The 72,089-nt window shown below is 37.2% G+C and overlaps 1 protein-coding gene across 1 annotated transcript; it reads left to right on the top strand.

The window, feature by feature from the left end:
- Positions 1-18,772: 18,772 nt before the first annotated feature.
- LOC311599095 (uncharacterized protein) lies at positions 18,773-40,260 on the top strand (the record flags this gene model as incomplete). The annotated part of the gene is made up of 5 exons (XM_084784747.1): positions 18,773-18,835; positions 20,077-20,231; positions 36,619-36,683; positions 37,346-37,419; positions 40,121-40,260. The coding sequence occupies 5 exons, from the start codon at positions 18,773-18,775 to the stop codon at positions 40,139-40,141; spliced, it is 378 nt and encodes a 125-aa protein (XP_084640873.1). The 3' UTR covers positions 40,142-40,260.
- Between the last annotated feature and the right edge of the window lie 31,829 nt (positions 40,261-72,089).

Below are 72,089 nucleotides of genomic sequence, written 5' to 3' on the forward strand. Positions count from 1 at the left end.
CAGACATCTGAGAGTGTGTTTTAAAATCTGAAGACCCATTTTTCCTTCCTAAGCCTTCATCTACATGATCTCAGGTCTTATATTCAGTGGAGCCAGAGCTTGCCCAGGTCATAATGGGATGCTTTTCCATTAAACATCAACATTTCTACTTTATTTGTTAGACTATGACACATACTCAATTTTCCCTTTACCCGCAGTCGTATGTGTGGCAAAGCACCATATGCTATGGTTATAAATTCCATATAGATAAACAAATGCAATGGGATGAAGGGAGGGACATTTCTTGGTTGTTTGTTTTCAATGAGGCCATTGTGTATGGATGTACATATCTGTAAGTATATGCTCCAGACTTTTTAAAAATTTGTTGATGAAACATGTCATATTGACAGTTCTGGAAATAAACAGTCTATAGTACACAGAGTAGATTTAGCAACTGGGGAAAGCATTAGTAATCAATATCAGCAAACAATATTTTTGGGACCAGATTTTAGTATCTCCACTAGTTTAGACCTAATCAATTTAGATATTGAATAACTTATTAGATGCAAAACACTGCTGCAATAAATGAAAAATTTATGAACAAATGAGCAAATACACCCAGAGGTTTTAATTTATTGTCTAGTTACGTGATCTCCTAGACTCTAGCTCCTGGCAGACATTAAACGAACCATGATATTTTCTCAGGAAGCTACTTTATTTATTTATTTATTTATTTATTGGCTAACTCATTGCTTCTGCACCAATTACAAATACAAATGAATGCTAAGCCAAGAACCACAAATTTCTTTATTAAAACACCCTTCTGAAATAGAGCAAGTAAAGGAAAAACTAGAATTCCTGATGGGTAAATTTGCTGTGTGTTTTTTTACATATAAATATGTCACATAATTGAGCCATACTCATTTTATGCATGTAGGCCACAGGTGGCATTGTAATATCTCCATTTCTAATGAAAATTAATTTGATCAAGGGCTTGCAATTTGAAGAGTTTGAAAATATTTTAAAGAACAAAGGAGTAGTCATTTATTTATGAATTGCTTTCATATCTAAAAGTCTCCTTAACTACCATATATCTTAAAAAACTAACTCCCAGGTCTGAGATCACTTATTTTAAAAAAATCCTTTGTTACACACTGCACCACTCTCTACTCCCCCTCATAAAATGTCTTTTCTTGGGGCAGCTTACCTTGCTTTACTTTTTCTGCTGTTATTCTAACTTAAAATACTCCATAGTATGGAAAACATCACCAGCATGTGTATCTTCCACAGCCTGAGCCTCTTAAATATGAGGCAGTATTTATGTAGTTCCGTGTGTCTCACATTGATACCTGTCCCTTCCTGTCCCTTCCTGTCCCTTCCTGTCCCTTCCTGTCCCTTCCTGTCCCTACTGCTACAGGTTTCATTCCTTGCTTACTTGCTAGATTCTCCTCTTAAGATTTTAAATTGTTTTGAGAAATAAGCCATCCATTTTACTCAACTGATATTTTTGGGTCATGGTTCAGTGGGCCTTAAGTCCCCTAAATAAACAAATAGTTTTCAGGGAAGTAGACTAGCATTTGATCCTCATTGGCAGGGTCCAAGATTTTCTAATGAGAGTTGGTTGCTATTTGGAGCCAGAGCCGTGTTTGTCTGTTTCCATTTAGCAGTAAAATTCTCAGTCTTCATCATTCTCAAACTCACATGCGTTTTCCAATTTTTTCCACATTCCTGATATCAGCCAAATAAAGTAGTTCCATTTCCTGTCTATTTTATTATACTATTTTTACAGGATACTCATGGATATTGGATTTTTCTGTATCTTCAGTATGGGATAAACTCCTCTTTCTGTTTTTAATCTGTGGAGAAAAGTTCTGCTCCACTGGATTTGGGTTGAGTTATGAATAGTCTTCTTCCCTGCCCCAGAGAGCTGAGAGTACAGGACAGTAAACGGAATGTCCACACATTGTAATGAAGTTTTGATAAATGCAAGATGTAAAATATGTGAGGGAATGCAAGGCTATAGGGAAGAAATGTGAGCTCTGCTTAGGAATGTCAAGAAGATGCCCCAGAACCAGATAAAACATGGGACAAAAGAATTTCAGTAAAACACTCAGTATGCACAAAGTCATGGAGGCAGAAAAGAGCCTGGTATGAAGAAGATAAGAAGTTCTGTATGTCTGAAGCATGGGGGATAAGCTTGAGGACGGAGACATGACAAGACAATTGAAAGGTTGGGAGACAGCAGGAAAGATGGTACAATTTGGTAATCTCTCTCTCAACCCACAGTGTGTGTGTGTGTGTGTGTGTGTGTGTGTGTGTGTGTGTGTGTGTGTGGTATGCAAGTATCCTCCTCTGATTTTTACTTCATTTTTGAGACAGGGCCTCTCACTTATCCTGGATGATAATGATTAGCAAGACTGACTGTCTGTTCAGTGAACCCAGGGTGCTTGACTGTTTCCTAATGCATGCAAAGATCAGGTTTTTACATGAGTACCAGAGACCGTAACTCAGGTCCACATGCTAATGTATCAAACACTTTTACCCTGAGGCATCTTCCTAGTCCCCTACATAGTTTATCTTGGCATTAAAGTTTAACCTGCATAAAGAGGAATGACATTAATCAGTAAAACTGGACAAAACATCTTAGCATTAAAGAGGAAATAGCAATATTGAAGGTTAAGGGCTAATCATTTTTCTATCCTGGATGAAGGAAGACATTTAAAGTGTGAAAACTAACAGGAAAGGTAAGGATTCTAGGAATAAATGTTCAGTCATTGAAATGTTACATCTCCTAAGTCCAGAGTACTGAGCTCAGTGCCCATAGTTGAGAAGTCTCAGCCCATATATGTAAAGACACCAAGGGACTATAAAATTACATACATGAGAAGTTTGGATGCACTCTATGGAATGAAGTCTATGGCAGATGTTAAGAAAAAGAATAAAAACTTATGAGTATTAAGATTGGGAAACTGAGAAATCTGAAGCCTAATTTTCCAAAAGTTCTGTATTGTCTATTTAATGGGGTGGGTTATCAGAAAGAAGTCAGATCTCTGTATTCTTGAGGCACACGTGTAAAACAAATGTGCTGCCTTTGGAGGATGAGGGGAGACAACATTGGAGCTTAGGAGAGTAAAGGGAAGGAAAGCAGGGGCAAAATAGAATCTTGCATAGAACTTACTCTGAGTAATATCAATAGGGTGTGTTAAGAAATAAGAAGAGAAAGTTTTATATCTATAATGAGCATGGATTTCAAAGACATCCTTAGTGCTCAGACAGGAGAGATGTGATGAGGTTAGGTACAGAAAGCCCTAAAGACTTCATCCTTCATGGCACTGGAGACGATGTTACTGGAAGATTTGACATAGAGAATGATATTGGTGAATGCGAAGAAGACAAAGCGAATGATTCAAAAAATTAATGGACCCAATATACTCTAACACTACCAAATGCAATTTAAAAATTTTATCTATCTATCTATCTATCTATCTATCTATCTATCTATCTATCTATTTATCTCCTATTATCTGTCATCTATCTATGTTTCAATATCTGTCTGTCTATCTATCTATCTATCTATCTATCTATCTATCTATCTATCTATTTATCTATCTATCTGCGAAAGGATCTCAGAGTGTTTTCCTGGAAATTATTTTGTAGCTTACTTTGAGGTTGACCTCAGGCTCCTGGAGATCTTTCTGTCTCTGAAGTTTGGGATGTCCATGCATGTGCCACCATGCCCAGATTATTTTATCATTTTAAAAAATGTTTTCATTCATTGTGCACAGCTGGGATGTAGTATAGAGATCCAACCTCTGTGAGGACTGAGAGATATGAATTTTCTCATGCTATATTACATGTGAGGATTTCTCCACTACAGGCAATGCTTCTTCTAAAACACTTTTTCCAATTTTGACTTGAAATTATCCTTTACAAGTTTGCCCCTCTGATAAACCTATGCTCATGTTGAGGGAGAATAGAAATGAAGAAGTGTGTAGGCCTAGAAACATTATAAGAAACATTGCATATTTTGTTCCTTTTTTTCCCCAAGACAAAGTTTCTCTCTGTAGCCTTGGCTCTCCTGGACTCTTCATAGATCAGGCTAGCCTTGAGCTCACAGTGATCCACCTGTCTTTGCCTACTCAGTTGCCAGGATGAAAGGTGTGTGTTACCTTACCCAGCTGCATATTTTCTTAATAATATACTATATTTAAAATAGGTCTATGGGCAATTAGCAAAGCATCATTATTGATGATGCTATGACCTTCCTGCTTTTGCTTTCCTTGAGAAGTTGACTGAATCTGTAGGCAGTTATGTGACATCTAGCTAGTATATTCGGTCCTGCTCTTTTGTTGCTGCTACAAGCAACAATGCTAGGCTTCTACTATAACACTGCAGAAACAGGCCTGACTTTGAGTTCTGTGTTTGTAACTCTTGGCTTTTATCACTGTTTTTCAAGCTTCATTTAGCTTGTCCTAACTCCAGAGCTCATCATTGCTATAATAGTTTTGGAAAAATTAATTCTAGCCATGCACTTATTCAGTAAATATGTATAATGGAAAGAAGAAACACATTAACTCTGGTCCCACTTTGAGGCCTGGTGAACAACAAAATATGCAATGAAAACTTCCACTTGTAAAATGCCCATTCACCTCTGGAAATCTACACTTCATGGTGGCATTGCTGTGAGTGGTTGCTGCTGAACTCTTGATAATTGCTTATGATGACACAATGCACATGTGTGTTCCACCTCTGGTGATTTGGAAACAGAAAAGCAAAAGAGCAATTCATTGAGGAAGTTACTGTCAATTATACCCCAAAGGTTTAATGGTCTGCATGGGAAACTTTAATAAGGCATCAAAGATTAAAGAGCTGAGAAATTGACATTTAAGGGTGAAACTCGGTATATTTTAGAAGTTGCTTCCTGGCAGCCATGTGGTCTAAGGCAGGCTTGGGCTGTATTTTGTTTGGCTTTGGTGTTTTAAAAATAACATATACTTGACTGTCTTTAAGCATGGCTCTGTCCTCTGGTTCTCTACTTTCCCCAGTCCTCTTACCTGCCATACACACTGTGTTTGAATAATTTATGATCTAGAAGTTGTTTATATTTAGGTAGCATTACATTTAGATAACAGCTATGAAAAGAAAGGAAGAAAGAAAGAGAAGAAAAAGAAAGAAAGAAAGAAAGAGAAAAAGAAGAAACAATGGCACTGTAGTAATGTAACACAGAATCTGGAGTTAAGATACTTGAACACTGACTGGAAAGTCTGGAGAGCAGGCTCAGAAGTCAAGAGTAATACTCTTTTTGCAGAAGACACAGGTTTGTTTCATTTTCCTCTCCTTTCTATTATTGAAAATGGACTTTTTTCCACACAATATATTCTGACTTTTGCTTCCACTTTCACAACTCTGAGATTCCCCCTATCATCCCTCCCATTTAAAGACTAAAAATAAAACAAAGCAAAACAAACCAGAATAGGACACAACGAACACACAGAAGAAAAACAGCCAAAGGAAAAGCACAAGATACACATGTTCATATATACAGGGATACCCTAAGAATATATAATATATACAGAAATATCTGTAAGGTTAAAAAAGAATGCTCTGTCAAAACTTTATGAGTGGAAGAACATCCAAAGATACCCTTGAATTTGTTTTGTGTTAATCATCTACTGCTGGGCATGTGACCCGCACTTAAGATTGGTTTGTATCCCCCAAGAAGACTGCAGTGCATAGAACTGATTTTTCACTTGTGAATGCTTATCAATTGGACATAGCTTCTGAGTTTAGAATGGGGGCTTGTGTCTCCTTCTTCTCTCAGTGCTGGGACTCCATCTGGTACAGATCCATGCAGGCCCTGTGCATGCTTCCAGTGCCTGTGAATTTGTGTATGTGTCAGTCTTGCCATGTTTATATTACCATGTTTCTGTGATGTTTTCAACCCCATTTGACTGTTACACTTTTTCTGCCTCCTCTTCCTCAGTGTTCTCTGAGCCCTGTGGGGAGAGATTTGATGGACAGACATCTCATTTAAAGCTGAGTGTTCCGAGATCTCTCACTGTCTGTATATTGTCCTGGTGAGAGTCTCTGTACTTGCTCCTGTTTACTGCAGGAGGAAGCTTCTCTGATGATGGCTGAGCAGAAACTGATCTGTGAGTATAGTAGAATCTCTTTATGAGTCATTTTATGGCTATGTTCCCCTAGGTCCCTGACTTGTCTGTTTCCCTGGTTCTTGGCCACTCAGACAGCTCCTGGCATGGTTTCTATCTCAGGAAATGGGCCTTAGACCCACTCTGATATTGGTTGTTCCTACACATGCTAAACAAAGGTAGAATGTAGATCTCAAACAAGATAGAGTATGATGATTATCTGTGGCCTGGAGAAGTGGCTCAGCGGTTAAGAGCACGCATAGCTCTTTCAGAGGGCCAGAGTTCAGTTCTCAGCATCCACACCTAGTAGCTTAATATCTTCTGTAACTCCAGCTGCACAGAATCCCACTCCTTCTCCTGTGTGCACATACAGAGGAACACACTCATAAACATCATTTTAAGAAATAATACTTTTATTGTTTTGTTTTAAAAAGTTTGTTTCTTGAATTACTTAATGTCATGTGAATTCCACAAGAGATCCACTTAACTTTCACACTTCTTACACCTCTGGCCTTTTAGGATGCTGCTCTGTATTTGTTTGGGCCTGTAGTTTTCAACTAGGCTGCACAGGAATCATTAGTAGAGATCTCATATATGCTGCCAACTCCAGTCACTACCCCACTACTTCTAAGGTGGTTGAGTAAGCTGAACTACAAATGATTTTGTTGTACTTCAAATTCTTTGATTGGGTTCACTGAGCCAAGACTGAGAATCCTGACTTTACTGCTATTCTTTAGAATTATTGAATTGTGAACTGTAGCCTTAATCTATTTTGCAATGAACAGACCAGCTATCACTAGTTATTTCCTTTTTCTAATCAGTGTTTCTCAAACTGTGGTATTATATGTATCACTTGCAAATGATGGTTGACTAAAGGCCTCTCAAAGATGCTATGGGTCCAAAAATCAGTGAATATTTTATTTTACATAGTAAAGAGAGTAGAAAGTTTTGTGATGCAGGCAAAATTCTTGAAAGGACATTTTCTTGGACCATCTGGGTAAGTTTAAGGTAAGCACAGGGTCTTAATTAGAGAGATGCCCTGGAGTTCTCTTAAGGACAGAGATGTAAAAGCAGATACAGATTCGAGTGGAAAGAAGAGACTGTTGGCTTCAAAGATGGAGCGAGAAGCTTATAAGCCCAGGAATACAGATGGCTTAAAGCCTATAGAAAGGAATGGAGGGAGGAAGGGAGGAAGGGAGGAAGGGAGGAAGAAGGAATGAATGGAGGGAGGAAGAAAGGAAGAAAGGAGGGAGGAAGGAAGGAAGAAGAGAAGGAGGAAGGAAGGAAGGGAGGAAGGAAAGAAGAAAGAAAGGAAGGAAGGAAGGAAGGAAGAAGCAAAGGAGGAAAAAGGGAGGAAGGGAGAAAGCAAGGAAGGAAGGAGGAAAGGAAGAAGGAAGGTAGGGAGGAAGAAATGGAGGGAGGGAGGAAGGAAGGAAGGAAGGAAGGAAGGAAGGAAGCAATGTAGTTTTTGGCTCAGCAGTAATTTTTAACCACTTTACCATTGTATTTATATCTGAACAGCATCCCCAAAACTACGATAATAAATTAATGCCTTTTAAACAACTGTATGGAAAATATTGTATTATTGTTCAGAAATAAGTATTCCTAAGATCAATTAAAAATTACTATCATATATGGTCTTCTCTGATTTATTAATCAAGATAACGTGATGGGGTAGGGCCCAGTTACCTTCTATTTGACTCTGAAACACGGTGAAACTTAAGACCTCCTGTATGCATGATCATGGCTGTTGAATCAGTGTTTCTTCCCCCAAAATGCACAGCTCCAATTATTGTGCAGTAGAAAATAAGTACAAATACTCAACTGTTTTCTGGTTATAAAGGGTTCATATTATAAAATGGATTTGAAATAATCCCATATAGAAGAAATTTTAAGTGAAGGGTGATTTGGAAGAAGATTCTCACTGTCCAGGATGATTGCTGGTCTTGTCAAAATGTCTGTTTTAAGACAGTTACTATCTTTAGTCAGAAAATTCCTTATTTGAACATTTAATGATTAACATCACTACCACCATTCTGTCATGAGATATTTGAAGAAGGGAAAATGGGAAGTCAACATAAGACCCCAGAGTTCACATTCTATTAAGTTCTTGTATTATTTGTGGGAAAAATAAAAACCTTGATTAAAGTGCTCTCAGGGTGGGGGACCATATGCAACCTGTAGATATGGAAATAGTCTGCTACTTCGACTCCTTAATGAGAATTTTAACAAGCTCTACAGCTGTTCCCTAAAACATACTTGATTTCACTGTGCGTTGAAACTGCCAGGTAGTGTGCACTTGGCATGAAGGCTAGGTGTGAGGAGCAGTAAAGAAACCACATATTATTATCCTCAAGGTCTCTGATGCACTGAGTGATGAACTTCCTGACACTGTGACATTGTGTGGTGACTAGTTCAGCTACTATAACTTCACCAGTCCTCCAGTCCTTGAAACTGCCTATAAACTGTTCATTTGACCCATCTGGGTACTCTACATTTGTCACTTGAACCTAAGGACCATCTTCTGAAAATATTGAAGTCACTTATGCGTCTGTTATTTATAGCACGATCTGTAATTTCTTCGTCAAACTGCTTAACTACATTTTATCACTCCTTTAAAAATATGGTGTGAGGCTCGAAAGTTCAGGGAAGTATAACAATCAGTTGAGAAATACTCACCAGACAAGCGATCATACACTCGTGTGTCACCTGACGTGCAGTGAGGACGCTGATGAATGAGCAGGGATTTAAATGGTAATTATCATTCATCATTATAATAGACTTATTAATTCATAAATTCTTGGTAAGCCAATTTTCCATAAAAAGGTTAATAATAAAAGTGGAAAAGAAAAAAAATAGCCTCAGTGTGATAAAAAATGTAAGAGCTAAAATATCTTTGTGCCACATATCCCTCCTAATTATCCAGCAGTTTTGTATTAAAATGTTTCTTAATATAGGACTATATCTCAGTTTTCTGAAAGAAAAAATAGTAATGTTTATTGTATTATTTACCTGTTTACCCTCCTCCGTTTAAACAGGTATAAATATAACTTCTGAACTGGGATATTTGAATGGCTTGATTTATCCTAAATAAACTGAGATCCTTTCCAACCATGAATCTTATTTTCAGTAAATAGCAAGGTTTGAGGTTGCACTAAACTGAGAATGGTATTTGGCGTAGTAGCAATAGTGCATGTCTGTGACACACCAGATCAAGGAGCATAATTAGGTCTGCATTAGCCAATCAGCTGTGATGAAAAAAATTCAGTAATGCCAACAAAAGGGTATTTTAAATGAACATTATGTCTGTTATTAATGCTGTAAGAGGTAACATGACACAAAGAAATACCTGCAGAAGAAAAACAAAACAAAAATCAGCTTTAAACATGATCAGTATACAGCATCTTCTAATGATAAAGCTTTATAAAATTAACTTTAAGAAAGTACTTAAGCTATCATCTTAAATAGTTAGTATTGATTATATTCAGGAAGTAGGATGATATTTTTCCATAAATTTTACTATGAGTTTGGGATAAGAGAATTACAATGCCATGATTGAGAAACTTTTAGTGTAGTTTTGGTCTTAGCATAAATATTGCATAATAAGTGAGTCCGACTGAACCAAATAGCAAGCAAAGTAACCAAATTTAAGTTTAGTCAACTGCAGAGTCAGACATAAAATTTCCCCACACAAACTTTCATTTAAAAAATTTCAGATCTCTTGGATATAAATCATATAACACTTTCCCCATTGAATTGGCTATAAAGTCCACACTATTACAAAGCTGATGAGGCAAAGATAACAATAGCACATCTATAGACATGTGTATTTTATACAGGATTTCAGGCAACAAATAATTATGAATTTTTAATTCCCCATTATATACACATACATTTTAATAACCTAGAGAGGTCCAGATCTTCAAGCTGGAGGCAGATGACATGCTGTTAACCTCAGGGACTGGTGTTTTGTTTAAATAATAGCTTTATAATTAGAACCACATTGCTGACAAATGCTTGGCAAATACAGCTTCTAAAGTTTCATACACTTTGGAAAGAAACAAGGGAACATCTACCAAAAACTTATACTAGCCAAAAATACTAAGGAATAGACAGAGTCTGATTGGTGGATGATAGATTCATTTGTTTGCTGTCTCTCCTGGAGCGTTTGAGTTCTGGGGTGCTTGCTCACATCTGGCTTGTCTCCCTGTTTATGCTCCTAAACCTAATAACGGGATGGCATATCAGACTACAACGTGTAAGCTTCTCGGTATTCTGAGAAGACGTGCAAAAACTTTGATAGCTTGCCCTACTGAAATCAAATGGATAAGGCTAATTTGTCAAGTCAATTAGGCTAACTCATTAGGTTAATTTATTAAGCCATCATTGTTTTCGCTTCATATAATGCTTTCTTCATCAAGTAAATAACAAGCCTTTTGAAACAGATAGATAACATTGCAGGTGATTCTTTTACAGGAAAAGCGCATCAAACATGATTCTCTCTCTGCCTAGAGTTTCCCCTGCCTTCTTCTACAGTACTGCACATGGCTTCAAATGACTGGTTAGAGATACAAAGGTTACTTAGCTATGAAAATCTGTAGTGATGCATACACAGCATGGAATGAAGTAGTGATCATTCATAAATTCCAGCTGTAAGAGAATCACAATACTATTTACAGCACTAATGTGATATTCATTGTCTCTATGTTACTTTCATTGAGACAGTGTTTCATGTAGTCTGCGTTGGTTTGAAACTATGTAGCTGAGACTGGCCTTACACTGTTGACCCTCCTGCCTTCACCTACCCAGCCAGTGTCCAGATTACAGGCATACATGGCCACTGTCAATACAATATGTAAGTTCTTTTCTTATGAAATCAACAGATTTATGTGTGGGGATAAAATACCTCACCATGAAAGTAATTTTGCTCTAAACAGGACTCAATAGACTTGAAACCATCCAGTTTTAAAATGTCCCTACATACAATACAGAAAGTTTATTGCTAATGTTGATGATAGAACTGTGTGTATCTTTACCTCAAACTCAGGGTATTAACCATGCAGTCTTCTGATTACATAAACATAAAATTCATAATTTACAATGTTTCCAATATGAACAGGAACTTTTTCTTTCTCGTTGCAACCCACAATTTTGTTTGCTGCCTAATATATATTTTCTCAGTAGAGTGCTCAAGTGATTTATTTTCTCATTTGTTCAAGAAAGATAAAGTTTGGCGTTTTGTTTTGCTTTGCTTTGCTTTGTTCTGCTGGTAGAGAGTTAACAGAAGCACTTATCAAGAGAGGCCCCAGATATGCCTTAGAAGCAAAATCCCCAGGATCATCTCTGGAGAGTCTGAAGCATACCATTGTGATTGGCGTGAGGCGATGCAAGAAATAAAAACTGCACAGCATGACTGCCTGCACACTCTGTTGTATTTGTCCCATCTGTAACTCATTCTTTGTTTCTCAAAGTTTTTCTAACATCCCACACACCTCTGAAAAACTGGCAGATGATACAGTTGGATCTATTTTTATGACCCTGTGGTCTCACTCTATTCAATATTTGGAGGGAAATACCAACTCTCATGCTGACTCCTTTCATTAAGTGTATTTCTTTAAATCCACATGCTCTGAAAACTGAGAACTTTATATTTATCTAGCTAGTCAATCTAGTGAAGAAGATACCTAATCTCCTAGCACTTAACAGCCAGGCACCCCATCAGTTTCCCTGGAAAACAAGGCCATGCTTATTGTGTTAACAATTAAACACTGTTTGGGGTGGATTCCTGCTCATCAGCTAGCACTGTTCATGAACTCAACTGTTGAGGTACGTAGCCTCCAACAGTTCTTACCCTAGGTTATTTCTCTCCATTTTGGCTTGAGAGTACACATGCATAAGCAAAGCCACAATATTCTTTCCATTCTGGAATTTTACTATCTTCTTGGAGTAACAAAGGTATGACCCTCCGAAGGAAGATCAGACTTTTAGGATAAAGGAAATCTCTATGTGGATAGGAATGAGGTCCTGCTCAAACTATGGCACCAGCCAAGGACAATACATGGACTAAACTTCGAACTCCTACCCAGATCTACTCAATGAGCAAACCTGTTTTTCCTTATACTGCTTTCCCCTCAGCCTATACTTACATCTATTGCAAGATGCTATTAAATTTATTTGAAACTTATATCACCATCATAATATATAATTACAGTTGAATACATTATAATTTTCAACAGTATTTAAACATTTCCATGAAGGAGCATTTTTCATTTTTTTCTGCCTACACAGAACACTTCTGTTTTTCTGTTGGATGACACTCTTAAAACACACGTACACAGCACATTTAGCATAGCGATGGAATGTAAAATTCTGCCACTGAAGAGTATATTGTACAATTAAGTCTCAGTAGTGTGAGTGAGTTATTTACAAAGAACAATTCTGAGATGAAAATTTTTGTATTAAAATCTTCAGACTAAAATATTTGCTCCATGAGGGCAAAAATTTATCCTTCGTTTTTTCAGCCATTTCCTCAGTAGCTACGCCTAGCAGAATAGACACACAATAATTATTTTCTAACCAAAAAAGAAAAATGCCACTGATTGTAAAATAGTATAGAATAACTTTGAAACTATTACTCAAATTTACCATTTACTGTTCACAAAAAATGTAGAATTTTGACGTAAAAACAATATAAATTTTTAGCAAGATCTATGTAAATCTTTCTTCTCAAATTTTTTAAAACACAGTTTGTTTAACTTGGGAAGTGGAAATTCATGAAGAATTTCTGTCTGTAGGTGATGTCTTCTTGTATATGGCACATGTATGTATAACTATGTATGTATGTATAAATATGTATATAATAGTTGGGATGTTTGAATGATGGCTATCAATGAGTTGCTGAGTTCACATCTCCCCACCCCATCTTTGTGGACCTGAAGATTCAGTTTTCTGAAGAAGTCCCTGGAACTCACAAAATTGTGTACTGGCATTATCTGTGCATACCTCTCCATGGCTGACCACTCTCTTTGCTATATTGACATTAAATATTTTGGATACTATTCTGTCTTTCTTATCAGAATTGTCATAGTCTCTTCGATTCTTTTCCTGTTTCATGTGATAAAAAACCTTAAGAGAGAAATGCTTTATTTTGACTCAGTTCAATGTTATACTCTGAAGCAACTGGTCACATCATATCTCTATAATCAAGAACAGAGAGTGATGTATGCTTTTAGCTGCCCAGCTCCCAGCCTTTGTTTATAGAGTTCACAATCCTACCCAGAAAATGGTGTCATGCGAAGTGGATGGGTTTTCCTACCTCAACTAATTCAATCAGGAGAATTCCCTACGGTCTTGCCCAGAGACCCATCTCCGAGGTGGTTGTAGATCCCCTCAGGCTGGGAGTTAGGACCAACCATCCCAGATAGCAAAGTAATCACATGTGCATAATGTCTTAGGAATTTAGAACGCATTATTCTGACATTAATTTTTTTTTTTAAAATTTCCCAGGTTTAAAAAATCTGCTCCATACAGACAGGAACTTGTCTTTTGAGTACAGTGCCATAACCTTAGTGGCTATGCTGAACACGGTAGGGACATATCAAGTACTTACTACGCAAATTAGTAAACTGAGGGAGGATTCATTTAAAACCTTGTTACCATTACAGGAATTAGTGGAAAATATTAATAAGTGTCTACAGCACAAAACAAGGTGAATGTAATGGATAGCACTTACGAAAGATCTACTGTGCTTTAATATCGGAGTCAGAATACCAGAACGGGAGAGATTAGCAGCGTGTCGTGTCTGTGGTGGTTAACTATACCTAGGTGGAAGACAGCTTAGCTTAACAAAGATAAGAAGGAGCCAGCAGAGGGAGGGGAGGAACCGAGGATGTGTGGCCAGCTTTGGGGCTGGCCTGTGTGGGTTTCCAGGTCAGCAAGTGTAGGCATGCAGGCATGAAGGGGGCACCTAGGTGGGCACACATATTGATCACATGCAAATGGATCAGCTAATGGCCTTATTTACGTCAGGCATCAATCTAGCCGGTAAGCTGAAGTAGTGAGTGGATTCAGACAGTGCAAAAGCAGGGAAGTAAAACAAAGAGAAGCTCATTAGTGTTATTCGGTCAAGATAGTGCTTCAGTATAGAATGTTGTCAGAGTCAGAGCAACACAGGAAGCTAAGAGAGCAAAGGGCCTGGGTTCATTCTTCACTTGTTCTGTTGACCCTATTAAGACAACCAGAATTAGTCAGTCCCCACATGAATCTCAGATTTAAAAAAAAAAAATTGAGTCAATGACTCACTGCCTTTCAAAAAAGCCATCCCTCCCCTGATTTCTTCTTTTGAATCCCTGAACTTTTGACTCTATAACTTTTTCTTTCTCTCTTCTTTTTTTTTCCCTTTATAAATCTACTCCCTTTGTTCATACTTTCTTCTTCCCAGACCTTGGCTCTATTTTACATATTTTCCAACTTTATTTTAAATATTCTTCAGCTTTCTCTGTCACTTCCCCTACCCCACATGTACTCTTGGTCCTGCAGCCTTGGCAGGTCTCAGGTGTTGGCAAATGTGTCTTCCCTGTAATGAACAATCTTGATTCTAGCCACAACATGAGAAGCCAGACAAGCACTTCTGGCCACCTCACTGAGCAAAGGTTCAGAAACGTTTATAAAATCACTCAACAAACACGAGGATTAAAGGCAAGATAGTAAAATAAAGTATAATAGAGATAGATGGAGGCCAAACCTCACTGTATAGGCTACACCAACCCTGATAGCAGCTGATCAAGGCTGTCACTCAAGGGATAATTTTGAGCTCAAATTGACTATTATTTCAATGGGATCTGAAAAGTTTGGACCTTCAATCTGTTGAGACTGCAAATGATGATTATTAGAAACTCTTCTTTGTCACTGATTCAGGGTCACCTGTCCCCTAAGTTAGACATACAGATGTGTGCATGTGTGCACACACATGCATGAGAGAGAGGGAGGGAGAGAGAGAGACAGAGAGAGAGAGAGAGAGAGAGAGGAGAATACAATCATATTTCAAAAACCCACAGACATGAACATGAAATAGATGGGTGGATGTGGAAATAGATGAACAACTTTATGAAGATATATAGATGACAGATAGATAGATGGATAAATACATGATAGATAGATAGATAGATAGATAGATAGATAGATGAGAGCAAAAGGGCCAACATCCTGAGACTAGATAGTTATTTTTAGAAATCATGCAGAAATAACTCATGTTCATAAACTTCCTGCCACATACATAGGAAAAGGAAAATAGATAACAGTATTAGAATATAATACTGGCTTAGTCATTTGTGGCAACAAGAGAATTAACATGAAGAAGTTTTAATAATAAGTACTAAATGTATATAGCTATAACATGAAACTAATTTGTAATTTATATATGTTGAATGCTTCAGTCCTTTATCAATACAATTTTGACATCACTTATAACGAACTTCTTTAAAATACAATGGCCCTTGTTGGGTGTTGGGAGAGGTTTTAATCATATTGTCAGTCAATGAGTGTTTCAAAATTCCTCAAGTGTCTAGTTTTCACTCTCTACTTTTTGAGAGAAAACTATGTGATTAATGCCTTTGACTCTCAAAAAGCATGAAAGAATTAATGGAATCTTTATTACAAATACTGATTCCAAATTTACACATAGATGAGAGAAAGTGTATGTAGGTTTGCTTAGTTTACCTTTTTTGCATGGCAATAAATGCTTTTAGTAGCTATAATACTCATTTATAAAGTAAATGTGGATTTAATTAATAACTTGTACTAGTCTACCAAATTCTTGTTTTTAAAACACTGGGTTCACAAAATAAGCTAGTTTAAAGGCTAACTAAAGAAAAAGAGACTGGGTACTTCCTTCAGTAAGAAATACATGTGGGTAGAATTTGAGCTAGTAAGATTTTTCTCTGTGGAATACAAAAATATAACTGAGCACATATTTTAAAACATACACAATGGAAGAAATCAAACTAAATGTGTGTGTTTAACCTCTTCAACTTTCCAAATATTGGATGCAATAAGATTAAGGATGACAGTCAAGTAGCCAAGTCAGAGTTTCTATTTGCATGTTATTTTTATCCTTCTCTCTTCAGGATCTAAATGAAAACAGATGAATCCTTCATGAAGTATAATACACACACACACACACACACACACACACACACACACACACACACATCCATTTCAACAAAAGTTTTTAAATGTTTGGATATATAAATAGTTGATAATTAAACCATCTGTGTGGATAAGTTAAGCAATGTCTGTTAATAATTGGCCAATTTTAGTGTTTGTCTTTAATTTTTTCATATCCATATTCTTTCAGATTAAAAAAACATACACTCAAAGAAAATAAGCAACTGGGACACTTAGATATTATATTTTCTACTTATATTTCACTCATCTACTTTTTATTTAATGGAGCAATTTCTTTAAGATCAGAGACAAGGTTGCAAATAGTAGCTTATGTGTTTTATCACAGCATTCAGGAAGCAGGTCGTGTGGATTTCTGGGAGTTTGAGGCCAGCTTGGCTGGCATAGTGAGGTCCCGGCCAGCATGGCTGCACTGTGAAAGGTTGTCTTAAAACACAAAAAGAAAATTAGAGACACATGTCATATCTATGTCCTCTTATTTGTGCTAAATAGCCAAGAATATTACATTTAATTCTTAATTGCCTTGATTCTCAGGAAAATATTTGCAAAACTAATATACATTATAGAAGTTTGTATTATGCCACTGTTTTATTTTTGTTTATATTGGGTAACAAAGAAATAATGGGTATATTCCAGCATCTACATACATTAGATCTTCATCTGGTCAGTGCCATTGGCTCTGTCACACCATTTAACATTTTTTCTTCTTTCTTTAGAATTTTTGTTCAGTAGGTTTCATTATTAAGTTAACTGTTATCAACATAAAGGATTTACAAATTATTTCATTAATAACTAATTGCATTTTACATGACTTGCTAAAAAACCCACTTTGTAGGATATCTCCTGTGATGAACAACCAAACAACATCATGAAATATAATATTCTTGGTAAGCTTTCAAAACATCATAAAAATCATACAAATATCATCAATTAATTTATTAACACTTTGTGTGTAGGTGTATTGTTTTGCTCCTATGTGTAAGAACTTTCTTATTTCTGTAAGAATTTTGAGTATTTCATAATAATGATCACAATGTACAAAGGAAGGCATATTCCTACATCACATGTACACGCATACACATACACACTTATTTAGTATTGTATTGTTTCCTTTAGGGGATACTTTAAAATGCCAATCTGACATATTTCTAAAAGTGAGAAATGGCAGTTATAATTTGTGAAGATTGACAAGCAAGACAAATACAATGGCATTAAACCAATGAGTCAGTCATCAGAAGAGTTGACAGCTTTAAGATTTGGAATTCCTATGGGCACAAAGGTTTGGAGAACAATTGTTATCCTACCATGATACCATAAAAGTGAATCTATGAGCACCGAAACTAGTGGAGATGGCAATGGTTAGCAAAATATAATTGATGAGCTGACTAGTTTTCAGGAGAGAAAGTAATCTACATAAATAAAAAACAACAACCTCAAATCGAAGGCTATGTGCAAATTCCTCCTTTTTATATTAAACACTATTGTAAAGTGTGGTTAAATCTTTGTGTACTTTGCTTTTATATTTTAGCCTCAATCATATCATAATATAACAAGACACAGGGCTTTTGTGCATGCCTAGATGAGAATAATACAGGAGAAAGTATAATTTATAAGACTCTTTCTGAGTCACTTTTCTACTAATGTGAAAATACATTATGGCCAACATAATTTATAAAAGGAAACTTTAATTGGGGCATACTTTCAGAGGTGAGGCCATAGCCAGCATGCAGGCATCATGGCAGCAGCCACACAGGCATGGCACTGCAGCTAAAAGCTTACATCCCATTCTTCAAGCAGGAGGCAGAAAGAGGGAGCCTGGTGTAAACTTTTGAAACCTTAAAGTACTCACCAGTGACACACTTCCTGAATTCTTCAAAAGACAGTTCCAAGCACCAGCACCAAACATATGAGCCAATGGGGATCATTCTAAATACTAATAAAACTGAGATTTGCTACCTTGAAAACTAACTGTTTGCTGTTTTATACTAATAAGTGAATCTCTTCCAATAATCGTGTCTTTTTTCCAGTCAAAGAAATTTATCTATTTATTTATTTATTTATTTATTTATTTACCTATTTCTTCATTATCAATTTGATGAAGAGCTAAATCTTCTTTTATATTAATAGGAACTTTAATGAATGTGGGTGATCCTGTGCTTGAGGCACAAGTGTTCAGGATTAAGATGTCATCTTGGTGTGTTTTTTCTTTAATGAATATTAAGTGCCCTTCTCCATCTCTTTTGATTAGTTTTGGTTGAAAGCCTATTCTTTTAGATATTAGAATGGCTATTCTACCTTGCGTCTTGGGTCTGTCTGCTTGGAATACATTCTTCCAGCCCTTTACTTTGAGGTAATGTTTATCTTTATTGCTGAGGTGTGTTTCTTGTATGCAGCAGAATGATGGGTCCTATTTCTGCATCCATTCTGTTAGCTTGCTTTTTATTGGGGAATTGAGGCCGTTGATGTTGAGAGATGTTAATAACCAGTGGATATTAGTTCCTGTTTTTGATGTTGGTGGTATTAGAGTATGTGTATGTGTTTCCTTTCTTTAGGAATTTCAGCTGTGGAGTTATTTATTTCCTTTATTTTCCTGGGTAAGGTTAGCCTGATTGGGTTGGAGCTTTTGTTCTAATATATTCTGTAGAGCTGGAATCATGACTAGGTACTGTTGAACTTGGTTTTGACATGAAATATCTTGTTTTCTCTACCTATGATGATTGAAAGTTTTGCTGAGTACACTAGTTTGGGTTGACATCTGTGGCCTCTTAGTGTCTACATGATATCTGTCCAGGACCTTCTGGCTTTCATAGTCTCTGTTGAGAAGTCAGGTGTAATTCTGATAGCTTTGCCTGTGTTTGTGAATTGGCTTTTTGCTCTTGCAGCTTTTAATATTGTTTCTTTTTTCTGTACATTTAGTGTTTTGATTTTGATGTGGTGGGGACGTTTTCTTTTCTGGTCCAACCTATTTGGCGTTCTATAGTATTCTTATATGTTTATGGGCATTTCTTTGTTTTGGTGAAAGAGGCTTTCTTCTATGATTTTTGAAGATATTTTCTGGGCATTAGATCTAGGAGTCTTCTTTTTCTTCAATTCCTATCATTTTTAGGTTTGGTCTTTTCATAGTGTCCCAGATTTTATGGATTTTCTTTGTCAGGAGCTTTTTAGAGTTAACGTTTTCTTTGACTGTTGTGTGAATTTCTTCAGTTATATCTTCTGCCGCTGAGATTCTCTCTTCTAGGTCTGTAGTTCCTGTCCTTTTTCCTAGGTTTTCCATTTCCAAAATTGTCTCAGATTGTGTTGTCTTCATTGCTTCTATCTCCATCTTTTTTTCATTTCCTTCTCCAGTTTGATTGTAGTTTCTTATATTTCACTAATTTCTATAAGATATTTGCTCCATTCTTTCACCTCTTTATATATCTCTGTTCCAGTTTGAGGGATTTATTTTCCTCCTTTAAAGTCTCTATTATTTTCATAACCTCATATTTGAAATCCTTCACTTATGCATCAGGTGTGATAGTATCTCCAGGGCTTGCCGAGGTAGAACTACTGGTTTCTGATGATGCCAAGTGGTCCTGAGAGTTGTTGCTTTTGTTCTTACATTTACCTGTACCCATTATGATGTCTCTGGTGTTATCAGGTTTGGTGGTCTCTGATGGTCAGAAAGCTTGGGAGTATGTATAGGCAATAATGCTTTGGTCCTACAACTTACTTAACTCTACTGAGTTCACTGTCTGTTGGCTCACTGTTTGTGACCCACTTGGGCCAGGAAGCTGGTGAGCAAGCAGAAAGATCTCTGAGCAGTAACTGCTCTGGTGGCCTCTCAGGTCTCCTCCGGGCTGAGGACAGTGGGATTTTGGTCCTTCGACTAGCTCAGCTCTGCTGGGTTCACTATCCCTGCTGGGCTCTCTGTTTCTCATCGAGGTGAGACAAGAAACTTGGGAGAAGATGAAAATATCTCAGACCCTACAGCTGATCCAGCACTCCACAGGCCTTCTCGGCATGGAGGACAGTGAGGCTTTGATCCTGCTTCCAACTCACCTCTGCTGGATTCACTGTTTCTGCTGGCTCACTGTTTGTGACCCCAGTAGGCCAGACAGCTGGGGAGCAGGCTAAAAGCTATCTGAGCAGTGCCCCATAGGCCATCTCAGGGTACAGGACTTAGATCCAATGACTAGCTTAGCTAAATTGGATTCACTGTCTCTGCTGGGCTTGCTGTTTCTCTTAATAGAAACTTAATATATATTATAATTTATTCAGATTGCATCCCAAATGTTATCCCCTTACTTGTATCTTCCTGTTCCTGCCATCCCTCGCTCTTCTTCCTATGCCTCTCCCCTAGATCTCTGACAGAAGAGGACCTCTTCTCCCACCATATAACCACAGCCTCTCAGGTCTTATCCAGATAGCCTGCCTTTTCTTCCTCTGTGTGCCATCAGGCCTCCCACCAAGGGGAAGTGATCAAATCAGGGTCACCAGAGTTCATATCAGAGGCAGTCCCCACTCTCCCCACAATCTTGGAGAATGAGCTGTTTATTGGCTAGATCTGAACAGGGGTTCTCAGTTACTGCATGGACTGTCGTTGGTTGGTACAACAGTTTGTGCAGTACCTCTGGATCCAGACCGCCAGCCCTGATGGTCTCCTTGTGGAGCTCCTGAACACTCTGGGTCCTTCTATGGTCCCATTCTTCCCTACCCTTCTCAGTGCTCAACCAAGAGTCCAGCAGTAAGTCCCAGCATCTGTCCTGATCTCCCACTGGGTGGAATCTCTCAGAAGACATCTATGTTGGACTAATATCCACTTATAAGTGAGTATATACCATGCACGTCTTTCTGGGTCTGGATTACCTCATTTAAGATGATCATTTCTAGTTCCATCCATTTGCCTGAAAATGTCAAGATTTCCTTGTTTTTAATAGCTGATTAGTAGTCCATTGTGTAAATGTGCCACGGTTTGTTTATCCATTGAGGTACATCTAGGTTGTTTCCAAATTCTGACTATTACAAATAAGGCTGCTTTTAACATAGTTGAGCAAATATCCTTGATGTATGGCAGAGCACCTTGCAGATATATGCCCAGGAGTGGTATAGCTGGGTCTTGAAGCAGCACTATTCCCAATTTTCTGAGAGATCACCAGATGGATTTCCAAAGTGGTTGTACAAGTTTGCATTCCCACCAGCCTTGGAAAAGTATTCCCTGTTCTCTATATCCTCACCAGAATGTGCTGTCACATGAGTTTTTGATCTTAGACATTCAGATAGGTGTAATATGGAATCTCAGAGTCATTTTGATTTGCATTTCCCTAATGACTAAGGACTATGAGCATTTCTTTATGTGTTTCTCAGCCATTTGACATTCATCTGTTGAGAATTATCTGTTTAGCTCTGTACCACATTTTTAAAATTGGGTTATTTGTTTTAATGATGTTTAATTTCTTGAGTTCTTTATATATTTTGGATTTCATAAAGGGGCCAGTTCTTCTCAAAAAGGATTCCCTTACCGAATCATTCCTAAGTAATTTCTTTTATGAGTTAGAACATATTTTTGAGTACTGAAATATTTAATAACCCCTTTCGTTCCCAGAGATGATAAGAGTGAAAACTTTTTATACTACCATAAGAAATAATGAAGCTTAGACATTGGCAAATTGCTTTGTTTCATCTGGAAAGATCCTGAGAATATCTTTCTGAATCCTAAAGAAATCACTACAGGTACATATGATCCTAATGACTGACCCTGTATACTCTTAGAGATATTAGACAAAAAATATTAGCTAATCTATTTGATTTAATCAAAGACAAGTATAAAATTTACTACTAGATGAAAAAGTGGTCTCTCTCTTCTCTGTATCTATGTAGACAAAGACTCACATGTATCTCAACAAATCATACTAGCATATATAGAGAGGAAATGGTCTTCCTATAAGTCATGGAGAGAGGGATAAATTAAACAAATCCTGGTAAGTTAGGTATAGAATGTTCTTTCAGTATTTTGTAGAATCCTAAAGTAACATATCTCCTGGGATATAGCAGTGACTATAAGCAAATACATAAGGGAATTTTAAAGCCATACTTTAAGAACGCATTTGTTTGATACATATTCAATTCTCTGTTTATTTGACTTTTAGAAGTTAAAAGATGTGTGTTCTCTTAAATAGGTTTTCTGGACATGACTTAGTAAAAGTGGGGGGAAAAGCTTTACTCTTTACTGAGCCAACTCAAACTCTAATTCCAACTCAAAATGAGATCCCAACAATATTTAACTTTGGGGATTAAATTACTTGTTTTAAAATTTTGTTGAAATTGGCAGCAAATATAACTGTATAATCTTCTAATGTAGAAGCCTTAGAACAACGATATTTAAGCTGACATTATCAAACACTTGAGAGAAAATAATTTCATTTTTGTGATTAATCATTTGGGTTATTTATTTGTTTGCCTTTCAGAAATTATGTTCGTTGATTTGCAGCTTAAAGGGATCTAGAAACAATTTAGAAAAACTAATATAGCATTAGGGAGAATCCTGGAGGTTCATGGGACACGATGGTACAGTAGAACTTGGTAGCGTCAATGGCATGTATTTTAAAGAAAGGGTTTTTATAGTTTTCTTGAACCTATATTCTCTTGGAATGATGGATTTTTTGCCTTAGAGTAAAATAATTGTATATTTGATCACTCTGCAGTTCTATTAAACTATATTGCATCAGTGTTGTGATGTTGAAATTCTGAATTTAAAAGGTAAGAGAGTGAGCTTTTAAAATTGAATAACTCTAGACTTTGGATCATTTCCACCTAAAACTTGGCTTGTGACTTGTTGCTGTGGTTTATTTTTAATGACTTAAACTAGTTTTAGCTTTTCAAACTGTGAAGTAGCAGAAATTTGGCTTTTACCAGTTTTTAAGCAATTAGTTCTATCCAGTTCTCCTTGTTTTACCAATAAGGTTTTAGAGTAAAAGAAGCAAAGGAGGCTGGCTAATATTTTTCATTGTTCACAGACTTATATATTTGACAAATAAAAGACTAAAGGCTTTACTCCTAAGGTATCTGACTAGAGATATCAAGTTTCTATGAACAATATCTCAATATGTATGTATGTATGAAAGATAGAAATGGAAAACCAGAGTGTTGAGATATGTCCCCTTCTATGCTTTTATAAACACATGAGTGGCATTTCCATGAGAAACCCAAGTTCTGCAGTTAATTTTGAAGTCGGCAATCATTTGCTAATTGTGGGGAAATAGAGTTCAAATGATGACAAAAGTCTTCAAAATTTATTCCACTGCAACTTTTAGAACCCTCAGTTGCCTTGATCTAGACTTATAAAGGCTATTGGTGGCGGATTGCCAGTTTCCATTACCCTCGCACAATATCAATCTTATTTGGGGGTTTTAAATTGCTATTAAGTTCCTAAGCAGACTCTGCGATATGATACCCATGTGTATTGCCTCTACCAACAAGTACACTTAGAGGCTATTAATGGAGAGTTTGAAAAAGAGGCTGCATATTGGGGCCACAAAATCTTAATACATGGTTTTCAGGGGTAATTATGCTAACAGAGATGTTAAATTTCCTTTTTATTTAGATTTCAATTTATTGTTAGCATCAGCATAGGCATGAAAAGACAGCTTTGGAAGAAAGAAGTAATAAAAAGTCACTTTTTCCAAGTACCTCCCCCATTTATATTTTCTCACATTTGAATAAGTGTAAGGGAAACAGATTTGAAATCTTACCTGTTTAGAATTGAACTGAGTAATATGTTTTAATAAGGGACTATAAGCAAGGGCCTACTGATTAAAAACATTTTAACTTTAATGTTTATTAGAGTAGAATTAAATAAGTGCTACATCTTCATCAACAGTTTTAAAAAAAAGTATAAATGATAAAATAGAACAGGTGAGATCTGCTAATATACTGTAATAAAAATGAAAAACAACATTTCACTTGAGTGTCGCATTCATCCCGTGCATGTTGGCAAATACTTCTCAGAACCCTTTGCTTGCCACAGTACTAATTGTGCCCTGCAATAAGTTTAAACAAGAGACTGGGATACAGAGACAATAGGAGAAAAAAGAGGAAGCGACATCTGCACAGAGGCATTCAAATTAAGAGCTTTTTACAAATATATTTAGGAGAGTGAGAAAACAGAACAAAGAAACTAAGTACAATAACTTGGTCCTCCCCTTCACTAGCTTCCACCACCACAGGAAAAAAAAAACCAAAACCAAAAACAACAACAACAACAACAACAAAACCTTCCAACTCCACAGCCTGTAAACTGTGGGCTTTTTTTTTTTTAACTTACAGAAGTTTAGGTATTTCAATTCATAAGTTAAACAAACTGAAACTGGAAAATTCAAGATTTTCTGTATCTCTCCTACTTCTATACATCCTCAATAGGACACACAAATCAATGCAGGGGGAAGGAAAAGCATATGAAAACATAAAATGGGATGGAAAATGCTGACCCTTTCAGACATACTGTGCTCTTGATGGTAAGATTGTGTTGGTTTCTCTAAAGAGTTGTTTCTAATGTGCAGTTATTAGTTCATTCATTTAAATAGGTTTGCAGAGTAATTATGTGTTGGATATTGTGCAGGACAAGGGTAGGTAAGACCCAATCTTCATCTCTCAGGAGTGTGCTGTAGAGTTGAATAATACCGGATTGTATGTCCTTTGTTACAATGGCAAACGCTGGAAGCCTATGACACAATTATAATCTGACAGAGAAATGGAGTATTATATAATCAAGCTATGTCATTGAGTGCTTATCCACTGCATGGTGCTCTGCTTCTATGAAAAATTACATTTACAAATGCTCACTGCCAGCTTTTTTAAAAAGAGAGAAAATCTGACACATTGAAATTAGTCCAAATTCATTCTAAATATTATTTTATGTAGAATTGGGAAGTGAAGATTTTAGTCAAGAGAAAGAAAAACAGGATGTACTTGTTTTGTTTTGTTTTGTTTTTTTAGTTTTAACTGCTTAGCTGTAACATTGTATATTAGCTAAATAACATTTCAAAGGGAGCTAGAGACAGAACCTTGGTGTCTACTGATTGTACGTGTGTGAGTTTGTGCTCTCAAACGGTGGTCCTTAAAAAACTCCCTGCAGGAAGCTATTGTGCATATTGTAAAGGACTGCGGCTAAGTGCCAATTGAGCTAGTACTGTATACTTGCCATTAAAAAGGAAGATTTCATACCACTTGATTATGTTAAATAGAAGTATTTGAAATTTATACAGAATTACATCAAAATGGCACAGTAGTTATATGTCTAAAGAGCTCCAATGACTCTATCCCCATAACTAATGTCAATCCTTCTGGTAGAAATTTCAATGTGAGACCATCACGGAATATAATACATGAGAAATATAGAAAGCTTAGGAGTGTTAAAGAGAAAAGTATATATTGTAAAATACTCTAAATCCATGTTTGCACAGATATCAATGTACATATATGTCCATATATTCTCAAATAAAGCAAATGGACCTGTGTCTGACTTTTCAAGCATGTAACGCCACATCTAAACCAATCACGTAGGCTCTGTTGTATCCTTTATACAGAATCAAAGCTCCAAGCTTACTGCTATAAGGGAGTGTCTGAGGGAAGTTGAAGACCAGATAGTTCAGTTTTGTAATAAAGTTTAGTTGGTTAGGGTATAAGATCTTTTTAGATCAAGATAAAGGTTTTAAGTTAATAGAGATGATAGATGATAGATACTGAATTTCATTCAGAAATTTAGACCCAGCAAGACAGGAAAGATGTTTACTTCAAGCTTGGAAAATACAAATAGCCAAATCCCTATGAATGTAACATTTATATAACTCATATTGTTTCATGGTTCTCCCTGCTGTATGTTGTTTGTTTTATTCATGTGTAATAAAATAAATATACATGTTAAAAAAAAAAGAACAAGCAAAAACAATATGTGTTCTTCTAATAAACGCTTGTAAGCTTGATCTCTTCATGAGCTTATATTTTTCTTTCAAATCAGGGACAACGTGAGTTTGTGGAATTTCTGAAGACATTGTGACACCAGTTCCACCTTGGTAGATATCTGTTCTAGTTTATTAGCTATGAAGGATGCATGTCATAAATGCAATAAGCCTTTATTGTTTTGATGGACAAAAAATTGAAAATGAAGTTTATTATGATTACTGGTTTTTATATATTTGTCTTTCAAGGACCCATTAAAATATCAATACTGAAAAAAATTGAAATGTAAAACCATCCTAGAAGATGAAATATGAGTGAGAAATGGAGAGTGAGGGGTAGTACAGGTCATAACTGTAGAGGTGGGTGCAGGCTTTGCAAGAACATAGGAGAAAAACGAAGTCTAGGGTTAACAATGAGTTTCATGACATGTAAATTATACACTGGTAAAGCCATTTAATTTTTCCTCAGTAAAATGAGAGAACATCTGTGAAAATTGAGGAAGCCAGCAGGAGATAGAACCTGTGAGGCCTTGGCTCGTCTCTGGTCCTTACAGGTTAGTAATAAGAAGCACCAGTTTCTGAGAATATTTAAAAAGCAAAACAAAAAAAAACTACAATAGAGAAGACCTTCTTGGGTAAACACAGGATATAAAGGAAAGATGAACACAATTTCACTTTGATACTTATGACAATAAGGTATTGGGAGGAAAGATAAAGACACCTCTGTGTCTTCAAGAAATAAATAACCCTAAAATCTTTCACCTTTGTGGAAAACTCTCCCTGTGCTAACTTGATCATAAGAAGCCTACTTCATCCTGGAGCATGTGCTGTGCCTTTGTTAAAAAAAGTTAAGCATACTAATTTTATCTCTAAGTAAACTTTAGTAACAAAAATATAAACTGTTAACATAATTCAAATGGAACAAGAGGGAAAATTCAGGTGGTTTCTTCCAGAAGGAAATGTATCTTCCTGGCTTACTTGTAAGTTTATTTAGTTATGTATAAATGCCTCTGGTATATATATTTTCCCAGCAAGCACTTGGCTCTCTTTATCTTATTCAACTGACTTCTCTCCTTATCTTTTCTGAGACAGTCACACAGATGAAGCTTAGAGGACCCACTTGCTCATGAAATAGTTGGTAATGATTTAAGGCTTTGGTGCCACTTCAAACCTCTGCCTCTTATTTAAATTACTACTCAGCTCATCTCCAACTTCCAGGGCTTTCTCTGGTCCTTCCCCTAGCCTGCTGTGTGTCTTTGATACAGCATCTATCTCTGGGGTTCAACAGTTAGTTTAAACTTATTCTATTTGAAAGTATGCTATTTTCAAGTTAGGATTATCACCAAAAGTTTGTTTTTTCTGTTTAGTTTTCTTCCCTTTCCTAGATGTGTGATTTAATATTAATGGTATAAGAGAGTTAAATTTTCCTTGAAGATTGATCAAAAGACCTGAATGGAGATGTAGTTTAAAAGAATGAAACAGAAGTGGGAGGATAAATAGAAGGACTTGGAGGAGACAGGAGCGCCACAAGAAGACCAACTGAGGCAATTAACCAGGGTCCAGAGGGCATTGTGGAGACTGCACCAACCAAGGACCATACATAGACTGGACCTTGGCTCCCAAGAGATGTATCAGATGGGCTGGGTGGCAGCTCAGGCTTCATGTGGGTCCCCTAGTAAGGTGAACCCCAGTCTCTGACACTGACTTTTTGCTGCTTTTTTCATCAATTTCCCTGGCCAGACTGCCTTGCGAGGCCACAGGGGAAGAGGACATGATCAATTCTGCTTAGACTTGATGTGGTGGGTGGGGGATCTCTTTTTCTGAGAAATAGAGGAGGGGGAGGGGGAGGGGAGGGAAAGGAGAGCGGAGGGGGACAGGGAGGGGGATATAAAACGAGTAAGTAAATAAATAAAGTTTTAAAAGGAAAAATAGCTGAGCATGGTGGTGCAAGCCCTTAATCCCAGCACTCAGGAGGCAGAGGCAGCTGGATCGCTGTGAGTTCAAGGCCAGCCTGGTTTACAAAGTGAGTACAGGACAGCCAAGACTACACAGAGAAACTCTGTCTCAAAAAAATAAATAAATAAATAAAAAGAAAAAGAAAAAATGTGTATAAACAGAAAATATTTCTATGTAATTTCTTATTTTTTCAAATATGACTATCGCAAACTCATGAGAGGCATTTTAAGTATGTATAATAAATTCCTAGGTAAATTATAACATTTTATATTTCTCAAAACATTACAGAAAATGGCTTGATAGATTATCCAAAATTTCTTTTTATTATAAGCATGGGTCACTTTCTTTTTTTTTATTATCAGAAAATTGTCTAAGTTTAAAATTCATATATTTTCAAAATGTTATAATTGATAGTCACTGAAGAAAAATATAAATGAAATTATTGAGCATAAATATAGGATATGTGCAGAGATGGGTTCTTAAGAGGGGATTTATGATTCTGAAGGAAAATCGAGAGGCAAATATTGAGAGGGTTTGGGGAGAGAACAGAGAGAAATGGTGCAGTTAGAATATAATCTACAGAATAAACAGAAAAAAGAGAGAGAGAGGGTTGACACAGAGTGACCACTCACAATATGATACAGGGGAGACATGATTAGACATAAGGGCTCTGAAATACAATCTAGTGTTGTGGATATTTTAACTATAAATTAGTCTCTCAGAAATGATAATGTATTTAGGATGAATAAGGGCACCCTCTTCACTCTAGATTTGTTGTTGTTGTTGTTGTTGTTGTTGTTGTTGTTAGTGGTGGTGATGGTGGTGGTGGTGCATGTGTATGTGTTTGTGTTTGTGTGTGTGTGTGTGTGTGTTTATGAAGATTAAATGAAGGCTTTACAAATTCTAGACAAGTAACCAGCCATTGAGCTCCATCGTTAAACTGAAAATATTTGTGTATTTCTATTTCTAATATTCTACTCATGTAGTTGTTTAATGGACTCTTCTACAATAGAACAGTTTTTCTAAAAGCTATCCAATAAACTTTATACAACTTAAAAATAGAACACTCATATGATCTCTAGTCCTATACTGGGAATATACCCAAAGAAATGTAAGATAGAATACTACAGATGATTGCTTATCAGTGTTCATTGTGCCGCTATTGAGAAGAGCCAAGTTATGGAATCAGTTTTGATGTACATCGATAGATGAATTGAATTTTTAAAGCAATGTGGTATGTATACACAAGATTTATTCATTAAAAAAGGAAGAATAAGCTATTTGTAAAAAAAAAAAAATAGAAATGATTACCACTACACTAAGTGAAACAAGTCATAGCCAGAGGATAAATTACCTGTTTTCTGATTATGTATGAGAAACAGAAAAATCATGACACATGAAAGTATTAGGGATAATATTTGGGGAATGGAGGGAGACTTGTGAGAGAAAGGCAGGAAAAGATAATGGGTGAATGGCATAAAAACCATAATGTACTTGAATAAAATGAGACTATCAAACCATCCCTTTGTACAATGAATATCACCATTAAATACTGAAAATAAATATTAAAATAAAACTACTCATCATTTATATAACAGAAAATGTGATAAAGGGAATGTGTACCTAAGTCAGCCATTACAACACTGGCTGCTCATGCAGAGGACCTAGATTTAGGCCCCAGCACCCTCCTGAGGGCTCACAACAACTTGTAGTTCCAGTTCCTAGAGGCTTCGAGCATTTTGCAGGCCTCCACAGGCTCCTACACGAACATGATATACATAAAGCCATAAAAAGTACACATAAGCACATATAAATTAACAGCTAAGTAATTAAACAAAAATGCAATGAAGTATCTATACCATGCCTAAGTCATTCTGTGATGTTCATGTTTTCCTGATTTGCACAGCAGCCTTCTGGACCTCCCTGTCCCTGAACACACAATGCTACTTACCTGAAACCATGACTGTAATGATGCAGGGCAAGGGAGCCTAAGAACGGGATGGCAGGACGCCAACAGTACTCCCCCTACCTAGACACTGACCTCTCTGAGAGGGAGAGGAGAATTTGAGCAGGGAAATTCCTTGCAAATCAAATGTGATGAAATTCCTGAAGGATGTCTTCTCTGACATCCAGAGAAGCTGTCTGATTTTGGCCCACCGGACAAAGAACAGGAAGAAACACACCATTTCCTTCTGTTATACAGCAAAATGGTGTTGTGGAAGGGATGCTAGACTCTAGGGGGATTCTCTACCCCCAACGAGTTCCCAAATAATCAAGACAGAGACCTCTTGGATTTATACAAGCTGTAAGGCACAGTAATTGGGCAAGTATCAACCTCATACGCTATTTTGCTATTTCCCAGCTATACACCCAGGTTGCTTGTCATAGTATTTCCTGCCTAAGCTGCTTCTGTTCCATCAATCGTCTGTCCTCATGGCAATCTACTCTTGGTCAAGTGCTCATGGTTCTTACTACCCCATGGTGACTTCCTCTTCCCTGAATTCCTCTCCTTCTGATATCTTCTGTTTCCTCCCCTTCAGGCCCCATGGTATCTCTCAGACCCCACGCCTGAGATCCTTAGTTCTGTCTATTTTCCTTCTGTCATTATTACAGACTTCAATAATGTTATTAACCAATAAACTTTAAAATGGGTAGAGCAAAGTTTACAAAATAAGTCCAGTGTATATAAGACTATATACGCCTGGGTTGCAACCAAATCTTGGGGCCAATCGTAAGCATTAGAATACATAGCACCAAACCAAACTCCAGCAATCAAATATTTAGGAGAGAAATAAGGACAAGAATATTAATATATTAGTATTAACGTGGTAGATCTTTTATGCAGGAGTAAATTTTTTGCATGAAATTTATATATATGGTTTACATTTTTATTATTATTTTTGTCTTAGGTGTAAGTGGTTTTTGTTCATATGTACACTCACCTGGCATGCCTGGAGCCCATAGAAACATAAGAGGGCATTGGATACCCTGGATATTGAATTATAGATAATTTTGAGCTGTCATATGCAAGCTGGAAATCAAACCAGTGTCCTCTGGAAGACAACCAAGAGCTCTTTGTCATTGTGCCGTATATCCAGTCCTTAAATGTAGTTTTAAAAGCATTTTTTGTGCAATTTTATTTTGATCATAGCATGTGTGAATTTTATACAATATTTTTTGTTGAAAACTTCCATAAACATTTTTGATGTATCTGAAAAGATATGTGAAATCTTTCAATTTTGGATCATGGTATTTGGAGTGATATTTACAATTAGAGAGTTTTTCTGCATTTTACATGTACTTCTTTTACCTTTTGTTTTGTTATATGAGCTGGCTTATTCAAATGTATACATGTGTTATAAGTTAGCTGCTACTACATTTTTTGCTATAGTTAAATTTGTTCCACTTCAAATAAAATAAAAATGTTTCCTGAGTACAACATTACCAAACTTATGGGACATAATGAAAGCAGTGCTAAGAGGAAAGTTCATAGCACTAAATGCCTTCATAAATAAATTGGAGGACATCCTACTGGGACTCTAGGTAAGAGAAATATTGGAGATGGGGAAATAGAAGGATCCAGAGGATCTTAGAAACCTACAAGAAGAACATTATAACAGGTGGATCAGGGCCCAGGGGTGTCTGTTCAGACTATTGCACTAACCAAGGACAATACAAGTAGTAAATATCGAACCCCTATTCTGATCTAGCCAATGGACAGAACATTCTTCACAGATATATGGAAAGCAGAGACTAACTCTGACATGAACTCTGATGCCCTGTATTTGATGACCTTTCCTTGGGGGGCAGCCCTGGTGGCACTCAAAGAGAGAATAGGCAGCCTACCAAGATGAGACTTGATAGCCTGTGACCATAAAGTGGGGGTGCAGATCCCCTCGGTCATGGACCTAGGGAAGGGGAATAGGGTGAGGATGGGAAGGAGGAATGGTAGGATACAAGTGATGGGAAAACAATTGATCTGTAATCTGAATAAATTAATTTTTAAAAAGGTGAAAAGACGAAATTGGAAAGATCTCACACTAATGATGTAACAACACATCTAAAAGTCCCAGGAAAAAAGAATCAAATACACTCAAGAAGATTAGACAGCTAGAAATAACCAAACTTAAGGCTGAAAAATGAATTAGAAATGATGATAACAATACAAGAATCAACAAAACTAAGAGCTGGTTCTTTGAGAAAATCAACAAGATAGACAAACCCTTACCCAAGCTAACTAAAAGGCAAAAAGACAATGCCGAAATTAACAAAATCAGAAATGAAGAGGGGTATATAAAAACAGACACTGAGGAAATCTCAATAATCATTAGAATTTTTTTCAAATGTCCACAAAACTAAAAAATCTAAATGAAATGGACAATTCTTGATAGGGTTCACTTACCAAAGTTGATTAAGATATGGTAAAGAATGTGAATAGTTCTTTTACCCCCAAAGAAATAGAAACAGTCATTAAAAGTCTCTCAACCAACAGGAGCCTGGGGCCATGGTTTCAGTGGAGAATTCTACCAAACATTAAAAAAAAAAAGCTAATATCAATACTCCTCAAACTATTCCACAAAATAGGAAGAAAAAGAATGTTGCCAAACTCATTCTGATTCCAAAGTCAGCATGATACCTACACAACACATAGATCCAGTAAAGAAATAGAAATTCAGACCAACTTCCCTTATGAGCATTGATGCAAAAAATACTCAATAAACCACTCAAAAACGGAATACAGGACCACATCAAAATTATCATCCACCATGACCAAGTAGGGTTCATCCCAGACATTCAGGGGTGGCTCAATATATGGAAATCTATCAATGTAATCCATCATATAAACAAACTGAAGAAAAAAAACCACATGATCATCTCATTATACTTTTTAAAAGCCATTTGACAAAATTCAAACCCTTTCATATTAAAAGTCTCGAAAAGTTTGGGGATACAAGGCACATACCTAACCATAATAAAGGCAATATGCAGAAAGTCTATAGCAAACATCAAACAAAACAGAGAAAGACAAATCAATTCTACTGAACTCAGGGACAAGACAAAGGTGCTCACTCTCTCCATAGCTTTTCCATATAGTACTTGAAGTCCTAGACAGTGCAACAAGACAACTAAAAGAGATCATGGTGATAAAAATGGGAAAAGAAGAAACTCAAATGTTGCTATTCACAGATGGTAGGATAGTATACATCAGTGACACCAAAAATTCTACCAGAGAACTACTACAGCTGATAAACACCTTCATAAAAGTGGCTGGATACACAGTTAACTCAAAAAACAAGTAGCCTTCCTATATATAAATGACAAATAGGCTGAGAAAGAAATTAAATGAACAATATCCTTCACAATATCCACAAATAATATAAAATATGCCAGTGTAACTCCAACTAAGCATATCAAAGACCTGTACAACAAGAACTTTAAGTCTCTGAAGAAAGAAATTGAAGAAGATATCAGAAGATGGAAAGATCTCAAACGCTCATGGGTCAGTAAGTTTAACAGAATAAATATGGCCATCTTAACAAAACCAATATAGAGATTCGATGCAATTCCCATCAAAATGACAGCACAATTCTTTACGTACCTTGAAGGAACAATTCTCAATTTCATATGGAAAGGTAAAAAACCCAGAATAGCTAAAACATTCCTATACAATAAAAGAATTTCTGGAGGTATTTCTATCTCTGATGTCAAACTGTACTATAAAGCAACAGTAATAAAAAACAAACAAACAAACAAACAAAAAAAGGACGATACTGACACAGAAACAGATGAGTAGATCAATGGAATTGAATTAAAGACTCAGAAATAAATCCACACACCTGTGGACCCTTGATTTTTGCAAAAAAAAAAAAAAAAAAAAAAAAGCCAAAACCATACAATGGAGAAAGGATAAGACCTTTATTAAGTGGTCCTCGTCCAATTGGATGACTACATGTAAAAAAACACAAATAGACTCATAATTATCACCATGTGTAAAACTCAAGGCCAAGTAGATCAAAAACTTCAACATAAATAAAACCATAAACACTAAATCTATCAGAAGATAAAGTGGCAAAAAGACTTGAACTCCTTGGCATAGGAGATAACTTCCTGAACAAAACATCAACAGCTCAGGCTATAAGATCAACAGTTAATAAATGTAACCACTTAAAACTGAAAAGTTTATGTAAGGCAATAGAATAAAACAATAACCTATAGATTGGGAAAAGTATTCATCAACCCTACATCTGACAGATGCCTAATATCTAAAATATATAAAGAACTCAATAAATTAAAAACCAACAAACCAATAGTCCAATTTAAAAAATGGGGTAAAAAGCTAAAACAGAGTAATCTCTAATGGCTGAGAAGTATTTAAAGAAATACTCAACATTCTTAGTCATCAGAGAAATAGAAATCTAAAGGACTCTGAGATTCCATTTTACACCAATCAGAATGGCTAAGATCAAACACTCAAGTGACAGCACATGCTGGCAAGATGAGGAGAAAGGGGAATATTCCCCCATTGCTGATGGGAGTGAAAACTTATGCAACTCCTTGTTTTTAATCACTAAGTAGTATTCCATAGTATAAATGTACCACAGTTCCTTTATCCATTCTTCTACTGAGGGACACTTAGGCTGTTTCCAGGTTCTGGCTATTATGAATAAGGCTGCTATGAACATGGTTGAGCAAATGTTCTTGTTGTGTGCTGGAGCATCTTCTGGGTATATTCCAAGGAGTGGAATATCTGGGTCTTGAGGAAGCCCTATTCCCAATTTTCTGATATAGCGCCAGATAGATTTCCAAAGTGGCTGTACTAGTTTGCATTCCCACCAGCAATGAAGGAGACCACATCCCCTGGATGGGAAGGCCTGGGGACACTCAGAGGAAGGATAGCAGGCTACCAAGAAGAGACTTGATACCCTTTGAGCACATACAAGGGGAAGAGGTCCCCATCAGTCACAGTCATAGTGGAAGAGAGTAAGGGGAAAATGGGAGGGAGGGAGGAATGGGAAGATACAAGGGATGGGATAAGAATTGAGATATAATATGAATAAATCAATAAAATATATTTAAAAAAATAAAAAATAAATAAAATAGAAGTAATCAGAAAAAAGAAAACAAAGAGCAAAAATAATAAATAAATAAATAAATAAATAAATAAACCCTAAAAAAACTTATGCAACTCGTTTAGATATCAATATGGAAGTTTCTCAGAAAATGGGGAGAATTTCTAACTCAAGACCCAGCAATGCCAATCCTGGGCATATATCCAAAAGATACTCTACCATACAACAAGGACATTTGCTAAACTATGTTCACAGCAGCTTTATTTATAATAGGCAGAAACTGGAAACAACTTATATGTTTCTAAGCTGAAGAATGGGTAAAGAAAAGCATGTTACATTTAAAAAAATGGATGGAACTAAAAAATACCCTGTTTGAGGTAGCATAGACCCAGAAAGACATACATGGTGTATACTTACTTATAAGAGGATATTTGTCATATATTACAGGATAACTACAGCTCAGAGACCCAAAGAAGCTAAATAGCAAGAAGCACCTGAGGGAGGCTTGGATCACACTCAGATGGGGAAATGGACTAGACAGCGGAAGTGGATGTGAAGGGGAAACTGCGTAGGAGAGGCTGTGGGGAGGGAAAGGAGGGATGGGGGAGAGTGGGCAGGGGAGGGGAGATGGCTTGGAGAGAAAAAGGAAGTGAAGAGTGGGGCCATCATTGAGACAAGCTGGAGACATGGGACAGGGTAGGATACACGGAGAATGAGGGGCTATCTCTAGCTAAGCCTCCTAGCAGCGGGGGACACCAGACTGACGAGGCCATCTTCTAGCGAGGCAGGACTCATAGTGGTGGGAGAGGAACAACAATCCACCTAGGAAACCTTCCACATAAAATTTACCCTGCCGACGAGATGACCAGAGATACAGATAGAGACCTAGGGAATGTCGAACGTATGCCTGGCCCAACCTGAGACCCATTCCATGGGAGAAAGCCAGCCTCTGTCATCATCAAAAATACTCTGCTGTGTTTACAGACAGGAGCCTAGCGCAACTGTCTTCGTAGAGCACCTCTCCCACCTGCTGATCAAATCAGATGCTGAGACTCACAGCAAAGAGTTAGGCAGAGCTCAGGGATTCCTGTAGAAAAGTCAGGAGAAAGGATAAAAGGATCCGGAGGGGACAAGAATATCACAAGAAGACTAACAGAGCCAAATAACCCAGCCCGATGGGGGCATACAAAGATGGAAGTGCCAACCAAATGAATACACTGTATCTAGGCCCCCTACATATATATAACTGATGAGCAGTTTGATCTTGATGTGGGTCCCCTAGTCAGTTGAGGTGATGCTGTCTATGACATAGAATCTGTTGCCTACTTTTTGATCACTTCACCCTAATAGGGGCTGCCTTGCCTGGCCTCAGTGGATGAGGATGAGCTCAGTCCTGATAGAACTTGTTGTGCATGGTAAAGAGGTAGGTTGTTGTTGGTGATGGGGTGACTCCTCTTTTCTGAGAAGAAGGGGGGAAGGGGAAGAAGGTGGGATGGAGGCACTGGGAGGAGAGGATGGAGGGGTAGAGAATGGGGATGTAAAGTGAACATATAAATTAAAATTATTTTTTTTATTTTGACAATCCCTGTCAAATACAAGGTATTTCCATTATTTTGTCATTGCTACAATGAGTACTTCAGGTAATTAAGAACCTGGGTCTAACTCATAACCTGGGCACAGAAATAACTTTGAATATGGCCCAATATAAAACTGTAAATGTCCTAAAAATTTTAGGAGGGGTGTGGCGGTATGTGTGTGAGGGGGGTGGGGGGGAGAGATTTCTTTTATGTGACTTGGTTGAATGGTTCTTGAGCATGAGCTTTATCAACATGTAACGTGGCACAAGTTGGACCTGCCTGATTGTCTTAGAAGGAGAAGGATACGTTGTGACTCACAGTTCCAGCTGGCTTCCTATTGGAGCCTCTGGTGAAGCAGAACAGCATGAGTGAGGAGCATAATGGAACAGAGAGACCTATGCACTTCATGGCAAAACAAAGAGAAAGGAGGGGTAGAAGCAGTGTAGAGGACTAAATGTCTTTTTAGTGTACAAACCCAAATGTCTACTTTCTTCAACTAGACCCTGTCTTCTTTCTCTTACCTCCACCAATAACGCCATCAACTCACACAGCCGCCATGAGGGACACTTATCAGGTAGGATATGCTAAAATTCTTAACATTTCTCCCCAAATTATTTTCACTTGTAGTAATAGCAAACCGGGATAACATCTTTGGCACACAGTACACTTATTGGTAATCATGCTGTATTTTGCAAAGTGAGGAGAGCAAATACTATGCTAGGAAGATAAATAGTGGTCATGTTAAGTTCTGTGATACATAGGAAGAATTGAACTCCTGGTTTAAATGGTAGTCCTGGGATTTTAGGAAAATTGCTTTTAATGTGGAAAAGTAGGTACAAAGTCTGGAATCAAAGAAAAAACCCACAGAAATAGAACATTCAATAATTCATACAAGAGATGATAATGTTTCAAACTTGGATGATAGTAATAAAGAGTAAGAGCAGAAAACAATGTTGTAAAATAATCAGGAAATAAAATCCAGAGGCTTGAGACTGACTGTATGATACAGATTACATACCACTTATAGAAAAACGCTTGGGACTCAGACTCATGTGTTTCATCTCTTTATTCCCCCCAAATTTTAGAACTCTTGCATATACATAATGAACTGTCTTAGGAATGAGACCCAATTCCAACCATAAAAGTCATTCATGTTATATGCTCTAGACACAATGTCTCATAGCAAATTTATAACATTTTAAAGAGTTTTGTTCACAACATAAAACTTGTGTACATTGAACTTTCAGACTTAGAACTTTGAATGTTCATATTATAGGTGCTCAATTTATATGAGGAAAATCTATTTTGAGCCCAGAAAGTTTCTCCTATAGTTTGAATATGAAATTGGCCTGCAGCCTCAAGCATTGAACATGTGCTTTCCAACTGGAGGCACTAATTTGGAAAGTGATGAAAGCTATAGGAGGTGGAGCCTGACAGGAGGAAGTAGGTCACCTAAGACTTGCCACTGAAGATGATTTCTTGTCCTTGGTCCCTTTCTCTACTCTGTGATCTGTCTACTGTGAGAGGTAAAGGATTTCCCATGCCAGTGATCTTGCTGCCTTCTGGTCTTCCCAAGTGCTTGGGGCCAAGAAACCATGCCCAAGGTCTCTACAGTTTGAATGACAGCAACTCTGTCCTCTTCTATGATGTTTATGCCAGGTGTTTTGTCACAGACTGGAAATATAATGAAAACATTTCTAGTTGGTTCTGAGTAGATTGAATTTAAAAGGTATGTTTTACATTTAAGCATTTACATCTGCATTTACATAAAAGTATGTGCCCATGCAAGATTAAATATAGGTAAAATCACTAAGAAGGTAAAATACTTTGTGTATGTGTTCACTGCAGTTTGTTTAGGCCTACAGAGAAAAGAGAAACTGTGTGTGCATGTTGAGGGAGAAATCTGTGTGACAAGCAGGAGTCCTAAGTCAGAATAGGCCTCTGGGAGCATATGAGAGGCCTCTAGCTGAGATTCCTAGTATCAGGGATAATGGAGACTGAAGAGGACATCATCTATAACTAGAAAAGTCTCCTAGTTGAGGGAGGTGAACACCAATCCACCCACAAAAACTTTGATCCAAAATGTACCCTTCCTACCAGATGTGAAGGGATAAAGATAGACAGCAGAGATTGAGGGAATGTCCAACCAATGCCCAACCCAAGACCCACTCAATAAAGAAAAGCCAACCCCTAACAATATTAATGATACTCTGTTATGCTTGCAGACAGAAGCCTATCAGTGTTACCTTAAAGGCTCCATCCAGCAGCTGTTTTAAACAGATTCTGAGACATATAGCCAAACATTGGGCAAAGAATAGGAAGTCTAGTAGAAAAGTGAAGCGAAGGGGAAAAGAGCCTAGAGGTAACAAGAGGTCTATAAGAAAACCAACATAGTCAACTAACCAGGGCTCAGAGGGGCCTGTGCAGTCTGAAGCCCCAACCAAGGACCATACATGGACTGGACCTATTTCCTCTACATAGATTTAGCCAATGGGCAGCTCAGGCTTCATGTGGATCTACAAGTAAGGGGAGCAGGGACTGTTTCTGACATGGACTCTGCTACCTGCTTTTTCATCACTTCCCCCAGCAAGACTTACTGTCTTACCAGGCCACAGGGAAAGAGGACGAGCCCAGTCCTGATGCAACTTGATGATCTGGGGTTGGTGGGTAGGTAGGGAGGCTCCCCTTTTATGAGTAATGGAGGAGGTGGAGGTGGAAGGGAGGGTGAGATTGGGAGGAGAGGAGGGAGGGGCTCCTACCTGAATGTAAAATGAATAAATACATTAATTAATAAAAAAGGTAAAATTAACTCAGGGTAATGAGTATGATGCCTTCAAGATCCTGCGTAAGGAGAAGAGGTCAAAAGACGTAAGAGAGGCACAGACACAGAAGTGCTTAATGACAGCAGGAGGAATCCATGTAAGTCACACAAATAAAATCAGTCAGCTGATCAAACAAACAGAGGTGACACATAGGAACTGACACAAGATTGTCTAGTGGATGCTGAGCACACAGGGGTAATGTGAAAGAATCTATTTTGGGCAGTGTTACCTAGAGTCATGCTTCAGAGGTGTGTCCTTTAGGTATCTGATGTGCCACTGATACACTTATGAAAGGCCACTCTTTCAGTGGAAAGGGGAAAAAAATCAATCTGCAAAATCTCTCACTTTAATTTTTATTGTGAATTATTTTAAAGTAATAACCTAATTTGACTATATTCACTGATTTTTTTTTATCTGTTATGTGTTTATTGACATTCCTTTTTTTTCCCAAAGGATCTCAAGGTGCCAGAATGATGAACCCGCAGATAAGGTCAATTGCCACCAGGCCTGATGACGTGAGTTTGATTCCCAGAACCGATACAATGGAAAAACAAAACCACACAAGTTCACCTCTGACCTCCACATATGATAAATAAACAGCCAACCAAGCAACAAAGCCATTTAAATGATCTTGGGAACCAAAAATGTAACTGGGTCACAATTCCAAAGCTATTGCCATGATAGTAATGGGACCTTTGCCTTGTTTTACACTCACTTTCTTGTCAGCTTACTGTAGCATTTTCAAGAAACTATATGCCAAGTGATGATGTCGTTACTTCCAGGGATTGATGGAAGTTCTATTTGTATTTCTTCATGTTTCTAGTTTTGATTTTAGTTAGAGTTTTCATCCTGTATAACCCACACAAGCCAAAGCCCTGTTAATATCTCAATGATGATATTGTTGTTGTTGTTGTTGTCCTGCGATGCTGGTCACTACTGGGCTTGCAGGGTTCAGAACAGAATAAGGTGGATTACTTTTTTCCTCCAGTTGTGTACATGCACTTTATCTTCTAGAACTTGTAAAGGTAGTCATTAAGTGTGAAGCCTCTCAGTACCACCAGTTGATGTGCCTCAATGTTCTGTGTTTCAAGTGTGTGGTGTCTTCAGCAATAGTGTCTTAGTGACACATTCTGGTGGGTATCCAAAAGCACTGGGGAAAGCTTACAGTGTTCAGGAATCTAGGAAACTCAGTGGACAACAGCTCTGAAAGAGGCAATCTAACATTGGCACTGGGCTTTTTATTTGTTTTCCTTTGTTTACTTGCTTACTTTATAATAAACTTGTCACCCTATTATAGTATCACTGCAGTTAAACCCTCTTTATATGTGTATGTATTTTAGAAAGCCTCTGCATTAATAGATTTCATCATAACTATTTTTATTTTTATTTTATTTTATTTTATTTTGGTTTTTTCAAGACAGGGTTTCTCTGTGTAGCCTTGGCCATCCTTTTAAATGCCTTGAGTATTGCTACCCCTCCTGTTGGTTCTCCTCTACCCTGCCCTCCCAACTCCCCACCCCACTTAACCGCTCCAGTACCATTCTTCCCCAGGGCACTAAAGCAATTGTCAATCTTTCCCATCTGTGACCTCCGCTAGCTATAATCATGATTGAGCTGTCAAGATATGATCATTAGTGCACTAGTGGCATGAGCATCATGAAAGTTAACAACCACATTCTAGTTGGACTTATGTCCTATTCCATTAAGATGAAATATATGGTACCTGGCACCATTATCAAACCAAGACCCTCAGGCTAGGCAACTCAAAGTACACAGGGGAGAATATACCATTTTTTCTTTTGTTCTTACAAGTCCTATCTGTCTGTCCGTCTATCTATCTATCTATCTATCTATCTATCTATCTATCTATCTATCACCTATGTACTTATTGTTCTTCTCTTGTGTATTAAATCCTGACCACCATTTCCCCCTCCCTACATTACTCCCAGTCCTCCCCACTTCCCTTCTCCCCCATACCCACTTCTTCATTTTCCTTCAGAAAAAAAGCAGGTCTCTCAGGAACATCAACAGAACATATTACAAGGTACAATATGGATAGGCATACACTATCATATCAAACCTAGACAAAGTGGAAAGCCACCCCAAGAGCAGGCAAAAGAGTCAAAGACAACCTCCACTGCCACTGTTAGGAGTCACACAAGAACACCAGCATACACAACCACAATGTATATGCAAGGAACCCAGCTCAGACACATATGGGGTCTCAAATTGTTGCTTTAGTCCCCGTGAGGCCCTATGAGAGCTGCTTACTTGATTTTGTGGGGCATGGTGTTGTGGGGTCTTTGATCCTTCTGACTCCTACAATCATTCTTTGCTCTCTTCCATTGGACTTCTTGAGCTCTGCCTAATGTCTCAGTCTAGGTCTACACATCTGTTCCTATCATTTGCTGAATGAAGCATCTCTGATGACAACTAGACAAGACACCGATCTATGAATATAGCAGAATATCATCAGGAATCATTATTCTCTTTTTTTTGGCAGTTGTGTTTGGTTCTATTCTAGGCCACTGGGATATCCAGCCTCTGATTCCTGGCCATCCAGGTAATGTCAGGTTTGGGCTGTCATTCGTGGTGTAGGCCTCAAGTTGGCCAGTCACTGGATGGCCAGTGCCATTAACCCAGCACATCTTGCAGGCAGAAAAAAAAAATAGATTGAAGGTTTTATAGCTGGATTGATGTCCCAATCCCATCACTAGAAGCCTTGCCTGGTTACAAAAGATGGCTGGTTCAAATCCATGTCCCCCATTAGAAGGAATCTTCACTAGGGTCACATTTGTAGATTCCAGGGAGTTTAGATTGCACTTGGTTTCCACATCACCACAAAATGTCCACCAATTCTAGTCCTCTCTCCCAATATGCTCTCCCTCCATCCCTCCCTCAGTCTTCTGCCTGATCTCTCCTCCTCCCATTGCCATGCACCCTCTTATTTCTGCTTTCCAAGGAGATCCACGCATTCCCCTTGAGCTGTCCCTGTTACTTAGCCTCTCTGGGTATGCAGAGTGTAGCCTGATTTTCCTGTACTTAAGAGCTAATATCCACTTATAAGTGAGTATATACCATGCCTGCCTCTCTGGAGGTGGGTTGCCTCACTCAGGATGATATTTTTCTAGTTCCATTCATTTGCCTGCAAATTTCATGTTGTCATTTTTTTAAACAGCTGAGTAATGCCCCATTGTATAAACGTACCACATTTTCTTTACCTGTTCTTCCATTAAGGGGCATCTAAGTTGTTTCCAATTTCTTGTTATTACAAATAAAGTTGTTATAAAGACAGTTGAGCAAGTGTCCTCATAATAGGCTCAGCTATCCTTTGGGTATATGCCAGAAGTGGTATAGCTGGGATGTGAAGTAGATCAATTCCCATTTTTTGAGAAACTTTATTTCCAAAAGGGGCTGCACAAGTCTGGACTCTCAAAAGTAATGGAGGAGTGTCACCCTTGCTTTACATCCTCATCAGCATGAGCTGTCACTTGCGGTTTTGATCTTAGATATTCTGACAGGTATAAGATGAAATCTCAAATTTGTTTCAATTTATATTTCCCTGATGACTAAGAATTTTGAACATTTCTCTAAGTGCTTCTTAGCCACTTGAGTTTCCTTTGTTGAGAATTTTCCTTTTAAATCTGTAAACCATTTTTTTAAATTTGATTATTTGGATTGTTGATGTTTAGTTGATTAAATTTTTATGTTTTGGATACTAACTCTTTGTTAGATATGGAGTTCGCCAATATCTATTCCCATTCTATAGGCTGCCATTTTGTCCTTTGGATGGTGTCCTTTGCCTTATAGAAGTTTTTAAGTTTCATGAAGTCCCATTTTTTAAATTGTATCTTCTTAGTATCTGTATGATTGGTGCTCTGTTCAAGAAGTTGACTCCTGTGCCAATGAGCTCAAGGCTATTCCCCACATTTTCTTCTATTAGGTTTAGGGTATCTGATATTATTTTGAGGTCTTTGATCCACTTAGAACTGAGTTTTGTGTATGGTGATATAGAATTACTTTCATTATTCTACATGCAGATATCCTGTTAGACTAGCAAGATTTGTTGAAGATACTCTATAATTTTCATTGCCTATTTCTGGGTTATTTATGAAAACTCAGGTTTCCATAGTTGTGTGGGTTTATACTTTGGGCTTCCTTTTGATTCTATTAATCAACCTGTCTGTTTTTATGTCAAAATCTTGCAATTTTTATTTCTGTAGCTCTGTAGTACAGTTTAATTTCAGGGATGATGACACCTCCAGAAGGTTTTGTGTGTGTTGTGTGTGTGTGTGTTATAAGATTGTTTTATCTTTCCTGTTTTTTTCCATATGAAGTTGAGTATTGTTCTTTCAAGGTCTGTAAAGAATTGTGTTGGAACTTTAATGGGGATTGCTTTGAATCTGCAGACTGTTTTTGGTAAGATGGCTGTGTTTGGTAAGATTTGCTATGTTAATTCTACTGATTCATGAGAATGGAACATTTTTCCATTGTCTGATATCTTCCTCAATTTCTTTCTTCAAAGGCTTGAATTTTTTCTTATATAGGTCTTTTACTTGCTTGGTTGGAGTTGCCCTACATATTTTATATAATTTGTGGCTATTATAAAGGGTATTGGTTCCCTGATTTCTTCTCAGCCCATTTGTTGTTTATATATAGGAATAAAGGAGGGCTAGTATTTGCTTTGTTTTATTTTGTTTGTTTTTGTTTGGTGTTTGTTTGTTTGTTTGGTTGGTTGGTTTAGCTTTTCAAGACTGTGTTTCTCTGTGTAGCCTTGGCTGTCCTGGGCTCCCTTTGTTTACCAGGATGGTCTCAAAATCACAGAGATCCTCCTGCCTCTGTCTCATCAGTGCTTGTATTCCAAGCATGTGACACCAAGCCAGGATGTTTTTAAATTTTGTGTTCAGCCACTTCCCTGAGGTGATTTTCAACTGCAGAAGTTTCCTAGTAGAATATTTGGGACTGTTTATGTATACTATCATAATCTGCAAATATGAATGCTTTGTTTTCTCCTTTCCAGTTTTGTCGCCTTGATCTCCGTCAATAATCTTATTGCTCTAGCTAAAACTTCAAATACTATGTTGAATAGATATAGAGACAGTGGATAGCCTTATCTTGTTTCTTATTTTAGTGAAATTGCTTCAAGTTTCTCTCCATTTAATTTGATGTTGGCTATAGGCTTGCTTTAAATTGCCTTTATTATGTTTTCGTATGTCTCTTGTACTTCTGATTTCCCCAAGACTTTTACCATGAATGTTGTTTTTTCAAAGGCTTTTTCTGTACCTAATGAAATGATAATGCTTTTTTTTCTTTCAGTTTGTTTATATGGTAGATTACATTAACCAATTTTTTTCACATCAATGCCCACCTTTTCAGGACACTGCGTACTCATGACATTTTTTAAAATTAAATTATTCAGATTACAAGTCAGTTGTTATCTCATCACTTACATTAACCAATTTTAGTATGTTGAGCCATCCCTGAACTTTTGCAATGAAACCTACTTGGTCATAGTGGATGATCTTTTGATGTATTCTTTGGTTTCATTTGTGAGCATTTTTTTTCTTGAGACAGGGTTTCTCTGTGTAGCCTTACCTATCCTGAACTCGATTTGTAGACCAGGGTGGCCTCGAACTCACAGTGATCCACCAGCCTCTGCCTCCCTAGTGCTGGGATTAAAGGCGTGCGCCACCATGCCCGGCCCTTGTGAGCATTTTTTTTTTTTTAGTATCTTTGCACGAGGGAAATTACCCTATATTTTTCTTTCTTTGCTGATTCTTTGTGTGACTTGGGTATCAAGGTAAATGTAGCCTAATGAGATAAATTTGGAAATGTTCCTTGTAACTCTATTTTGTGGAATAATTTGAGGAGTATTAATAATGGCTCTCTTTTGAAAGCTTGGTAGAATTCTGTGCTAAAACTAACTGGCCCTGATAGGGACCTCTGATAGAAGTCCTCTCCTCTGACCCACTTTCTTGGTAAGTAAAGTTTTTCATGGTACGTATCCCTTGGACTAGTGTTTTGATATAAGTAAGTGTATACCGTTTGTCTCTTTTTGCTTCTGAGTGAACTCACTCATTGTGATAATTTCTAGATCAATCCATTTGTCCATAAATTTCAGGAATTCCTTGTTTTTAATAGCTGAGTAGTATTCCATAATGTAAATGTACCACGGTTTCTTATTCCATTCTTCTACTGAGGGACACTTAGGCTGTTTCCATGTTCTGGCTATTATGAATAAGGCTGCTATGAACATGGTTGAGCATATGTCCCTGTTGTGTGTTAGGGTATTTTCTGGGTATATTCCAAGGAGTGGGATAGCTGGGTCTTGAGAAGAAGCCCTATTCCCATTTTTCTGAGAAAGCGCCAGATAGCTTTCCAAAGTGGTTGCACTAGTTTGCATTCCCACCAGCAATGAAGGAGTGTTCCTCTCTCTCCACATCCTTGCCAACATGTAGTGTCATTTGAGTTTTTGATCTTAGCCATTTTGATGGGTGTAATATGGAATCTCAGTGTCGTTTTGATTTGCATTTCTCTGATGACCAACGAGGACAAGCATTTCTTTAAGTGTTTCTCGGCCATTTGATGTTCCTCTGTTGAGAATTCTCTGTTAAGTTCCAAGCCCCATTTCCTAGTGAGACTTTAGGCAAGACTAGCATGGAAGAATGGGGGAAATTGTAGGATCCACATGGTCCTGCAATCCTACAAGAAGAACTTTATGACAGGCAGATCTGGGTCCTGGGGTCCTCCTCAAACTAAGGCACCAGCCAAGAAGAATATAGGCAGTAAACTTTGAACCCCTACCAAGACCTAGCCGACGAACATGATATTCTCCACTGTTGAGTGGAGAGTGAGATCTGACTCTCATATGAACTCTGGTGCCCCTTTTCTGACCACATCCCCTGGATGGGGAGGCCTGGCAGCACTCAGAGGAAGAATAGCAAGTTACCAAGAAGAGACTCGATATTCTAAGAGCATATATAGGGGGAGGAGGTCTCCTTCAATCACAGACATAGGGGAGAGGAGAAGGAGGGAAGTGGGAGGGAGGGAAGAATGGGAGAAAATAGGGGAAGGGCTAACAATCAAGATGTAATATGAATAAATTAATAAAAAAACTAACTGGCCCTGGGTTTTTGTTGGGTGGGAGACATTTAATGAGTGCTTCTGTTTCTTTAGGGTAGTTCTATTTAAATTGTTTATCTCATCTTTACTTATCTTTGGTAAGAGGTATTTATCATTAAAAATTTGCATTTCTTTTAGATTTTCCAATTTTGTGGAGTACAGATTTTTAATGTATGACCTAATGATTCATTGGCTTCTGCAGTGTTTGTTGTCAAGCCCCCTCTTTGTTTCTTATTTTGATAATTTGGATATTCTTCTTTCTCTCTTCTAATTAGTGTGTCTATCTTGCTGATCTTCTCAAAGAACCAAAATTTTGTTTCATTGATTCTCTGTGTTGTTCTCTTTGTTTCTATTGTATTGATTTCAGCCCTCAGCTTGATTATTTCCTGCCATCTGTTCCTCTATGATGTGCTTGCTTCCTTTTTTCCCTAGAGCTTTCAGGTGTACTGTTTAGTTGCTACTATGATACCGCTGCTATTTCTTTATGTTGACACTTAATGCTATAAACATCTTTTAGTACTGCTTTCATTGTGCACTGAGTATGTTGTGCAATCATGTTCATTGAATTATAGAAGGACTTTGAGTTCTTTACTTCTGCCTTGACATAGTTGTCATTCAATAAAGAGTTCTTCAGTTTCAATGAGTTTGTAAGCTTTCTGTTGTTTCTGTTATTGTTGAAATCCAGCTTTAATCCACAGTGGTCTGGTAAGATGCAAGGAGTTATTTCAATTTTTTTTGTACTCATTTTGTACTGGCTTTGTGATCAATTTTCTACAAAGCTCCATGAGGTGTATTTTTTTGTGTTTGTGTGAAATGTTCTGTAGGTATCTTTTAGGGCCATTTGGCCCATAATATCTGTAAGCTACAATATTTCTCTGCTTAGTTTTTGTCCGGATGACCTGTCTGTTGGTGAGAATGTGGTATTGAAGTCTCCCACTGTTAAAGTGTAAGGGTCGATGTGTGATTTAAACTTTAGTAATGTGGGTGTCCTTGGTTTTGCAGCATAGATGTTAAAAATTGAAATGTCATCTTTGTGAATTTTTCCTTTGATGAGTATGAAGTGTCCTTCCCAATGCCTAAACCAGCTTACTTCTTAGTTCCATTTACTTGGAAAATCTTTTCCAACCATTTACTCTTAGGTAATGCCTATCTTTGATGTTGAATTGTTTCTTGTATGCAGCAGAAAGATGGATCCTATTTTTACATCCATTCTTTGGTCTGTGTCTTTTTATTGGGAACTGAGCCCATCTATATTGAGACATATTAATGGCCAATGGTTGTTAACCCCTCTTATTTTATTGTTGTTGATGTTGTTGTTTCTTGGTGTGTGTGTGTGTGTGTGTGTGTGTGTGTGTGTGTGTGTGTGCGTATGTGTGTGTGTGACAGATGGGGGATGGATGGAGGGAGGGAGGGAAAGAGGGAGGGAGAGAGGAGGGGCAGATTCTTTTGGTTCTGCTGTTGTGACATTATTTATTTCCTGTGCTTTCATAGGTGTAGTTAACCTCTTGGGTTGGCGTTTTCTTGGGGTGAAGTTGTAGGATAGAAACGGAAGCATTATAGAAGATATCTTTAATTTCTCTCATGCATGTACTTTCTAGCTTTGTAAATTTAAATGTAAGTTACAGTCTTAATACTTTCTTTGGTCCTTCTTTTAATGTGTCTGTACTTATGCATTTTACATATTTTTCATTATCAGTTCCCTTCATAGAATATTGAATTCTGTATCTTGAACAATAAAATTAAGACTTATAAACAATTAAATGTTTGAAAAACTCTTAAAATTTGATTTTATATATGTATTATAGTATGGTTATTGAATACAAGTTTGTTTTACTTTACAACACCCAGGATGAATGGCCTCATGTCTTCTGACCTGTAACATGATCTGGAAATACTGCAAAATCATTTTTTCCTTTTGAAGTATCATGGACTAAATTACACTACCTTAAATTCATGTATTCAATATTTAACTCCAAGTACTTCAGAACCCAATCGTATTTTTCTAATGTTTTAAAGAGGTAGCTAAATTAAAATGTAATGATTGAAACAGTCTTATTTTAATGTATTAGTGTCTCATGAGAAAAGATCTTATGACAAAGATGAGTATAAGGAGATCAGGAAAAAGGAGAGAAAATTGCCGCTCAAAAACTAAAGACAACACCTGCAGAAGCAACAAACTGACAACAGTATTATATTAGACTTCCTCACTCTAGACCATGAGATAATAAATTTATTTTAAGATATTCCTCTCTGGTATTTTGTTATGAAAGTCTAAACAAATTGATAAAGTATTTATTGATTGAGTGGCTGACTATACTCTTTATACCAGTATTTATGCAATATTTTTCAAAGATCACAGAGTCTTTTTAATTTGTGTTTATCAGGCTCTATTTGTATTATGAATCAATATATATATTCACTGTTTGTCCATATTATTTAAAGGAAGGAAATTGATAGTGAAATAACTTATGAAAATGACAGGTTGTAGCACAGTTTGACAGAAATATTAAAATACAGTTTCCTATGTGAGTTACTAAGGTGGGGTAGTAACATGTTGCTGTTAAATAAAGTCCATAGATAGTTTAAAAAACTTTAAAATTAATTTAAATGTTTGTTGCATGTAGAATCCTTTAGCCTTTAGGCTTGTGTCTTTCTCCAGACAAATGATATTTGTCTCCTGCTTTTGTCTTTATGGCCAATTTAGGTGGAAGATTTTTGCTATTGTCATGATGGGTCTAATCCCTTCGTCAAAATACTAATTGGCAATGAGTGCAATTTCATTCTTTTCTATTTCACATTTCTAATATTCTCTCTCATCTTTTCATCTCTTTGTCTTTATGCTCTGTATTCTGGGTAAGTTTCTCAAGATTTCCTTAATCATTGACTTAATTTTATGTGGTGTCGATTTTGTTCTTTTTGTTAGGGAAGCTGATACGAATTCAAATATTTTATTCCAGCTTCTGTACAATGGCTCTTCGTTTCATCGTGCTCCTTTTTACATCTGTCTGCTATTCAGTCAGCACTCCTTTCATCTGAGATGATTTTGTCTTACTTAATGTTTCATTTCCTCTTTCAGCGTTCGTGTGCCTCCATTTAATAATGAGGACAAGATCAGCCTTCAGAAACCTCTTCGGTTTGCTGCAGCACATCTCTCCAAAGTTTATTTTCATTTCTTTATTTTTCAACTTACCTGGCGTTGCAGAGTCTTTCCATGGAGTTCTTGTGTAGTGTGTACAAATGTGTTTCACTCAGAGGGCTATATCGGTATTATGAGAGTGGACATGCGTGTGCCTCACACTCACTCTAGGATGGCTAGTTGTTTTGTTTTGCCAGCATTCACGGTGAGCACTATGGCTGCCCTCACTGCTTCTTCAAGTGCTACTTATATTGACTTTAAGTTACTAAGCCAGCAGCTGATGATTTGCCTCCAAAATAGTTATAGTAGCCAGTTATTAATCAGGTGATATCAATAACTGATTGTTACTGAGTAAGAGCTATGCCCCTGGTACCATTCTAAGTACCTTAAACGATTCACACCTGTAAGTCTTTAATAGCATATGGAGACACTAAGTTACACAGAGATAAAGTAAGTGGCTCAGGGCCACATCATTTACTTAAGTACTAAACCAAGACACTTGAGCACTCTGGAATATAGTCTCCACTGAGTGCTGATGGATGTGGGAGCAGTGTTTTTCACCACAGCCTCAATTTCTCACCAGACAGATTTCTAACAATCTACTGATTATTTAAAAGAGTGAAGTGATCCCTCTGCTGCCTCCACTGTCCCCCAAAAAGAAATCTTCAGAGAACATTGCTTATAAATTTGTTCTCTCTCCAGGTTTCCCTAAATGATTAGCCTGGTACAAGAGCAAAATGCCCAGTACAAAAGCAAATTTTGCAATGACCAGGAGTTTCTCTGTTTAGCTCAATTGTACTCCTCAAAACAACCACCAAACTTGTAGTTTAAAAAGCTGTTTTGAATGGGATACTAATGTGTGTGCTGAGTTCTGTCCAGCTCAGAAAGCACCTTACACAGACTGGAGCTATGTGCAGACTCTCCTCTGTTAAGACATCAAGTTTTTGACACCAACACACAGTGGGATTGGATGGAAATGCCCCTCTTTGTTCCTGCCTGCCCCTCATAATCTGCCTTAGGGCTCCTTTACTTTGGTCATGGAAATTCCTCCTGGGGTCACACAGACTGTAAAGAATATGCCTGGTTGCCTGCACTATAGAAACTGTGCTGGCTTTTTGCATTTGCATAGACATATGAAAAGGAAAGTTTGATCATATATTTTATACCAAATACTGAGCTATATTCTTTTGGCCCCTCATTTTGGGGGGTCAAGAAACAGATTTAGGGATGGAAACGTGCCAAGGTCACAATATAAATTGAGTGAAATTAAAATGAAACAAATAAGTAGAACATTTAAAACCAGAGCTTTAAGTGTTAAAAAGAAATTGATTCAAAAAGAAAGACTAGACATGCTGGCCAGTTAAAACAAACCGGTAGAGCTGAGAAAGATCTACTGAATTTATCATCTACTGAGAATATCCTTATTTTCCTCCTGTCTTTGACTGCTTTTATGACTAGCAAGAAGTTTCCAAGGCCGTATAACTTTAATTAATCTATTAATAATATTAATCCACAAGGCAAAAATTAATGTAAATGGCATCCTAATGCTCTTCCTCTCAAGTGGTAAGGATTATACCTAGGGGCCATCACAGGAAGAAGTCTCAGTCAGAATGAATCAAGTTGCCTTTGCTGGATTAAGTTTGCTGGATTTTTACTAAATCTGATTATCTTTGGGATTCTATTACATATTGTATGAAATATCCAAAATTCTATTTTGAGCTAGTGAGAAAATAAATAGGGCAAAAACTACACTATGAAGCTTTGAACACTGATAGCATATAGTAATATGCTTTTTAACAGGGGTTGTGGTTTCTGAGAAATTTAGAAGAGGGTCCAGCTAAGTAGTGCTTATATTCCTCATTACCAGAAGTGTGAAATTATTAATCTGGCTTGATATTGCTAAACTTGGCGGCTTCCTATTCAGTCATTGATTAGAGCTACTTCCATTCAATACCCACAGTTTAAACAAACACATATTTTTCCTCTAAATTATGTCAGATTTGTATTAATGATATTTTTATTTGTATCATCCAATTCATACTAGTTTAATATCTTGAGTGTATACTTTTTTGAAAGTAACAAACATTTAAGCATAAACTAAATATCCAATAAATCACAATTGCAAAATTTGATATTATGTATCAATTAGGAAAGTCATATTACAATGGATTTAAGGAACTCTATTTTTTACCAATAGAAAGTACCTCATTGTATGTAGCTATAAAGTACTTCTATATGAAATTAAATATTTTAAAATATTTTATGTATAATTAAGTTTTGAAAGTCACTGCAAATTTATGTAGTTTTACTACATTTATCTTTAGAATATTTATGGAAAGGAAATACGTTATTCAAATAACTTTTTTCTACAGTTCCCCAGAGAGCTAAAGAACAGGATTCAGTTGCACTCTCAGTGTGGTGGAGGGGCGGGGGGCTTGGAGGGTTGGGGGGCGGCGGGAGCTGAAGTGATGGCTGAGCACTGAAGAGCACAAGTTGCTTTTGCAGATGACCCGACAACTTCAGGTCTTAGCACCCAGGTCAGGCAGTTCACAGTTTCTTGTAGTCTTAGAGCATACATAGGGGGAAGAAGTCTCCCTCAATCACAGACATAGGGGAGGGGAGAAGGGGGGAAGTGGGAGGGAGGGAGGAATGGGAGGAAACAGGGGAAGGGCTAACAATCAAGATGTAATATGAATAAATTAATTAAAAAAAATAAAAATTAAAAAAAAAACAGTAACGCCTTTAAAAAAAAAATTCTAGCTACTGGCGATCCTATTGCTCTCTTCTGGACGTTTAAAGCACCCACCCAGAAATATGCACAAGACCACATGCTCACATACATACACACATAGACACACACACACACACACACACACACACACACACACACACACACACACCCAGTTCAAAAGAATAAATACTTAAAAATGAAAAATGAATGATTTGAATTTATGTGCAAAGTACTATAAAACTGTCTAGGGACACCTGATGTTCTAGCAATTCTGTGTTGTCCAGGTAAACTTAAAGTGAAACTCTTTAAACGATCAATGGTATACATCTACAAGCAACCAAAAACAATTAGTATTTAATATATATGCACCTATGTAATTTCATGTAAATGTAAGAAGTATTCATGATGATTTGTATATATTAAAATTTAACTTTAGGGGAATTCATTTTTATCTTTGCTTTGAATTATATGTTAAATTTTGTTGAAATTGACTTTTAAAATCATTAATTTTACGAAGACATTCTCTTTAGGGCTGAGTGCTACAAAGTCTGTCACTGACTGCACATTGTCCACACCATCTGCACATTGTGGGTCTCTAAGTTAATTACCATCTACTGAAAAAAGAAGATTCTCTAATACAGTTTGAGTGCTGATATCCTAATACGTCATTAGGATTTACTGTATTGCTCCGTTCCTTTAGCAACATAATAATAGGTTTTGCCCTACTGTTCATGAAGTATCTAGTCTAAAGTTCTTCGTCACCTTAGCAGTGTCAAGTATCATTGACTGGGCCTTAAATCTAATCGGAAGGTGGTTGGTTAATTCCATACTACTATTGCACCAGTGTATCTTGTGCCTAGGTTACAAACCCCTCCCCTCAAGGTTCAACATTCTGTGTAGAAGAGGGGGCAGAGACAGTCTAGCAGCCAGAGGGGTTCAATTACTCCAAGGTAACAATATCACCAAGACACACTAAGATGGCTATTCATATGAGATTAGAAACTAAGAAAGCAAGCACAAGATCTATTCAGGTTCAAAGCAGGCAAAATTCTAGCAAGGAGAAAGCAGAGAGCGAAAGAGGATATAAAGGTCCATCTGTAGCCAAGAAGCCATTTGCAATTGATACCTGGTTAGAAAAAGAAAATGCCTTTTCTCCAAGGTATATCACTAGGTATATCAACTCCACTCTGTAGCAAGCTTCTTGCCCAAAAGTAGCTGATTAATAAAAAGCAGACTTCGTGTGTGCGTGTGTGTGTGTGTGTGTGTGTGTGTGTGTGTGTGTGTGTGTGTGTACTATTTATTTATTTTAATTTATTGTTTGTTTTTTGTTTTGAGTTGAGTGGGTTGGTAGAGAGGTGTAGAAGATCTGGGAAGGGTTTTGAGTGGAGAGAAAGAATGTGATCCAAATATATTGTGTGAAATTTTTTAAATTAAAAATCATTTTAGTATCCATTTTTGTCAAATTATAATCTTTTATCACTTAATAATAGAAGATAAGAAGCCTTTTAAGCACATAAAAAGATGACATTTTGATGGAATTCAGTTGAGTAATAATTTTATCAAATAATATATTTCTTTGAAAAATACTATTAAATAAAATATCACACAAATTGGACAGAATAGAAAGAAAAATGTCATCTTAAATCATTTGTCCCACCTTGTAGGTAACTGTGTATAATTCTATAATTATATAAATGTGTTGATATACACTTGAAATATGTAAAATATGGATAGAGTAAATTTATCAATACATTATGACAATTATTTCATGACAGATATTCATGTGATTTCTATGGATCAAAAAGGTACCTGTATAAATAATGTTGAATGCTGAAGCAGGAAATTTATAAAAGAAAATGCTGGAAATTATACCACTAAATTAAATAAATTCTTCACAGCAATTCCCTTGAGAAAACCTATTAATAGGAATTAGTATTTTCTTTTTTATATATACATAATATCTGCCTCTGAGACTTACTGCTTTATTTATTTATTTGTTTATTTATTTATTACATATACAGTGTTCTGCCCACATCTATGCCTCCAGACCAGAAGAAGGCATCAGATCACAGATGGTTGTGAGCCACCATGTGGTTGCTGGGAATTGAACTCAGGACCTCTGGAAGAGTAGACAGTGCCCTTAACCACTGAGTCATCTCTCCAGCCCAGGAGTTAGTATTTTCAATTGACTTGTACATATATGTTACAATGACACTGCCACTATTTGAAACAAGCTTGCAAGATATCTTTCTTTTGTGTTATGTAAGAGTCATTCCAAAGATGTCTAGGGAAATTGCACTTGTTTTATGCACAGTCAAATCTACTCACGATAAGGAAACTTTTAATATAAGTTAATGAGACTGTTAATATAAAAGTGAGTAGGTTCCAAGGCAGATCCAGAAGCTGTGTTGACACGCCATTTGAAACAGTGGTTTTGAAATACTGTGTCAGCCTTCCATGAATAGTTTTATAAAGAAAAGCAAAATTACTTTTTTGGCTGTATACATTTTGATTTACTTACTTTAAATACTCCAACACTATTATCAATATATAACAGTGCATGTAAGCTCTGTTATGCATTCATGTAGGTATAAATATTTTTGTTCATTTGGTTATTTTACAGATCAAGTCTATCTCACTATCTCTGATACTTTTGTAGATACTGAATTTGGGTATTAATAATAGAATTTATTAGCACAAATTTGAATATAAAACATCAAAAAATTAAAATATCTCCTGAAGATTAAATTATTGAGAAATGTTTAAGGAAATTGAAAGGCTAATCTCTATGAATTGATAACACATGCATTTATCAAACTATTATATGGTATCCCATAAATATTTATAATTATCTCCTGTCAATATAAAGAAAAGTGCTGATGGAGAAAAAAATTTTTATTGAAAAAGAATAGTAAGAGTTTATTGGAAAATATAAAATTCTGATTTTAAAAAGTAGCTTATATAGCTGCAAGAACAGAAAGTGGCCTTTTAAGAAAATGTCATTGGGAGATAATAAAGAGGAAAGAAATTTAGGATCTTGTTGCTTCCATTTTAGAGACTGGAAGATTAAAGCCTACAGGAACTGAGTAATTTGCAGAGTCAACAGAGCCTTCCAGAGGTGGAAATTATCAAAGCATGTGATCCACTTGGACCTAAGAATTGCACCCAAGTTACTTCAGTTCTTTTCAGAAACTATAAAAAACAGATGCAAGAACTGCATTTTAGGCCTTATATATAACGAATTACCAGAAGATATAGATGTGTTTAATGCTTGGGATATTTTAATTTATTTAACAAATAATAGAACTAGCATGAAATATAAAGGAATAAAATACGGACTCTTCACATTTTCATCGCTGTTGTCCTTTATCTTACAGCCATCACTCATCTTCAACCTGGACAGTCTGAGATGACAGCTTCGTCACCAGACTTTCTTTCTCCAGCGCATTCTAAAGTGAGAAGTGAGCTATCTTTTCTTTTAATGGAATTCTGAGTCTAACTTCTCCAGTTTCTAATGACATTCAGTAACTCCTCCTAGAACAAGTAAATAGAATAGGTCTTATTTATAAAATAGACATGCTGAAAATATTCTAATTATCTCTCCAACTGTCCTACTTACACATTCTTTCCCTTTTCCTGTAACCAACTTCTAATTGACTAGGAGCAGCACCAACAACTGACGGCCGATCAGGACATACAAGAAAGCAGTGGGATTAAATGGGAAACTGCAGGATGCCATCTAATGAAGATGAGGATAGCAAAATCAGCCCATGCTTGCTTGAGCACTTGCAGCAATGGTTAACCACGAACACATTCCCTGGGTAGCAGGGTAGAAAGCATTTTCTGGACTGAGTTCCTTCCTAGCATTTCCTTTTCTGTGTTCTTCTTTTTCCTTTGCTTCTCAATCTTCTTTCATGTCCACATGAAGCATACATTTTCCAGACCATACCATCCCAAAGAGATATCTTTGAAACCATACACATGAAAGTTGTCATTGATATTTGCTTTTTCTTCAGAAGACTCTAAAGAATGCAAACCCATTTTCAGCTTTCTCTCCTTCTGTGCTTTTAGCAATGTATAAGGTCATGTCTCACCCACCAACGTTCCAAGCCCTACTACATACTTACATTGTTGAAGTTGTGGTTTTATCCTCAATGGATGAGGCCTTGGGCAAGTTCTAGATTCTCATGTCGCAGGCTCATTACATATAAAACCATATGCCGTTAAATAAGAGTAAAAGCTATCCTCTATCACAGGTCATTTGAAGGTGAGATAACATAGGCAGGGACCTGGGATCATGCCTAGTACAGTGTCAACATGTACCCATAGGGCTTGTAAATGCAGTCAGTCAAAGAGAAGGTACCTACCATGTGCAAACACCACAAGTTCAATTCCATAGCAGTAAAATAAAAATGCAAGTGCTAATTATTGCTATTGCTCACATTTTTTAAAGATATACACATACTTTGTTTCGAGCCATCAGCCAATAGATTGAATGTCTGTATTTCTGACCACACATATTTAATTCAATGTTTCAACTTCTTAAATTTCCTATGCAACCCAATCTCCACGAGCAGAGCATATTCATATTCCTGCTCTCACCCACATCCTGTCTTATGAACAGCGAGAATCCTAATGGAACTTGGCTTGCTTCTTCATGAAGATGGTTTCAGTTTCCGTTGGGGGTCACTGGAGAGTGCTCAAGGAAGCATGTCGGTTTTAAAGACGTCTCAAATTTTAGTTTGAATTCTGGTCTGTTTAGCTGTTTTTTCTTTTTTCCTATGATGAGCTCTTTCTGATGTTTATGCAATAGGCTAAGTAGGGTAGATGCTTAAATACTTGATTTCCCACTGGAGTAAGCTAAGCATAGATAGTATTGAGGTCATCTAAAGCAAAAGGCAAATAGAAAATTCAGAATCGCAGTTTGCTGGTGACTCCTTCAGTAAGCCATGTCTTACAACTCATACTTTTGTTTGTGAATGACTGAGACATAATCACTCCATCATTTCACCCTTCAAGACACAGATTATAATTTCTTCCTGTAAGGGGCACAGTGCTGTTTCACTGTATAAAGTCATGCTTACTGAATTGCTTATTTTTATTCTGAGACAGGGTGTTACTATTTTGTCTACATTGGCTTGTGTGTGTTTGTGATATGTGTGTGGATGTGGATGTGGGTGCACATGCACCAAGGCTCGAATATGAAGCCCAAGGACACTATGAGGGCCAGAAGACAATCTCCTGAGTGTGAGTGACTTCCATGTTAAGATAGGTCTCTTCTGTCCTTCACTGAAAGAAACATGTTCATAAGACTTTAAGCAGTCTTAGACAGATGTGTTGGTGATTTCTATAATTACAGTTTGGCAAGGTCAGATTAATACAGAAAATGAAATTAATGCATAGATAATATTTGCATACATATTTAATTTTTAAAATATAATTAAATGCCTCCAGTTTGCTTTCTATTTGGGGCTATGCTCCTTGAAAAATATTTTAATAACACACAATTTAAATTTGCATTTTGTTAATTAAATTTGTTAATTATCTGTTAATTAATTGAATTATTACAATCTATGGCTTACCTTTTACCAACATATACAATCCATATACATGTGTATACACAAAGAGTGATCTTTAAAAATATATCCTATCGCCAGCTCCCCCAACTTATATTTATCTATGGCATATGCAGCATGTTCTGCATGCCTTTCTGAAACATGCATTATTTTATTTTGCAAATATTTAAAAGTTACCACATTGTAAATTTTGCAGATGCTGGTTCTACATAGGCTATGATGTTATGCTATGTTCTGCATAGTATAGCAATTATTATTGCCTTTCGAAATGTTTTTTTTTCCTGGACAAGTTAAGACACTTGTGAATGATAATACACCCTCCTATTTGTAAAACAAACCCTGAAATGCTCCACAGCCTGGAGCTTTAGCAATTCTTAGATCACAGCTTCTCTCTGTCAGGACTAACCGTCTACATCCTCTCTGGAAGAGAGGAAGACCAGAAGATTATACCACATTGGAACAAGAAGGCACTGACTTTGCATTATTTTCCATTCTTCCCCCTGTCTTTGTCAGGAGAATGGATCCATGCTGTGCTATTCTCTATTCTGGTTGCCACCTTTGTCATGAGAATGAGACACCAGAATCGTTATGTTTCCTGTGAGTTATAATAGCATGCTTTCCCACTCTTGCCTCACACAAGACGTTGTATTTAGCTGGGTTGCAGCCTCTGAATCCCTTAGGGCACCAGCATGGCATTCACCTAAGGTGTCCCCTCAGCCTGTATCCAGGCATCAGCCTTTGATCTCTTGGTCAGTTTTGCTGTCCTGCTCTTAGCTGTCATCCTTCCCTCCCAAGCTATTATTCTGGTCAACCTAATGAATATCGAAAACTATTAGATTAAAAAAAATACTTACCATAATTATTTTAAAACTATGTACTACTTACATATATCTTAATTTTCCCATTGTACATACGAATATTTTTAAAGTATGCATTAGGATTCAAATAGGACACTTATAGGGTGCTCATTTGCACAAAATGTACAAAAGGTACTGTTATTTTACTCAGACACATATACATTTGGTTTTGTTTAAAATTGGGGACTGTTCTTAAATGACTTTGCCTTCCATTGAGGCTCCGATGTAAGGACTGCATTGCATTTTTCAGGTCATGCTGTCTTATGATGGGAAATAAAACCTGCTGGAAGAAACCGCCCCCCCCCTTTTTTTTACAATGTTGAGACATATAAACCAATGTGACAAACATCGATATAAAAGTGTGTTTTACCACAAATGCAGATGTCCATCACCATATAAAAGATAGAAGCATGTTCAGTACTGGAAGGCCTTTAGGTCTCTCTTAGTGTAGAGGTAAGAAGGCATCAGCACAGCCATAGCTCAACTTCTTGTACTGTGTATGGCAGAGAGTTTTTAAACATTTTAACTAAAATGTGATTACACTCAAATCCTTCTTCCCTTTCCTCCTTCCAAACTGTCCAAAGTTACCCCCTTCTCAAATTCATAGCCTCTATTGTTAGATAAATATGGATAAATATATAAATACAAATAGCTGAGTCTGTTCAGTGTTGTACATATATCATTTCAGGGATGACCTCGTAGTATTGGAGAGCCAATGAAGGGGCTCATCACTGGGAAAGATAATTCTCCCTCTCTCAGCAGCCACCAGTTGTTTTTCATTCTTTGTCTAACAGTGGGGCACCACTATCAACTAATGTGTACTATATCTCCTAATGATTGGCATGGTTCACGTCTTGTTTAGGCAGCTATATTGTTGATGTATGGTATGTATGCTGTCCCTTTTATTTCTAGGGTGTTCTCATACCTGACCTGGTCCTCTGGTTTTTTCAGTCTTTTTCACTCTTACCCCCAACCCCATCCCCTGGGAATTTTCCTAAACTTTAGATGCAGGAGTTGCATTGTGAATGTATCTGTTGGGGCTGAGCATACCTTAATGAGTTGTTCTCTGAACTTTGGATTGTTGTGGTTTTCTGAAATAGTCTTTGTCTGCTGAAAAGGAAATAAATATTCTTTGATGAGTACAAGAATAAGTTTTCCAAAGTAGTTAGTGTCTATGCTGGGCTAGAAAAGTTGTAAAAGTCACTTTTGCTTTAAGACTTCACTAGCCTTCAAATGACTTCAGTTTTTATGTCCTAATACTGAATTTAAACAATGCAACAACTCTGACTGGCTGGGGAACAATAAGCCTCTCATGCCTATGAAGGAACTCATCTACTTGGCCTGTGGACTTGACTGCTTCTTCTACAGTATTTGGCACATTTCCCTTTCCCAATAAGCCTGTAATTGTGGTAGACACACTAAAGCAATTGGTTAGTAACATCTCAGTGATCTGTCTAATCCCTCTCTTGCAGGCTATTCAGAGATATACGATGTCTTCGATGCCCTTCACAGGTCAAATTTAATTCACATGCACTAAACTCAGGCTCTTCTTCATGACAAATAGAACATGGGACTTTTCATTGTGTTCCCTCTGATGGGTCCTTAACCATCCTAGATTAAAATCACATAGACTACCACATAGAATCAGAATACTAGCTTTTCATTGCCATTTCAAGTCCCAGTCTAATGAGTGTTCTCAGTGGGCTTCTTCAAAGAGAAATGAAAGGAGAAATCAAATTTCTCAGGTGGTGTATTGTTTACTTTTCTATTGTTGTGATAAAAGGCAACTTAAGGAAGAGACGATTTATTAGATCTTTTAATCCTGGAAGGATAGGAGTCCATTACAGGCATATAGCAGTGACTAGCATGTGTGCTGATAAGAGCAGCAAGATTGGAGATCACATCTCCACCTGCAAGCACAAAGCACAAACTGCAAATAGGACAAGGCTATATACTTTCAAAGACCACCTTTACTAACACACTTCCTCCAGCTATGCTGAAATTCCTAGAACTCGCTAAACAGCACAACCAATGGGAGTCCAAGTATTTGAATGCCTGAGCCTATGAAGGAAATTTCTCAATTAAACCACCAAAGACAGTTTTATTTGTCTTCTTTATTGTATAAAGACTGAATACATCTGTTCCCTTCTGTCTCGTTACTATGTGAATCCCATGAAAGATCTGTATGTGCAACTCAACATATCCAAACAGTGTAAAGTATTATTTTTAAGTACTCATCTTCTAGATATGGTAGAAATTATGAAGTTTATATTGCCTTCTGGGTTGTGGTGATAATGATTTGCAAATCAATATGGTTTTGTGGCAAAGCTAGCTACTGGGTTAGGGTTAGGGTTAAGGTTAGGGTTAGAGTTAGGATTAGGAGGATATGGAATGGTAGATTAAATAATGTTTTACTTACTTTAATTTTTTAAAACATCAGTGAGACAGATAGAACATCTGCTGAAAAATACTGGACGTTAGAAGGGACTGCTGAATTAAATTAACCTGTATATGTGTTAACTTCAGAATGGAAGTAGGACATGTGTTGCATTGGGGCTATGGGCAAGAAGAAAGAGGCCAGAAAGAACAATAAAACAGGAGATGTATACACTGATCCATCTCCATTGGAATAGCTCTGAGGCTGGCTGAGACATGAAATTTTCTCTGTATAGCCAATACAACTTGTTGACTACAGACTCTTCAGGACTTATTACACCATCCTTTCATATGGCATGATACTTACATTACATTTTGGTTATATAGCTCAAATGGACTTACAAAGTTTGATGCATTTCTTGCTCAAACAGAGAGCAGATAATCATCGTTAGCTGATTTATGTACACTGCATACATGTGTTAATACAGAAATGTATACGACCATTAAAAGTTTCCATGTTTACAGAACAAAAAGATCAGGCATCACTGAAGACAAGACATGTATCTCAGTGATCCAACGTAACACACTGTCTCAGAATCAGTCTCCTCAAAAATTTGCATCTAGAACAACTTCAAAAAGGCTAGCTAAGATGCTAGCCAGAATTACAGACTGTTCCATCCAGGATTTCAGTAAAGCCCTACACTTTTCCATCATACAGAGACTGGACAACAAATGATACATCTAGCTTTCCAAGAACTTGGCCATTATCTAAATTTCTTTAGGGGCCCCCAAAGGAACATTACTCCCAGAGAGCAAGAAGCAATTTTAAGAGAATGATGGCCCCATTCCCAAAAGAGTGAGTGGGTAGTTTGAGGTCATTTGGTGTGTGATGATGTTGTCATTTATGGGGGGTTGTTTGCAAGTTGTTAATGATTTTGATCAGGGAGAAAAAAAACCTGAAGATGGTTAGATTCAGAGATTTCTTTAATTCTTTCTCTTTCTTCCCATTGTCCTTCATTCTCTCCTATATAGTTTTAGGGGAAAGAGGGTAGAGAGGTGATGAGAAGAAAAAAAGAGGGGGCTATATGAATAATAGGATAAAAGTGTAAATTATTGAATCTACTTTTAAACTAAAGATCATCAATAAACCAAATATTTTATATCACTATGGATTTTTATATATTGATACAAATTTAAGGATGTATTTTTGCTACAATGTATTATTCATGTATGTTTCAACTATTGTTTTAGGTATTGTACCTATGCAACTCATTTAAAAGTACAATGCAATGGTCTAGTTCTTTTAAAAGCTACTATTACAAACCATTTAGGATAATTAAGAAATGTAAGTTAATAGTCACACAATCAAATTTGTGGTCTTGTTAGCTACTAGTTTAAATAATCACAGAAATAAGCTTTATTTAGCCTCCTCTATATATTTTCAAAGTTATTCAGATAGCAAATAGCTAGAAACAAACGACATTTGCCTATTCAAACATTGTCTAGCTAGGTGGTCTTCAAACACTTCTTAGGTGCTGCTCTGGGCAGCACTCTCATTCTATTTCAAGCAACATGATGGCATCTAAGAACCTCCATGTAATATTTGCGTTAAATGTGGCAAAGCTAGCCTCTGGACAAAGAACTGCCCCTTTCTCAAATGCTGACACCAGCTGCTCAAGCTGTGGACTAGCAGGACACAAAGGAAGTCAAATACCCAACTTTGCCAGGACAAGGTAGGCCAGGCCTTCACAATTCCTGCTTCACAGAAAAGTCTGTAAGATATTCCAGGACAGCAGGCTGAAGACAGATGTTCCAATACTGCAAAGGAACCTTGGGTGACCACCCAGACATCCAGCAGTCTCTATCATTTCTATAGTTTTGGAAGCTGCTTTCTCTGCACTTGCGGTTTACTGGGGTAATACTTTATCCTTCTTAGGTGTCTGACCAGGTTGCAGACAATATAGCTATAGTTTTCCTTGTTACCAAATTCAGAAAAGAAACTCACAAAAGAGATATAAAGTTGGTGATGGTCAAGGCACATACAAGCTTAAGTTGTGATGGATTTAAGAAAATAATTTAAGACCTAGAGGATAATTTTAGTTTTTTAAAAGATTAAATAATGAGAGAAAGTGATTTAGGTTCAAAACTTTGTACTCACCAAGAGAGTATAAACAATATTTTCTCCAAAGTTGCCAAACACAAATGGAGTGGACATCATGAATGTAATTCTTATAGGTTACTGATGTTAGAGAAAGAATCTTTTATTGTTGAGATGATCTGTTTATGTACCATGTAAAGACTGTATTTGAAATACTCAGATGCTGACTTCTGTACCAGCTGAGAGCTGAATACAGGTTGGACTTCAGTATTATCATTCTTTGACTGAATCATATTTTATAAACACTCCCTCAAACATTTTACAATTGAGTTAATAAAGATCTGAATTGCCAATAGCAAAGGCAGGAGAGGAAGGTGGGACTTCTGGGCAGAGATAGGTACTCTCAGAAAGAATCTGAGGCACAGGGAGTTGAAGATGAAAAGGTGCCAGAACTGAGGAAAAATAACCAACCGTATGGCAGAACATAGACTTGTATAAACAGGGCAGTATAACTTAAAAGCTAGTTGGGAAACAAGCCTATGCAAAGGTCAAGCTTCTGTAATTAATAAAAAGTCTTCCTATCATTATTCAGGAGTTAGTTATATTTGGCTCCCCACATTTACAGGCTGCCTTGCTCAGCATGATCTTTTTTAGTTCCATCCATTCGCCTGGAGATTTTATGATGCCATTGTTTTCAATACCTTAGTAATATTCCGTTGTGTAAATGTGCCATATTTCCTTTATCCGTCTTTGGTTGGGGGAGGTATAGCCTTTTTTTTTCATTTTCTTTCTATTATGAATAAAGCTGTGAAACCCTAATTAAGCAAGTGTCCTTGTATGGTGGAACATCTTTTGGGTACATGCCCAGGAGTAGTATAATCTTGAGGTAGAGCTATTCTTAATTTTCTGAGAAACCATGAAATTAATTTTCAAAGTGGTTGTACAACTTTTCACTCCCACCAGCAATGGAGGAATTTCCCCCTTGCTCCACATCCTTACCAGCATGTGCTGTCACTTGAGTTTTTGATCTTAGCCATTCTGACAAACGTAAGATGAAATCTGAGTCATTTTGATTTGCATTTCCATAACTAAGGATATTGAACATTTCTTTAAGTGATTCTTGGCAATTAGATATTTCTCAGTTGAGAATTCTCTGTTTAGCTCTGTACCCCATTTTTAATTGGATTATTTGGCTTATTGGTGTTTAATTTCTTGAGTTCCTTATATATTTTAAAGATTAGCCCTCTGTCAGATGTAATACTGTTAAAGATCTTTTCCTACTCTGTAGGCTGCTGTTTTGTCCTACTGACAGTGTCCTTTGCCTTGCAGCTTTTCAGGCTTCATGAGGTCCCATTTATTGATTGTTGATCTTAGTGCCTGAGCTGTTGGTGTTCTGTTCAGGAAGTTGTTGTCCTATGCTAGAGTGTTCAAGGTTATTACCCACTTTCTCTTATATCAGATTTAGTGTATCTGGTTTTATGTTGAGGTATTAGATCTAGTTGGATTGGATTGCTTGCATTCTTGTTTATGCAAACATCCAGTTAGTCCAACACCACTTGTTGAAGAAGCTTTCTTTTTTCTATTGTATAGTTTTAGCTTTGAGGGGGAGGGAGGTCAAGTTTCAAACGTTTGTATGTATGTGGATTTACCTCTAGGTCTCCAGTTCGATTCCATTGATCAACCTATCTGATTTAATTCCAATACCATGCAGTTTTTATTTCTATTACTTTGTAGTACCACTTTGAAATGAGGGATGGTGATACCTCCAGAAGTTCTTTTATTGTGTAGGATTGTTTTAGCTATTCTGGGCCTTTTGTTCTTCCATATGAAGGTGAGTATTGTTCTTTCAAGGTCTGTAAAGAATTGTGTTGGAGTTTTTAGGAAATTGTGTTGAATTTGTAAATTGCTTAGGTAAGATGGCCATTTTTACTACCTTAATCCTACTGAATCACGGGCATGAGGGATCTTTCAATCTTCTGATATCTTTTTCAATTTCAATAGTTAAAGACTTAAAGTTCTGTCATGTAAATCTTTTACTTGCTTGGTTAGAGTTACATAGATATTTTATATTATGTGTGGCTGTTATTAAAGATGTTGTTTCTTTAATTTCTTTCTCAGCCTGTTTATCATTTATATGTATGAGGGATACTGAGTTTTTGAGTTAAATTTGTGTCAAGCCATTTTGATTTTGTATCAAATATTGTTTGATTATATATTGTTTATTAACAAATATCAACAATTCCTGGAATATTTTATTTATTTATTTATTTTATGAATTTGTTTATTTTTTTATTTATTACATTTACATCCCAATTGTAGCCCCCTTCCCTCATCTCTTCCTGGTCCCTCCCTTTTGCCAGCTCTCCCCTTCCCTTAGTCCTCAGAAAGGGGGAGCCCTCTTCCCTACCATGTGACTCTAGCCTATCAAGTCTCATCTGGACTCCCTACATCCTCTTCCTCTCTGGGCTGGCGTGGCCACCTGGCCAGAGAGAAGTGATCAATGAGTGAGCAACAGGGTCCGTGTCAGAGGCAGTCCCTGCACCCCATATTATGGAGCTCACGTGGACACTGTGAGGCCTATCGACTACATCTGAGCAGAGGGTCTTAGTCTCATGTATGGGCCTTGGTTGGCATATCAGTCTCTGTAGGTCCCCCTAGGGACAGATTTGTTGGTTCTCTTGTTCTCCTTGTGGGGTTCCTATCCCTCCTTCTTATCCCTCAACTCTTCCCTAAGTCTCCCTGCACTCTGCCCCAAAGTTTTACCGAGAATCTCAGCATCTGCTGAATCCCCTGCTGGGCGGCATCTTTCAGAGGACCTCTATGGTAGGCGTCCGTCCTGTTCCCTCTCTTCACTCACTTCTGGTGTCTCCTCTAGTTGCCCTTCAGAATGAGAATTAAGCATGCTCTCTAGGGGCCTCCCTCTTATATATTTTAAAGCAACTTATATACTCTGTGGAGAGAACGGGTCATTGCCCAGCTGCAGATCTTTTTTTCTAGTTTTATACATACCCAAGATTTACCCTTGGGTTGAATCTTCTTTCTTGAAACACAGCTTTGGGAATAAACTGATATATACTAGAATTAAGTCAATAGGGTCGTGTTTATTGAGTAGCCTGTGTATGAGAAGCCTATAGCTGGTAAGCAGTGAGCCGTGCCTGAGGTTGGATATAGGTTCCTTCATCTGGGAAAAATAAGCCTACATAGGATAGGTGGTAAAGCTAATAGAAATTCTGAGTGGAAGCTTTTTCTGAACTGAAGTGGTCTGTACCTACCATAATTTTTTTATGACTATACCCATACACTTATGTGGAGAGATTCAATATCTGGTATGGGACTGTGAAGCATGAGTGTCTGCTCTGCAGCCCTAAACATTCTGGAATGGGATTTAATCTTCCATACTTTTTTCCCTTAGGCATTGAAGAAAGTCTTTCTATTTCATGATTTAACATGCCATCTAAGCCTAAGACAAGACTGCTAATGTTAATTAGGAATAGTGACCATGTCTCTGTATAAAAACAAACAGACAAAAAAATTACCTTCACTGTATTTATAAAATCTCCTATTTTAAAATTTGATTGAATATCCAATGTTTTATAAGTTAGAACAAGAAAAGTAAACATTTCTATTTTTATTTTCTGGGGTTGCCATATCTAGTTTTCAAAAATAGTGGTTTGGAAAAGTTGAAACTTGTCTTATATACAATCCATCTTTCAGGTCTGAAATTAAGGTATTGGCTTGGCTATGCTCATTCCTAGGAGCATGTGGAGAGTATTCGTCTTGCTTTTTTCCATACCTTCTGGTGGTGTAGACATTGCTTGGCATTCCTTGGTGAGTTGTCACATTGCTTTAACCTCTAATTCCTTCAAATGATATTCTCCTCTTGGTATGTGCTTCAAACAACTCTCATGACTAGCGTTCTCCACCAAGGTAGAACTTCCCTTCAACTATGAGGCAGGAAATCTGCCTTCCACTTAGTTGCTTACTGGTATGTATTTGGTGACAAAAGTGAGAAAAGCAACTAGTTTATGAGGGAAAGGATTTTTTACTTTAAAAAAAATCACTTGAGCTCTGTGTCTTAGTCTTTACATGTTTTATCAGCACATCACAGAGTTACAAATGGAATTTAGAAATAGTTAACAAAAAGTGGTCATTTAGTTCTGAGTTGTGATAATATTTGGGATAGCATTACATATGAGGTGTGGATTAAAATCGAAAGACATCATCACATTAAAGTATCGTTTACATGCTTACATACTTCTTCCTACAAGCGAAGACAGTAGGCTTCCTTTATGGGTGAGTCTAAGGGTAAAACCTGAAACACAGAGGAATAAGATCAAGTGTCCACACAGATGCTTGCAGTATGCATGCATTCCTTTCACTTCTCATAACGTTCTGCAAACTGTCTTCAGTAATATTTGGGGAAATTAATAATTCAGGATAATTATGGAAAAACATGTTAAGAATGGGAGTAGACTATTAATGAGGTGAGCACATTGAAATATGTGCCTAAAAATTTTAAAAACATTAAAGAACTCTAAATATCATTGGTCGTCTTCTACACCTAATGTTTAATAATTACTGAAATGATATCAGAAATATTGTCAGAAGGAAGCAATCTAACTATAGCTACATTAAAGAATCCTTATGCTTGTTCTATTAAGTGTCATGTTCCCTATTACCTCAGCATCCCTATTATTAATAGTGCCTCTTGTTAGCCATAGAGATAAAAGGCACACTTCAAAAGATGCCACCTCTTAAAAAAGATGAAAAACATGGAAGAATGTAAATAACGAGGAGGCAAGGAGATGATAGAAGGCAGATAGACAGTGATAACTAGAAACAGGAAAAAAAACATAAAAAGCTTTAAAAAATAAATCTTAAATTTGAGATTAAAGCTTTGCCCTTCCCCCCACCACCACCTTAATAACATATCACCCCCCCCCCAGCCCCCACAACATAGGACTCTCTCAAGGCTTCAATTCTACTCTTCCTGGGGGAAGATTTTTTCCCTAGATATTTGTTTTGTTTTTATCTACCTTTGACAACTAGCTGGTGTGCTTATTGTGCTTTATAGATTCCCACTGAACTTACCATGCTATGTAATAGGAGGCAAAAGGTCAACCCATTAAAGGATCTATTGTATTCAGAGATTCTGATATTCAAGATTTTCCAAAAATTTCTGGGTAGCTGTTTTTTGCTACATGGTAGATGCCAGAGTGCACAGTGTTAACTTGTCCCCTAGAAATCCCTGATCAGGAGGCAGTGGTCATATATGTACAACTGCTGATGGAACCAAATTTCCTGTTTCAATTATTAACATACTCTATGACTTTGGGTCCTTAATTATCTTCTGCATTGTTATTCCTTGGGACAACTAATCTGATTGTATAAAATGAAGCTGCAGTATTCACTTATTAAGGAAGTTACTCTGGAGGGCGGGAGAGATGGCTCAGTAGTAAAGAATATTGGCTGTTCTTCCAGAGGAGCTGGGTTCAATTCCCAGCACCCACATAGCACCTCCCATCTGTCGCTAACTCTAGATCTAATGGCTCTGACACTCTCTTGCCAATTCACATTAAAAAAAAAAAAAGTGGGGATGGTGAAGTGGCTGAGCTGATAAACAGCTTGCTGCAGAAGCCTGATGACCTGAGATAAATTCTCAAACTCAGTTAAAGTTAGAACAAATGTACCCCACAACACGTGCTGTAGTGTGTGTATGTCCATACACTTGTGTCATGCACAACACACACACACACACACACACACACACACACAAATGCATTACATATATATAATACATTAATTTTTAAAAAGTAAAACAGAATGAAGATGTATAGTAAGAATAATAACACTGCAGTTTCTTGCTCTTTCCTTGACCCTGCTTCTCTAAGGCCATCCATTTCAAACCTTTTTGGTTCTACTGCAATTTCTTTACCTGACCCTGCTTTCCTAAGGGCCCTAAAGTCATCCTTTCAAACTTTTTCAGTTCTAATGTCAGTTATTTAACTCCCATACTTCCAATGAGTAAGTACAAACTCTTCTTTACACATTCGTTACTAGAAATGCTTGTACATGTATGCAGTATGTCTTGTTCACTTCTACTCCTTACTTTCCCCTCCATGTCCCTAGGATGCCCATCAAGCCCCTCCCCACTTCATGTACCCCTTTCCTTGTGTTTATTTTATGAATATGTATTTATTTTTTCTTTCCTTTTAAGTGCTATTACATCTCCATTCCCCTTTCTCTCCTTCAATCTTTCCCATGTACCCTACCCCCTGATCCCTGTCATATTTCTTCTCATGACTTTTTCTTTGTTACATATATGTAAACACATGAATATATAAATATAACCTGGTCAGTCCACTTAGTGTTACGTGTATGTATATAACTTCAGGGCTGATCACTTTATATTTAATGGCTGATTAGAGGGCTCATCATTGCAAAAGACTGTTTTTCCACCTTCCTGGTATTTCTTAGTTCCCCATTGTCTTTTTCTTGGGTGGGACCCCATCCATCTACGCCTATCTATTGTTATATTTGCTAAAGTATTGATTGGTGAGGCAGCCATAGTGTTACAGGATCATGACTGAAGGTTCCTTGTCATCTCAAAGAAATAACAATGTCACACCAGATTTCCTGTTCTTCTGGTTCTTACACTCTTTCTGCGGCTCCTCTGAGATGTTCCTTCGGATTTGGGTGGGGGAGATGTGTTGTGGATGTATCAATTGAGACTGAACATCCCATAGTTAATTTTTCTTTGTATTTTCACTGGGTTTTAGTTGTCTGAAATGGCCTAGTCTGTTGCAAGGAGAAGTATCTATGATAAAGTGTGGGGCCAAGGAAGCCGTGCATCCAGGGGAGCCCGTCCAGAGCAAATATGGTCCAGACATGTTCAAACCCAAAAAAATCCCAGCCTGAAATGGGAAAGAGTAAGATTGCTTCATTTCTGCTCTGGGCCTACCTGACCCAGCGCATATAAGCATTGCCACCCCCAACTATGCCATCCTTAAAGTAGTCATGTATGTAGCCTGGTGGTGAGGTTTCACGTTAAACTTCCTCTCTCCCTATAATGACACGTCTAGCACACACTTAGAATTTCTCTTCATACTAATGAAGCATTCTCAGCTTCGACCCCAGTCAATTATGTATATTCTCCCCAAATACCTCTACCCACTCCCTAAGGTTTATATGGCCCTTATTTCCTCCCAACAAAGAGAGCGATTTCACTGAAAACAGTCTGCAGAGAAGACGGCTTCATCTCAAAACTGGCCCAGATGCTACGTAACCCATCTACCCTGGCCTGGTGCACAATGTTGTCTGTATACCCCAGGGGAAAAGCAGAACCCGGAGCAACAACAAAGGGTGAGATCTATATTTACCTGTGTGTAGTAGCATAGGTTTTCAGGCATCCTTTCTTTCCTGTTAAACAGGCCATAAACCCACGAGACAGCTGTTGGCTATTGGCAAGATATAAGTGCCACTACTGTCCATGGAGAGGTATCTTAACCAGGTCAGTCATTGTTGTGTTTCAGAGCTATATCATCTGAGAAAGAGTACTGAATTCTTTCCTGCCTTGGCAGCTTGCACAGCATCCTCTGATATTAGAGAAAGTAGTCCACAGGGAGGAGCCTTTTGGGTCAGATATAGATCATCCGTCCAAGTCACATATCTAAAGGACAGCAATAAAGACTTACCTTCAACTTTTGGGAGGCAGCCAAAGGCAACAGAAGTACCCTATACTACAAGGCTTATATCTGGGGAGTTGCTTGGCCACCCTTTACTAACAACTTGAAAGTAGGTTTCTTATGGCTGGTACTAGGGTGTTTTTTAGACAGTTTATGGCTTTTGTGACATTATTACTCAAAGTGGCATAATTTTATTTAAACTATATAACTATATATGTTTATATGTAATGTTATATATAATCTTAGATAATATAAAATAATACTTTATTGCTTTTTCAGGCACCCTTGGTAGAACTTGTCCCTTCTCTCTGCCTCTTCTTCTGTATTTCTCTTCCTTCCTACTCCCATATTAAAGCCTTTCTCAACTCACTGAATCCAACCAGCGTTTCCTATGTGCCCATGACAGTGGGGTTTTTCAGGGGGGCAGGGAGAACCTACCAGTGGCTACACTCACAAAGAGAGGTGAGTTTCTTTCTACATCAGATGTAAACTGCCAATAGATTCTCAGCTATGGATGGGGCTTTGGCATCTCCTCCCTGTTCTAGGCTGGCGTTTTTAATTGGCTTGATTTTATATATGTCTTATCCAGGTTAGCAGAGCTACTTTGAGTTAATATGGGCAGCAGCCACACTCTGTCACTCACTCCGCCTCATCCAATGGCTTTTACATTTGTTCTCCTTGCCTCCCTCCAATGTTCCCTGAGCCTTAGGGATGGAGAAGGCTTCGAAACAGATAGATGTCTCTAACTTTCTACTTCTAGAGTCATCTATTTAAAAGTAATTTGGAAAAAAATAAAAATAAAAATAATTTGGTTGTACAAAGTATATGAGGAGTTTAGCAT

The sequence above is a fragment of the Acomys minous genome, assembly GCF_964271855.1.
Source record: "Acomys minous genome assembly, chromosome: 6".
NCBI classification, from domain to species: domain Eukaryota; kingdom Metazoa; phylum Chordata; class Mammalia; order Rodentia; family Muridae; genus Acomys; species Acomys minous.